General features: G+C 43.1%; 3 protein-coding genes across 21 annotated transcripts in view; 2 read left to right on the top strand and 1 right to left on the bottom strand.

Moving 5' to 3' along the window:
- The window catches only part of LOC110502249 (LIM domain-binding protein 1-A), a 38,590-nt gene extending 29,270 nt beyond the window's left edge, over positions 1–9,320 (top strand). For 2 of the 19 annotated variants that reach the window (XM_090216533.1, XM_090216537.1), the window contains 6 exons: positions 2,721–2,893; positions 3,155–3,277; positions 3,466–3,543; positions 3,678–3,801; positions 3,940–4,076; positions 5,905–9,320. In XM_090216533.1, the coding sequence (XP_090072659.1) occupies positions 2,721–2,893; positions 3,155–3,277; positions 3,466–3,543; positions 3,678–3,801; positions 3,940–4,076; positions 5,905–5,958 (689 nt within the window). In that variant the 3' untranslated portion in view covers positions 5,959–9,320. Of the gene's footprint in view, positions 1–2,720; positions 2,894–3,154; positions 3,278–3,459; positions 3,544–3,677; positions 4,083–5,212 lie in introns of all 19 variants that reach the window. The other 17 variants (XM_090216527.1, XM_090216530.1, XM_090216532.1 and 14 more) reach the window with 9 other exon arrangements.
- Positions 9,321–11,943: 2,623 nt separating this feature from the next.
- Positions 11,944–49,645, top strand: LOC110502250 (prominin-1-A). Its single transcript, XM_021580143.3, has 24 exons — positions 11,944–12,607; positions 22,776–23,102; positions 28,686–28,750; positions 32,306–32,511; positions 36,031–36,151; positions 38,024–38,087; positions 40,069–40,158; positions 40,306–40,502; positions 41,304–41,378; positions 41,643–41,706; positions 41,922–42,078; positions 42,169–42,321; positions 42,428–42,551; positions 42,631–42,719; positions 44,461–44,545; positions 44,785–44,928; positions 45,104–45,172; positions 45,329–45,421; positions 45,626–45,679; positions 45,809–45,889; positions 46,263–46,331; positions 46,548–46,637; positions 46,735–46,847; positions 49,147–49,645. The coding sequence occupies exons 2-24, from the start codon at positions 22,859–22,861 to the stop codon at positions 49,196–49,198; spliced, it is 2,499 nt and encodes an 832-aa protein (XP_021435818.2). The 5' UTR covers positions 11,944–12,607; positions 22,776–22,858; the 3' UTR covers positions 49,199–49,645.
- A 1,706-nt stretch (positions 49,646–51,351) lies between these two features.
- hps6 (HPS6 biogenesis of lysosomal organelles complex 2 subunit 3) lies at positions 51,352–61,910 on the bottom strand. Its single transcript, XM_021580144.3, has one exon. The coding sequence runs from the start codon at positions 57,545–57,547 to the stop codon at positions 54,689–54,691; it is 2,859 nt and encodes a 952-aa protein (XP_021435819.2). The 5' UTR covers positions 57,548–61,910; the 3' UTR covers positions 51,352–54,688.
- Between the last annotated feature and the right edge of the window lie 10,179 nt (positions 61,911–72,089).

Below are 72,089 nucleotides of genomic sequence, written 5' to 3'. Positions count from 1 at the left end.
ATATATATTCATGTCATAGTCACCAATCAACTCCCATTACTCTTAAGTTACTTCAACCAGTGAATGCTAGTGATGTTTAGCTATGCAAGCTATTCTACCAGTCTGTCTTAAAGTAAAACAATATCACCGATGTATGTTGTATTGGACATTTCAAACATTCCCAGCTAATGAGAAAACAGTCATGGTATTTAATTGAAGAGAATGAAGAAGATTTAACAAGGAAACCTTGAGGCTAATTTGTATGTGCGCCAACGGCAGATTGAGGGATCTTTACACCCCTACCCCAGTAGAGGGGCGTGGCCACTGAAACGTAATTCCGTGAGGGACTATGTAAACACAACCTATTACAATCTTAGAATTGTGGTACACCACCATAGCTTAATACAGCTAAATAACATGGATTGGTTTAATCAAATAATTTCATGCCCATTTCAAACATATTTCCTAAATGTAAGCAAATTAATTGGGTATTACTAATTGATCCTGCTATGTAACTAGACCTACCCAATCTAGTTTTTGTGGCTAGCTATCCTGTAAATAAGTTCATAGCTAGCTAGCAAGTGAAGGACTCTAGTTTGTGTATGTAAACATAATTTCCCTAAGCTATTCTTGCTAGTACCTTTTGAAATTAATATATCACCATGATGCTAAATGATCATTCCTAGCTGGCTGTTTAAATGTACATGTATTTCGGCCAATAGTCATGGTCATTGTAGTTTTAAAAGAATGTGGTGTAATGCTAGGGTGAAAACTGACTGATGCACAGATGAGAGCGATGAGGCAGTATTATACCTGACAAATGCAGGGGTGAGGATTGAGAAGGTGGGGTGATGCTTAACTAGTGCAGGGCTGATACTTGACTAGGGGAAGAAACGTGTAGGCGCAACAACGGCTCAGCCGCGAAGTGGTAAGCCACACAAGCTCACCGAACTGGATTGCTGAAGCACATAGTGCGTAAAAATCGTATGTCCTCAGTTGCAACACACTACAAACTGCCTCTGGAAGCAACGTCTGCACAAGAACTGTTCGTTGGGAGCTTAATGAAATGGGTTTCCATGGCCGAGCAGCGACACACAAGCCTAAGATCACCATGCCAAGTGTCGGCTGGAGTGGTGTAAAGCTCGCCGCCATTGGACTCTGGAGCAGTGGAAACATGTTCTCTGGAGTGATGAATCACACTTCATCATCTGGCAGTCCAACGGACAAATCTGGGTTTTGCGGATGCCAGGAGAAAGCTACCCGCACGAGTGCATAATGTCAACTGTAAAGTTTGGTGGAAGAGGAATAATGGTGTGGGGCTGTATTTCATGGTATGAGCTAGGCCCCCTAGTTCCAGTGAAGTGAAGTCTTAACGCAACAGCAAACAATGGTATTCTAGAAGATTCTGTGCAACTTTGTTGTAACAGTTTGGGGAAGGCCCTTTCCTGTTTCAGCATGACAATACCCCATTGCACAAAACGATGTCCGTAAAGAAAATGTTTGTCGAGATTGGTGTGGAAGAACTTGACTGGCCTGCACAGAGCCCTGACCTCAACCCCATTGAATACCTTTGGGATGAATTGGAACACCAACTGCGAGCCAGGCCTAACCACCCAACATCAGTGCCCAAACCTCTCTGTTTGTGGCTGAATGGAAGCAAGTCCCCACAGAAATGTTCCTACATCTAGTGGAAAGCCTTCCCAGCAAAGTGGGGACTAACTCCATATTAATGCCCATGATTTTAAAATGAGATGTTTGACGAGCAGGTGTCCACATACTTTTGGTCATGTATTCTGTATAATATTGTTGATTTCACTTTGCAATAGGCTCTCTCATCCAAGTCGGTTTGGTTCCTCCTTCTGAAAGACCCAATCTGCGCCACAAGGTCCTAATACTTATAATAATATTATGTGCTAAAAGAGTAAGGATTTCCTTGTTTCTAAAGCCAATTCCAAATGATAATTTCACCGAATGATATATATATATATATATATAAACCCTGGATTGCTGATGCTACGGTGTTGATATATATATATATATATATAAACCCTGGATTGCTGATGCTAAGGTGTTGGCTATTGAGAGGCTTTGAAGCTACCTGTCGGCCATACTGGCCCTCCCCAGTAGGATCAGTCTTCCATAGGAATGAATGGGATTCTACAGTGTTTCAATTAAATGTTTCAAGGACAAAATTACATGTATTTAAACATTTTAAACATTGTAGTGGGGACAGTAACATTAGTAATAAAAAAAGACACCGTAAGGAAAATTGTAATGCTTTTATGTTTAGCTTACATAATATAACTAACATGTATTAAATATATTTCTATAGGTTCCAAATTATATATTTTTTCCCCAATGGTGGGTGAGTTCCAAGATGGAGGCACGGTTGCTTCAACACCCCCTGTCAGTCATGTTGTGTGTATATATAAATCATTGGTTTCACCAGGTCATCTAACTCAGGCATTTCAACGGTGCACAGCAACAGGGAGGCATGCAATTAACCAAATCCCCTCTTTAATCTTGAAATATAACTGCCACTTTATTCTCAATGTTTACTTTTTTCTCGAACTGAAATTCCGAGTTCTAAATATTTGACTTATTTATCAACTTTGATATTTTCTCTATGCAAAAATACTTATGTTAGTACAAAACATTTTTTTTTCACTCTTCGCTTATCCCTAATACTCGTCCGTAGTATTTTATACAAAGGAATGTCATTAAATTATTCTTCTCCTTAGCTATCGGCCGGACATTGATCCCACGGTACTTCCGAAGTATCTTTGAAGGGGGCGCCACTGAGCTGTTCTACACATTGAAACACCCTAAAGAGTCATTCCACAGTAACTTTGTGTCTCTAGACTGTGACCAGTGCACCATGGTTACACAAAACGGCAAGCCCATGTTCACACAGGTACGTAAAATACACTTTCTCGTCCATTTGAACATACAGACCTTTGTACACATTCCATTCTCCATTTGCAAGCACACATTTAACTCTCAATTGCAAATATACATTGTGTTCTGCATTTCCAAATCCTCAAATGTCCCATCGACAGTTCCACAACTCAACAAATCCAAACACTAGTTTCAGCCCCCCCCCACACACAAACAATGCTTTATTTTTTTCCTCTCTCATCCTTTGTGTTTGACCTTTAACTTCTCTCCCCTCTAGGTGTGTGTGGAGGGTCGTTTATACCTGGAGTTCATGTTTGACGACATGATGAGGATCAAGACATGGCACTTTAGCATCAGACAACACAGAGAGGTCCTGCCTCGTAGCATACTAGCTATGCACGTGAGTCACACTTTAAATACTTTATTTGAATCCACAAATCACATTACAATCCAAAAACGATTCATTTACATTTCAATGATCATTCACAATTAAAAGGTCACAGAAACAGTTATTGATTGATTGCCGGTGTTACTGACCACCATTCAGTCATTGCTTCCCTGCTCTCCTCCCCCTCTTCCAAGGTGCAGGACCCTCAGATGCTGGACCAGCTGGCCAAAAACATCACAAGATGTGGTCTGTCCAACTCCACACTCAACTACCTTAGGGTAAGTCACCCCCAGTTAGTGCTTGAAGTAGAATGAAAAAGGAGGTTGTACTCACTTTAATTTGACCATACCGGGAAGTACCAATACCTGAAGTATTGGCAGTCTGACTGTCAATGTCTTTCTCTTTCCTCTAGCTGTGTGTGATCTTGGAGCCGATGCAGGAGTTGATGTCCAGACACAAGACCTACAGTCTGAGTCCCAGAGACTGTCTCAAGACCTGTCTCTTCCAAAAGTGGCAACGCATGGTGGCCCCACCAGGTAAACACAGTCATCACACTCTCTGTATACAGACAACACACTTTTATATGGTGAACCAAACTTGGGTGATGAGTAACCTGATCAAGACACACACACTGCAGATCTCAGTAACACCTCTCCCCCTCTCTTTATACTCAGCTGAGCCGGCCAGACAAGCGCCCAATAAGCGGAGGAAAAGGAAGATGTCTGGTGGAAGCAACATGAGCGCTGGAGGAGGAAACAACAACAGCAGCAAGAAGAAGAGTCCTGCTAACAACTTCCCCCTCTCCACACAGGTACCTGTAAGCATCCCATCTACATGACCTTGTGGGGAGCGGGGAACGATAGGGGTTTGGAAGTGGGGTGGGGATAGAGTGGACGGGTGGGGTTGGGACAGGTAACATGGGGGAGTGTGGGGCCAGGAAAGATGGGGATGGGGGCTGGTATGATAAGGATATGAGTTCAAGGCAGGGTTGTTTGGGATAGGGGAATGCAGGATAGGGGTTGAGAGGAGGAAGGGTAGAGGTGGGGCTTTTAGTCTTAAAATCAGAGTGTGGAAAGTCGGCTACAGGTATTGGGGGATAGTGCAAGTGTATATTATGCTTATTATACCAAAGACTCCCTGTCTGACGTGAGCCAGTGCTGGGCAGTACCTGGTCCTCTGGGGCCGCACTCTCATTCAGTAGGTAGACATTACCCCTTACCGCTGGCCCAGGATCAGATACAATATCATCCCTCTAACTATTAAAGTTAGGAGTGGAGATATGCCAATCTGATCCTATATTGTGGTTAGGGATAGCGTCTACCTGGAGCGGGTGAGACATGCCGCTCAATCTGTTTTATCGTCCTACAACCTTAAAAGCCGCATCTACCTGAGCCTATCAAAACATAGAATTCACAGGCAGCTGAGCAGTTATTGATTGAGTGAGCCAATGAGACCCGAGGTGGAATGAAAACCCCCATGATGCAGCACTCAAGGATTAGGGCTGCCCACCGCTGACCAACAGGGAAGGGCGATATTACCCAAATCCCTGGAACAGAGGCCGGCATTGGGCCTGTTGTAGATGTTGTTGAGTATTTGGGCTGGGTGCCTGAAACCCAGAGTTATGTCTGATTTGTAAGTGGGGTGAGCATGGATGGACAGTCACTGAAACATGAATTATCCTTATTTTCAGAGGTCCCAAAAAGCTTTACTTTAAAATGTCCATATAATTTTAGGCCTTCAAGGACCTAAAGGATATGTAAAATATTAATCATAAAAACACTTTATATCCCATAAGTCTCATCTAGCCCAAAACTCACCATTACGAGTAACAACGGTAGTCCCAGCCCCATCCATCCCACCATTTTCTAAGTCCTTTGGGAGCGTCCATGCTCGGTTCTCCCCCATGGTTGTGGGGATAATGTTCCGGCCCTTGCTGTCCCTCTCTAGGACGTGATGATGGTGGGCGAGCCCACTCTGATGGGAGGGGAGTTTGGAGACGAGGATGAGCGTCTGATCACACGGCTGGAGAATGGCCAGTTCGACACGGCCAATGGAGGGGGGGGCCTGGAGGACGAGGACAGTTTCGGCAGCTCCCCTGCCCTGGGGGGTGCGAACTCACCCTGGAACAACAACAAGACCCCCAACAGCCAGGACAGCAAGAACAACGACTCTCAGTCCTCACAGTAGAGCCACAACCATAAACCCTAACTCAACACCCAGATACGCAACTCATTTACCTGCAGAATGAATCGCTACTCACGCTCTCTCTCTCGCACATGCTCAGTGATATTCAACCCCGGCCCTCTTCTCCTGGCTCCCCTCGCTTATCAGCGCTAGGCCTGACTCTGCTCTTTTAGTGTCTGTGCTTACCGGTCAGAGTGTTTGAGTCAGAGCTGGATTCTGCCTTTTATGATCAGTGCTAGCCGTCACGGCCATATTGGCGGGTTCTTGTTCCAACCTCGGGTCTCTGGGTGTGTTGCCTTGACAACGTACCTCTGTTTCTGTTGTGCTCACCTCACAGGGAAGGAATACCTAGCTTTATTTATTAGCTCTTAGATTTAGCAGAATAAAAAGTATTGTGTGCACTACAGCATAAATCCAACGTTCAGTTTTTAAAAACGAAATTATTTGTTTTGTAGGACCTGGTTGGAACAAAAACCTGTACACTGCCGGAGCTTGAGGACCGGAGTTGAGAACCACTACGCTAAACCTTAAACACACAACACACACACACAAGCAACACATACACACATGCAAATCTCATACACACACAAGGGTACTGGAGAGCGGTCCTACTTCCCCACCTGGACCAGAGCGCCTGGCCATACAGAAGTGGGTTTCAATGTTCTATGTTTTTAATTTGATTTCAATTTTTTATTTTTATATCAATTTCTAAAAATGAAACAGACAAGCAAAAACAAAGTAAAAAAACACCCCTGAATATTCTTTGCACTTTTTTTCCACTAACTTCAATCTATTTTTCTTATGAATTGATGGAGTTTTGTTCTTTTTTATTATGGCTTATATGAAGAAATTGTAAAGATTCAGAAACCTGTGACTGGAGAGGAGAATCAACGGTATATAACTGTATAATTATTACTGTTAGATCATTTGTATTATTGTGATTGATTACTACTTCTATGTAATATTGTGTTGTCTATGTCTGAATCAGTAGCCTGTCAGTGTCCGATATGGTTATAACGAAGCCCAGTGTTTCTGATCTGAAGGGAAAGGCCACCTCTTTAGTGTTCAAGGTTGTGCCTTTAATGGCACCTATTCCCCATGTAGTGAACTATTTTTGACAAGGACCTATAGGGCTATGGGCAAAAGTAGTGCACTTAGAGGATAGGGTTGCATCCCAAGTGGCACCCTATCCTCTGTCTACTTATCTGCTCAGTACCTTGCGTCCACACCTCAGACAATGTTTGTTTCTCTCCGATTTGCTACTTGAAACATTTGAAGACAATTTTGACAAGGCATTGTAAGATTTAAGATAAACATTTTGTGTTGTTTTCCCCAAACATTTTATCACAATTTTTGAAAGCTACAGACCAAGAATTTACTTTGCAAGACCTTTTTGAACATCAATCCCCAACATACTATTGGTTTGTATTAAGAATAATTTTGTGGGCTTCCCCCCCCCCCCCCCCCCCACCTCATGTTTTATGTGTCTTTGTGCTTGTATATTTAAAGGTAGTTTCTGTATAATTGTAATTCTATGTATTCTGCCTTAGGGTGTTGATCTAATCTCTCTAAAGTAAAGATACAAAAATACAATCATTTTTGAACCGTTTGGAAAATACATTCAATGAGCTTGACTGAATTTGGGTTCAACATACAATTGATAGATTTTTTTTATGTCAATGGAGCCTGTCTGGCTTAAATTCACAAGCTCATGTACAATATCCATGTCTTTGCCTCCAATGTCAGATGTTGGTGGGCTGCTCTGGCTTTGTCATCTAAATTATACTTTACCTTGTCAATAACCCACACCAATGTCACTTTATCAACATTCAGATGCATGAGAAGAGTAAAAAAAAGGGCAATAATTTCAAATGGTGTAGCATATGTTTCTCATAGTTATCTTCACATGATTTTCAGTCAAGTCAATACAGTGATGAATGAATCCTCTGTTTTCTCTGTGCATAGTTGGTGTAGATACTAAGTTTCACCACAAGGGGTCTCTCCTGAGCTCCATGACAAGTTGAGCAGCCCCCCAAGTCCATAGGATCAACCCTCTCAAGCTCTCTAAATCCACCCAGACTTAACTGTATAATGTTTGACTCTCCAATCATGTTTTCTAACATCCCTATCTTCTGGTCCAGCACTTCTGCAGTGACTGAATAGAAAACTGAGGGCACGCCTCAAATCACACTCTTTTCCCTAAATAGGGCATCACCGCCTGTGGTGTACTTAACTCAGCAAAAAAAGACATGTCCTCTCACTGTCAACTGTGTTTATTTTCAGCAAACTTAACATGTGTAAATATTTGTATGAACATAAGATTCAACAACTGAGACACAAACTGAACAAGTTCCACAGACATGTGACTAACAGAAATTGAATAATGTGTCCCTGAACAAAGGGGGCGCAAAATCAAATGTAAGTCAGTATCTGGTGTGGCCAGCAGCTGCATTAAGTACTGCAGTGCATCTCCTCCTCATGGACTGCACCAGATTCGCCAGTTCTTGCTGTGAGATGTTACCCCATTCTTCCACCAAGGCACCTGCAAGTTCCTGGACATTTCTGGGGAGAATGGCCCTTGCCCTCACCCTCCGATCCAATAGGTCCCAGACGTGCTCAATGGGATTCAGATCTGGGTTCTTCGCTAGCCATGGCAGAACACTGACATTCTGGTCTTGCAGGAAATCACGCACAGAACGAGCAGTATGGCTGGTGGCATTGTTATGCTGGAGGGTCATGTCAGGATGAGCCTGCAGGAAAGGTATCACATGAGGGAGGAGGATGTCTTCCCTTTAACGCACAGCAATGACAACAAGCTCAGTCCGATGATGTTGTGACACACCGCCCCAGACCATGACGGACCCTCCACCTCCAAATCGATCCCGCTTCAGAGTACAGGCCTCTGTGTAACGCTCATTCCTTCGACGATAAACGCAAATCCGACCATCACCCCTGGTGAGACAAAACCGCAACTCGTCAGTGAAGAACACTTTTTGCCAGTCCTGTCTGGTCCAGCGGCGGTGGGTTTGTGCCCATAGTTGACATTGTTGCCTGTGATGTCTGGTGAGGACCTGCCTTACAACAGGCCTACAAGCCCTCAGTCCAGCCTCTCTCAGCCTATTGTGGACAGTCTGAGCACTGATAGAGGGATTGTGCGTTCCTGGTGTAACTCGGGCAGTTGTTGCCATCCTGTACCTGTCCCGCAGGTGTGATGTTTGGATGTACCGATCCTGTGCTGGTGTTGTTACACGTGGTCTGCCAGTGCGATGATGATCAGCTGTCCGTCCTGTTTCCCTGTAGCGCTGTCTTAGGCGTCTCACAGTACGAACATTGCAATTTATTGCCCTGTCCACATCTGCAGTCCTCATGCCTCCTTGAAGCATGCCTAAGACATGTTCACACAGATGAGCAGGGACCCTGGGCATCTTTCTTTTGGTGTTTTTCAGAGTCAGTAGAAAGGCCCCTTTAGTGTCCTTAGTTTTCATAACTGTGACCTTAATTGCCTACCGTCTGTAAGCTGTTAGTGTCTTAACGACCGTTCCACAGGTGCACATGTTCATTAATTGTTTATGGTTCATTGAACAAGCATAGGACACAGTGTTTAAACCCTTTACAATGAAGATCTGTCTAGTTATTTTGGTTTTTATGAATTATCTTTGAAAGACAGGGTCCTGAAAAATGTATGTTTCTTTATTTGCTGAGTTTATATAAGGAGTAGGGTGTGATTTGAGTCAGTGGTGTGAAGTACCCATACCTGTTCCCGTTAGCGGCTCATGTCATAGGGCTGTGTTGATATACAGTATATTATATTTTGCCTTGTTTCTGCCATTGATTTGTGTTAGGGTATCAATAAAGAATAATTTTCACTTAAGCGCAGTTGACTCCGGCGCTTCACTTGTTCTGTCTGTTATTAGGGGCAAATACTAACTTCCGCTTAAGTCACACATTGATGTCAATAGGAAGTTAGGATTTGCCCCAGATTTACCTGCTGGCTTTGGGTGGCAGAATATGTGTTTTTAATAGTAGGCTGAAGCCTCTGAAGCTAGACGGACAGACAGGGTAAATTGTTCTCCATGTTAGCACGGAAATCTCAAGACTAGAATGCAATTTCCGTTCTAAAATATCACCTCTGTACCAGAAGACCGTTGATCCATTTTGGTGTTGTAGCAGATGTGATGTGGGAGATGACTAGGCTTGATAATGACTGATATTTCCATGGATGGGTGTAAGAATACTGGCTGATTCTCTCCTAGGCCAAGTGTATGATTCCCATTATGCTGAAACAGACTGCATAGCATTAGCAAGCCTTTGGGCTGTACGTTTAGTGCAGATGAAAAAATATTAGGAATATAAAGCAGACGTTATCGTTTACATTTCACCTAAAGGCAGTCTTGGGAGGCTCTAGCTGAAATGTCAAAACGTCTCATTCATACTCTTGTACTCTTATCTTTATCCATTTTATATTGAATGTCCAAAACATTAGAAACACCTTCCTAATAATTGAGTTGCACCCCATTTTGCCCCCAGAACAGCCTCAGATCGTCAGGGCATGGACTCGACAAGGTGTCGAAAGTTTTCCACAGAGATGTCGACTCCAATGCTTCCCACAGTTGTGCCAAGTTGGCTGGAAGTCCTTTGGGTGGTGGACCATTCTTGATACATATGGGAAACCCAGCAGCGTTGCTGTTCTTGAAACACTCAAACCCAACAGCATTGCAGTTCTTGACAAAACCGGTGAACCTGGCACCTACTATCATACCCCGTTCAAAGGCACTTTTTCTTGCCCATTCACCCTCTGAATGGCACATATACAATCTTTCGCAAGGCTTAAAAATCCTTATTTAACCTGTCTCCTCCCCTTCATCTACACTGATTGGTTTTCACAGGTGACATCAATAAAGGATCATAGCTTTCACTTGGTCAGTCTGTCATGGAAAGCGCAGGTGTTCCTAATGTTTTGTACACACTGTACATCACCTGTGTTCATGCTTTTCCTCTGGTATGATGCAGACCAGACAGTGACAGTGCTGCCATCTTTCTTAGGAACAAGCCAACCCAGAGATCAGCCACGTCATACCACATTGCATGCAATGAAACTCCTAGACATTGATCTGTCAGTTTTGGTTTTAAACCCCTAATGGTTCATGTTTGGATTGGGGAAAAATGCACAGATCCTGGATCTGTTCCTATGGGTAACTTTCACTTGTTCTGAATCCCAAACTTTTAAGATCCACATGAGTGCTTAAGGGGGAGGGTGGGGGAATTTAGCACAGGTGAAAGTTGCCATTGGGCAAGGGGATTGTTTCTGGACAGGGCCTGTGTGTTTTTTGGGCGGTAGGGTCAGTTCAGCAGCAGCGGCGGATGGGAGATTCTGTAAATGGGCTATCAGGGTCGGCTCAGGTAGAGCGATAGACTGATTAACAGACGACATGGGTGGTGAACTTCAAGACGCAGGATACTGTTGGAGCTAGAAACACAAGCATTTCGCTACACCTACAATAACATTGCTAAACACGCATGTGACCAATAAGATTTGGTTTAGAGATGGAGGAGAGTTGGAGGTTGTGGCTCACATCAAGAGGATAGGTCAGTGTTTATCTTTGCCAGGAAGTAGTAAGCTACTCTGCTATTAAGACTTATTTAAAATACAGCTTAAATTAAAACTAGACTAACAGCTAACCATCTATCTGAGGGAACATCCCAGGGATGTGTAGGAGAAACAGTCTGAGATAAACATTTCAGCTCTCTGGTAAGCTCCATTCTGTTTTCTACAGTAAAATGCCTTTTATACACCTGAGTTTAAACAGGAACATTTGAATTATGGAAAGTATTTTTCTCTTGTGCTATGCAAATGTACAGTACCACCTCTCTCTGGCCAGATGACAAAAGATAACATGTTCACTTTGGATTGCAGTGTGACATAGAATATGTCACACGTAATGTAGACTGGACTGAATATACATTTGTTTTGAAGAAATTATCTAGCATTTCTACTTGGTATGACAGAAGTGACCAACCGAATGTCTGTATTTGATGCAGCCTCCATCTTGATGGTAAGCGTGTCCTGTCATCTGGGTCACATATCCTCAGGTAAGGATGCTCTATAAATGACACTAAACACGCATCACTCCTGTTCAAACAAAACTATCATGTTCTGTTTTAAAACATTATTTTATTGCCCCTGACCTATTGGTTATATGGTGGTTATAAACTCTTATATTCCAGTAGGGGCCTGTTATTTTGACGCTGATGGCTTTTATGTGATCAGTATATATTTTTTTGACATTCCAAGCCAACCTAAAATGGGGACACGCACATCAATATTACCACCAAAGGGAACCGAAGGCTCTTCGTGATGAACCACCGTTGAATGAATGGGTAAAAATAACTCATGAAAAAGCATTAATTCATTAGATAACTATTTAAAGTAGGCATTCAAGCATAAGTCATAAGCATGTATAACATTTATAATGGCATTAATTATCTTTTTTTAGGGTGTGTCTCATTCACCAGCTCAACCCAATTGAACATTTATGGGAGTTTCTGGATTGGTGCCTGAGACAGCTTTTCCACCACCATCAACAAAACCCCAAATTATGGAATTTATTGTGGAAGAATGGTGTCGCATCCCCTCAAAAGAGTTCTAGACACTTATAGAATTTATGCCAAGGCGCATAGAAGCTGCTCGGAGGGCTTGTGGTGGCCCAACGCCCTAATAACACACTGTGTTGGTGTTTCCTTTGTTTAGCCTTTCACTGCTAAAAAGCAAACACCCGCCAGCTCTCTCCCTCCCGACTGTCTCTCTCATCCAGTTAAGACCCTCCCGTTCTCCCTCCCCAATCCCTTCTTCCATCCCTCTATTGTCAGTATTTCACAGAGAGGCAGTCAAATTAATAGCAGCAATAGTAGACCCTATCAGGTTTCTCAAGGAAGGGACTAACACACTCCCTCACACATCTGTGCTGTGTAGAGCGGAGACACACCTGCAAACACATACACTAGTGGAACCAGGGTAGAGACCGGACACACACACACACACCTGTGCTTTGCAGATTGGTGACACACCTGTCCAGGAGGAGGACACACTCAAACTCACCTGGAATATACACTCCACTCTCCTGCTTCACCTCTTTCCTGTCTCGACTGAAGGAGCAACAGGTAAAGTACTGTTTAATGTCCCCCCCCCCCCCCCCCATTTTTCCTCTCACCTCTCCGATATCTTTCTCCTCTATGGCCTCCAACACACTCTACCTTCTTTCCTCTTCTCTCACACTCTTCTCCTGACTCTCTCCCCCCGTCTCTCTCTCACTCTCTTGTTATGTCTCCTCTACTCCTCCACACACGTCCAGAGCCTGTTTACACTGTGGGAAGTGAGTGAGTGCTTTTTAGTCTGTACTTAATTATATTTTTCTTTCTTTCTCCGTTGTCCTAGTATTTGCCTTTCAGAGGCACATGAGTAAATAAATATAACATACTGAATCTTATTGGACAATCAAATTGCATGTAACATTGCAATACTTTGTTTGAGTTTATGCAATCCTAGTAAAAGCTTTTCTTTACTTTATATAGAGAATACCGGTATTTTTATTTCATTTTTATTGAACCTTTAACTATTCTGTCACACAGTCTTAGTAAGCAGATCAGTGCCTGGTTTCCCCCTCCCATATTTCACCTCTGTCTGTCTGGTTAAAACTAAACAAACTGTAGTGATGCAGGTAGCTGTTTATGATGAACTGTTATGCAGTAGTGAGTGTTGATAGTCTGTTTATAGAAAAACAGACTGTGTGGTGTTGCGTTATGGAAAGTTTTTCTTGTTTTTGGTGATCTGTCTCGTGTCTTTTTTTATTGATATCGGAACAGCAAATGTGAAATGACTAGATTCAAGTAATTGATAATGATAGCTGTGTTGGTGGTTGATTGATCAAAGCTCAAGTGTGTAAAGAGGTTGATAACCTTCAGTGGTATAGCCTAAGACAGAACTATGCTCTCTAGAAGGATGCTGTGCCAATGTTTATAGATAAACAGGGAAGTATGATGCCAATGTGTGTCGCACAACATGAACAAAGGTAGGACGCGTTTATCAGAAGTTGATCACCAGCACCCCTTACCCGTGGGCACAAAAGCAAAGAAAGTAAAAAAAATATGAAAATAGCACTGAGTGTACAAAACATTCTCCCTTTTGCCCTCAGAACAGCCTCAATTTGTCTTGGCATGGACTCTACAAGGTGACGAAAGCATTCCACAGGGACCCATATTGACTTCCCACAGTTGTGCTAAGTTTGCAGGATATTGGGTGGTGGACCATTGTTGATACACATGGGAAACTGTTGAGATTTTTTTTTAAACAGCTTTGCAGTTCTTGACAAAACCGGTGCACCTGGAACCTACTACCATACCCTGTTCAAAGGCACTTCAATCTTTTGTCTTGCCCATTCACCCTCTGAATGGCACACATACACAATCCATGTCTCAATTGTCTCGAGGCTTAAAAATCATTTAACCTGTCTCCTCCCCTTCATCTACACTGACTGAAGTGGCTCAATAAGGGATCATAGCTTTCACCTGGTCAGTCTGTCATGGAAAGAGCAGTATTTTATACATTCAGTATATATATACAGTGCCTTGCGAAAGTATTCGGCCCCCTTGAACTTTGCGACCTTTTGCCACATTTCAGGCTTCAAACATAAAGATATAAAACTGTATTTTTTTGTGAAGAATCAACAACAAGTGGGACACAATCATGAAGTGGAACAACATTTATTGGATATTTCAAACTTTTTTAACAAATCAAAAACTGAAAAATTGGGCGTGCAAAATTATTCAGCCCCTTTACTTTCAGTGCAGCAAACTCTCTCCAGAAGTTCAGTGAGGATCTCTGAATGATCCAATGTTGATCTAAATGACTAATGATGATACATACAATCCACCTGTGTGTAATCAAGTCTCCGTATAAATGCACCTGCACTGTGATAGTCTCAGAGGTCCGTTAAAACCGCAGAGAGCATCATGAAGAACAAGGAACACACCAGGCAGGTCCGAGATACTGTTGTGAAGAAGTTTAAAGCCGGATTTGGATACAAAATGATTTCCCAAGCTTTAAACATCCCAAGGAGCACTGTGCAAGCGATAATATTGAAATGGAAGGAGTATCAGACCACTGCAAATCTACCAAGACCTGGCCGTCCCTCTAAACTTTCAGCTCATACAAGGAGAAGACTGATCAGAGATGCAGCCAAGAGGCCCATGATCACTCTGGATGAACTGCAGAGATCTACAGCTGAGGTGGGAGACTCTGTCCATAGGACAACAATCAGTCGTATATTGCACAAGTCTGGCCTTTATGGAAGAGTGGCAAGAAGAAAGCCATTTCTTAAAGATATCCATAAAAAGTGTCGTTTAAAGTTTGCCACAAGCCACCTGGGAGACACACCAAACATGTGGAAGAAGGTGCTCTGGTCAGATGAAACCAAAATTGAACTTTTTGGCAACAATGCAAAACGTTATGTTTGGCGTAAAAGCGACACAGCTGAACACACCATCCCCACTGTCAAACATGGTGGTGGCAGCATCATGGTTTGGGCCTGCTTTTCTTCAGCAGGGACAGGGAAGATGATTAAAATTGATGGGAAGATGGATGGAGCCAAATACAGGACCATTCTGGAAGAAAACCTGATGGAGTCTGCAAAAGACCTGAGACTGGGACGGAGATTTGTCTTCCAACAAGACAATGATCCAAAACATAAAGCAAAATCTACAATGGAATGGTTCAAAAAATAAACATATCCAGGTGTTAGAATGGCCAAGTCAAAGTCCAGACCTGAATCCAATCGAGAATCTGTGGAAAGAACTGAAAACTGCTGTTCACAAATGCTCTCCATCCAACCTCACTGAGCTCGAGCTGTTTTGCAAGGAGGAATGGGAAAAAAATTCAGTCTCTCGATGTGCAAAACTGATAGAGACATACCCCAAGCGACTTACAGCTGTAATCGCAGCAAAAGGTGGCGCTACAAAGTATTAACTTAAGAGGGCTGAATCATTTTGCACGCCCAATTTTTCAGTTTTTGATTTGTTAAAAAAGTTTGAAATATCCAATAAATGTCGTTTCACTTCATGATTGTGTCCCACTTGTTGTTGATTCTTCACAAAAAAATACAGTTTTATATCTTTATGTTCGAAGCCTGAAATGTGGCAAAAGGTCGCAAAGTTCAAGGGGGCCGAATACTTTCGCAAAGGCACTGTATATATAAAATCCGTGGAGGCTGGGAGACTCACGGTATAGGCGCGGAACGCACGGAGACCACAAAGTGTGCTTCAAAAATCATCAAAGACTAATTATTTTAACCTAATGCATTTAATAAAAACATTTATAGTACAATATTATGGGGAATGAGAGGGCTACTTACAGTGTTGGAAAGGGATCACAGCAGGGAAGGTGTGAGACATGAGTTAAGGTGTTCAGAGGCTTCACCAGTGCAGGACAGGATTTTACTGCAAAGACAACCAATAACACAAGACACTACACAGTTAGACAAAAGAGCTAAGAATGAGTTAGTCAAAGCAAGGAGTAAAATTATTGATGTGTAATAATGTGATTGATTCTACATATAGTAATGAGAGAAAATTGATATGGGTACTCACAGTGCTTTGAAGGGAAACATTCAATGTGCCAGTGGATGAGCGGGCACATCAGACGTCGTGCTTCAGTTCATGTCAGAAGAAAGTTGACAATGGTATTGGAGTGGAGTAGTCACCCCTTTATCAGGGAACATGAGGGGACCTATCTGCTATTTGTATTTACAGCTACATTCCTTTACAGCTGCGCCATCGTAGGTTTGAACAACGAGTTTCTCTATGAAGTTAAACTCAGAATTCATAAAGTCAAACAGACTGCGCATCTTGCCCACTTGGCACAAAGTAGCCCAAGAAACGTTCCTGAATAAAACCCTGATCATCCACATACCTGAGAATAACTGACAACTGCAAGCAGACTGGTGGAACCATAGGTCGCAGAACGGTGGGGCAATTTTTACCCCCTGGGGCCTGGGGTTTCTCCTTATATGTTAACCAAACTAGGAAAACTATGGACCCTATAAGGTATGATCAGTTGGAAAAATGGCACTTCGTGTTATTTAATCCAAGTTTATCATTTTAAAAGGCTAATTGATCATTAGAAAACCCTTTTGCAATTATGTTAGCACAGCTGAAAACTGTTGTGCTGATTTAAAGAAGCAATTACAACTGGCCCTCTTTAGACTAGTTGAGTATCTGGAGCATCAGCCTTTGTGGGTTCGATTACAGGCTCAAAATGGCCACAAACAAACGACTTTCTTCTGAAACTCGTCAGTTTATTCTTGATCTGAGAAATGAAGGCCATTCCATGTGAGAAATTGCCAAGAACCTGAAGCTCTGGTACAATGCTTTGTGGTACAATGCTTTGTACTACTCCCTTCACAGAACAGCGCAAACTGGCTCTAACCAGAATAGAAAGAGGAGTGGGAGGCCCCGGTGCACAACTGAGCAAGAGGACAAGTACATTAGAGTGTCTAGTTCGAGAAACAGACGCCTCACAAGTCCTCAACTGGCAGCTTCATTAAATAGTACCCGCAAAACACCAGTGTCAACGTCAACAGTGAAGGCGACTCTGGGATGCTGGCCTTCTAGGCAGAGTTGCAAAGAAAAAGCCACATCTCAGACTGGCCAATAAAAAGAAAAGATGGGCAAAAGAACACAGACAATGGACAGAGTAACTCTGCCTAGAAGGCCAGCATCCCGGAGTCGCCTCTTCACTGTTAACGTTGCACCATGAATTGTCACTGTTGATAATTCTAATGTTATAACTTCTAATAGTAGCTGTATCCACTGGCAAATTGGGAGAGAGAGTGAGGTGAATGCCATCTAAGAGCCAACATATTTTTCTTGCTGCAGTGCTGCCTGGCAGCAGTAATAGTCTCTGATTAATTGAGAGATTCAAGGAACTATCATTGTTAACATAGTAGATGCAAAGCATTGAATATTTACATTTCTGCACTTTGAAATTAATTTAGTAACTTTGTCCCAGAAGCATTTAACTGCAGGGCACTCCCACATCATATGACGGAATGTGCCTACATGATTTATTGGACACAGTAAACATTTGGGAGTTGGGGACAATTTCATCATAAAACGTTTCCTTTGTGTTATACAGTTTGAACAAACTTAATGTATAAATTGATAGTTTGGATTACGGGATAACAAGGTCATAATTTTCCATATTTTGTTCCAATTAAAGGGTTATTCAGATTCACTTAGAACTGTGGACCATACTTTTTTAATGGCTAGCTCAGAATATAAGCTTTCCATAAGTTGTTTAGATATTACAGAGATCAGTCCTGTTGGGAGCCCAGATAATTTATTTATAAATCCCATCATTGGATGGTAGTTGGGCTTCCCAAGGGACTCCATAGGCCAACATTGCTGACCTAAGTTGTAAATATAGAAAAAAGGAGTTAACTGGTAATGTGTATGTCTTTCAAATCTTTGAATGTTCTCAAACCATTACTTCCATGAAATTGGCAAGGGTACGGATTCCACATTTGGACCATTGGGGGAATGCAAAAAGACACCCTCCAGATTGCAAGACATTATTGTGAAATATTGGAGTGTGGGTATGCCATTTCGATTCCCAGAGATTGTGTGAGCAATAATAGGACCAAAGTGTAGTTTAAATTTTTTAAGGGACATATCAGTGAAGACCATCACTTCCAGGGCTATAGGAAACACCATATTTATCTCTATGGGAAATGGTGCCGGAGGGGATGGCTGCTGTTTTATGGGCTCTATGGGCTTTTTACATTCTTTGTAACTTATTTTGTACATAATGTTGCTGCTACCGTCTCTTATTACCGAAAAGAGCTTCTGGATATCAGAACAGCGATTACTCATCTTGAACTGGACGAATAATTTTTCTTTAACGAGCTGGATGAGAGGCCCTCATCCCCATCATTAGCAGGAGAAAGAGACGGGGGTATCGCGGAAGGAGATCAGCGTGCTTTGCGAGGATCCCGCAAAGAGACGGCTAATCTGCCTTTGCCATCGGTGCTATTGGCCAACGCACAATCGCTGGATAATAAAGTGGACAAACTACAAGCACGTATATCCTAACAACGGGACATTAAAAATGGTAATATCTTATGTTTCACCGAGTCATGGCTGAACGACGACATGAATAACGTACAGCTAGCGGGTTATACACTGTATCGGCAGGATAGAACAGCAGCCTCTGGTAAGGCAAGGGGTGGAGGTCTATGCATATTTGTAAACAACAGCTGGTGCACGAAATCTAAGGAAGTCTCAAGGTTTTGCTCGCCTGAGATAGAGTATCTTCCAAGAGAGTTTTCATCTAAATTCTTCGTAGCTGTCTATTTACCACCACAAACTGATGCTGGCACTAAGATCGCACTCAATGAGCTGTATACGGCCAAAAGTAAACAGAAAAACGCTCATCTAGAGGCTGCGTTCTTAGTGGCCGGGGACTTTAATGCAGGGAAACTTTAATCCCCTTTACCTCATATCTACCATTATGTTAAATGTGAAAATAGTAGGAAATTAACTCTAGACCACCTTTACTCCATACACAGAGACACGTACAAAGCTCTCCCTTGCCCTCCATTTGGCAAATCTGACCATAATTCTACCCTCCTGATTCCTGCTTACAAGCAAAAATTGAAATCAGGAAGCACCAGTGACTCGGTCAATAAAAAAGTGATCAGATGAAGCAGATGCTAAGCTACAGGACCGATTTGCTAGCACAGACTGGAATATGTTCTGGGATTCCTCCGATGGCACTGAGGAGTACATCACATCAGTCACTGGCTTCATCAATAAGTGCATCGATGACATTGTTCCTACAGTGACTGTACGTACATACCCCAACCAGAAGACATGGATTACAGGCAACATTTGCACTGAGCTAAAGGGTAGAGCTGCCACTTTCAAGGTGCGGGACTCTAACCCGAAAGCTTATAAGAAATCCTGCTATGCCCTCCGATGAATCATCACACTGGCAAAGTGTCAATACAGGACTAAGTTCGAATAGTATGACACCGGCTCCGACGCTCGGCAGATGTGGCAGGGCTTGCAAACTATTACAGACTACAAAGGGAAGCACAGCTGAGAGCAGCCCAGTGACACGAGCCTACCAGACAAGCTATATTACTTCTATGCTCGCTTTGAGGCAAGTTAACACTGAAATATGCATGAGAGCAGCTGTTCCGGATGATTGTGTGATCACGCTCTCCACAGTCAATGTGAGTAAGACCTTTAAACAGATCAACATTCACAAGGCTGTGGCTAGTGATATATTTTACATCAATTCCCATTATTAAAGTGGCTGGAGTTGAGTCAGTGTGTTGGCAGCAGCCACTCAATGTTAGTGGTGGCTGTTTAATAGTCTGATGGCTGTGAGATAGAAGCTGTTTTTCAGTCTCTCGATCCCAGCTTTGATGCACCTGTACTGACCTCGCCTTCTGGATGATAGCGGGGTGAACAGGCAGTGGCTCGGGTGGTTGTTGTCCTTGATGATCTTTATGGCCTTCCTGTGACATCGGGTGGTGTAGGTGTCCTGGAGGGCAGGTAGTTTGTCCCCGGTGATGCGTTGTGCAGACCTCACTACCCTCTGGAGAGCCTAGTTTGGAGGGTACTATGGTATTAAATACTGAGCTGTAGTCGATGAACAGCATTCTCACATAGGTATTCCTCTTGTCCAGATGGGTTAGGGAAGTGTGCAGTGTGGTTGAGATTGCATCGTCTGTGGACCTATTTGGGCGGTAAGCAAATTGAAGTGGGTCTAGGGTGTCAGGTAGGGTGGAGGTGATATGGTCCTTGACTAGTCTCTCAAAGCACTTCATGATGACGGACGTGAGTGCTACGGGGCGGTAGTCGTTTGGCTCAGTTACCTTAGCTTTCTTGGGAACAGGAACAATGGTGGCCCTCTTGAAGCATGTGGGAACAGCAGACTGGGATAGGGATTGATTGAATATGTCCGTAAACACACCAGCCAGCTGCATGCTCCGAGGGCGCGGCTGGGGATGCCGTCTGGGCCTGCAGCCTTGCGAGGGTTAACACGTTTAAATGTTTTACTCACCTCGGCTGCAGTGAAGGAGAGTCCGCATGTTTTGGTTGCGGGCCGTGTCAGTGGCACTGTATTGTCCTCAAAGCGGGCAAAAAAGTTATTTAGTCTGCCTGGGAGCAAGGCATCCTGGTCCGTGACTGGGCTGGTTTTCTTTTTGTAATCCGTGATTGACTGTAGACCCTGCCACATACCTCTTGTGTCTGAGCCGTTGAATTGCGATTCTACTTTGTCTCTATATTGACGCTTAGCTTGTTTGATTGCCTTGCGGAGGGAATAGCTACACTGTTTGTATTCGGTCATGTTTCCGGTCACCTTGCCCTGATTAAAAGCAGTGGTTCGTGCTTTCAGTTTCACGCGAATGCTGCCATCAATCCACGGTTTCTGGTTTGGGAATGTTTTAATCGTTGCTATGGGAACGACATCTTCAACGCACGTTCTAATGAACTCGCTCACCGAATCAGCGTATTCGTCAATGTTGTTGTTTGACGCAAATACGAAACATATCCCAGTCCACGTGATGGAAGCAGTCTTGGAGTGTGGAATCAGATTGGTCGGACCAGCGTTGAACAGACCTCAGCGTGGGAGCTTCTTGTTTTAGTTTCTGTCTGTAGGCAGGGAGCAACAAAATTGAGTCGTGGTCAGCTTTTCCGAAAGGAGAGCGGGGGAGGGCCTTATATGCGTCGCGGAAGTTAGAATAGCAATGATCCAAGGTTTTGCCAGCCCTGGTTGCGCAATCGAAATGCTGATACAATTTAGGGAGTCTTGTTTTCAGATTAGCCTTGTTAAAATCCCCAGCTACAATGAATGCAGCCTCAGGATATGTGGATCCCAGTTTGCAAAGAGTCAAATAAAGTTTGTTCAGAGCCATCGATGTGTCTGCTTGGGGGGGAATATATACGGCTGTGATTATAATCGAAGAGAATTTTCTTGGTAGATAATGCGGTCGACATTTGATTGTGAGGAATTCTAAATCAGGTGAACAGAAGGACTTGAGTTCCTGTATGTTGTTGTGACCACACCACGTCTCGTTAACCATAAAGCATACGCCCCCGCCCCTCTTCTTACCAGAAAGATGTTTGTAATACCAACATGTTTCAAGCAGACCCCCATAGTCCCTGTGCCCAACAACACTTAGGTAACCTGCCTAAATGACTACCGGCCCGTAGCACTCACGTCTGTAGCCATGAGAAGTGCTTTGAAAGGCTGGTCATGACTCACCTCAACACCATTATCCAAGAAACTCTAGACCGACTCCAATTTGCATCCTGCCCCAACAGATCCACAGATGATGCAATCTTTATTGCACTCAACATTGCACCCCCCCCCCCCCCCCCCCCCCCCCAATCTGCCACGCGTGCTTAGTCCCCTACTGTACTCCCTGTTCACCCATGACTGCATGGCCAAGCACCACTCCAGCACCATCATTAAGTTTGGAGACAACATAATGGTGGTAGGCCTGATCACTGACAATGATGAGACAGCCTATAGGGAGGAGGTTAGGCACCTGGCAATGTGGTGCCAGGACAACAACCTCTGTGATCAAGACAAAGGAGATTATCGTGGACTACAGGAAAAGGAGGACCGAGCATGCCCCCATTCTTATCGACGGGGTTGTAGTGGAGCAGGTTGAGAGCGTCAAGTTCCTTGGTGTCAACATCATCAACAAACTTTTTTTTCCTTTTTTTTCACACCTTTAGTTAAATAGGCATCCACTTTAGAAGAGAGCAATGCGAGTGATTCATTTACCCGTTTTAATTGCAAATCGAGGGCAGAGATAATCTCCTTACAAACAATCTATCGGATAGTAGCGGCCAGCTCTTTCTGTTGTCTGGTGAAAGCCGCCATGTTCCCACAGGTGAATTGTGGATGGACAGATTATGCTATCTGATGGAGCGAAACCTGCTATTTTTTTTAAATTATTAAACAATGAACGTCCTACACCTTAATATGGGGTTAACAATTTACATTTTTATAAAACAATAGTTTTGCAACAGAAAGACACAATATCGCATATCAATGCATGTCACCAGAACTAGAAACCTGCTTCACTTGTGGTCACATTTATGGTTTCCCTCAATGCTATTTTTCTTACAATTACATTATGTATGTATTTACTTTCCAGGGCCTGCACCTTTTTACATTCTCTTTACTTCTGTGTTTATCTCCGTATTTGTGTGTTTCCACTCCCACCCCAGTGTCTCTGCTTTGTGTTTGCAGGCCCATCAATACAGAGATAGTGCCACTCTACATTCTCCAGCCTTACCCTAGCCCACCTTCCAGCCCTATCTCTAGTTGCAGTGATGGGAGCAAGTAGGAGTGTTTGGAGGTTGGGGGGCTGCGCCGGGGTGGTGTTGGCCTGGATCGGGGCTCTGTTGCTGGGGTCCAGCTTGGCCCTGCCTCTCCCTGCCACCTGTCCTAAGGGAGTCTCTCCCTTGAACCTGATCCAAACACAGTACCAGTCAATCCCAGGAGCAGACGCAGGCTTCATGTCCGGGGTCGTCCAGTCCTTCCTCCACACCATCCAGCCCAACCCCTTCCCCAAAGGTCAGTCTCGGTGCATCCATGTGGTCAAAAGTAGTGTACTATATAAAGGGAATAGGGTGCCATAGTAAAAAAAAAACTGTAGCATAATCGGACAACGCTGCTTTTCTACAGCAGTGCTTTAATCATATTGAGCTCATTCTGACCTAGCCAGGTGTGTGTAGCCACTATGTAAATATCTAGGCTTTCACCCATTTGCAGAGGGTTTCTGCATAGAGCATCTTTAAGTAGTGAGTGGACAATATTCCACTGTAGTCCAGAATCTTTGTCACCTTTGTTACCCATCCTAAATGACTATTACTTCAGAGCTGGCTCAGTTTATTTGTGACTGCTTCCTTGTTAGAGCTAGTAGTGATTCTGATGGACAAACAACAGTGAAGGCCCCTTAGGTACACAGAGACGCACGCACGCACGCACACACACACACACACACACACACACAGTGTGTGTTAATTAGCCATTGACCTTTGCTCAGGTAAATCTCATCCTAGATCAGAGAGCTCTCGATTTGCTGAGCAGATTGCAATGCACAGATTGGATAGTGATAGTCTCTTTTGATCATGGCTTTTATCCAATCAGGATTGGAGGATGTTGTTGAAGCAACCCTTGTTTGCTCATGTTTTGGTTTAATGTTTGGATAATGACACTAGTATTTGTGTTATGACAAGAAATGGGTGGTTTACAGAAGATAGCCCTATTTGGTAAAAGGCCAAGTCCATATTATGGCAAGAACAGCTCAAATAAGCAAAGAGAAATGACATTCCATCATTATTTTAAGACATGAAGGTCAGTCAATCCGGAACATTTCAAGAACTTTGAAAGTTTCTTCAAGTGCAGTCGCAAAAACCACCAAGCGCTATGATGAAACTGGCTCTCATGAGGACCGCCACAGGAAAGGAAGACCCAGAGTTACCTCTGCGGCAGAGGATACATTCATTAAAGTTACCAGCCTCAGAATTGCAGCCCAAATAAATGCTTCATAGAGTTCAAGTAACAGACACATCTCAACATCAACTGTTCAGAGGACACTGCATGAATCAGGCTTCATGGTTGAACTGCTGCGAAGAAACCACTACTAAAGGATGCCAATAAGAAGAAGAGACTTGTGTGTGCCAAGAAACACAAGCAATGGACATTAGACTGGTAGAAATCTGTCCTTTGGTCTGATGAGTCCAAATTTGAGATTTTTGATTCCAACCGCCATGTCTTTGTGAGATGCAGAGTAGGTGAACGGATGATCTCCGTATGTGTAGTTCCCACCGTGAAGCATGGAGGAGGAGGTGTGATGGTGTGGGGGTGCTTTGCTGGTGACACTGTCTGTGATTTGTTTAGAATTCAAAGCACACTTAACCAGCATGGTAACCACAACATTCTGCAGCGATACACCATCCCATCTGGTTTGCGCTTAGTGGGACGATAATTTGTTTTTCAACAGGACAATGACCCAACACACCTCCAGGCTGTGTAAGGGCTATTTGACCAAGAAAGAGAGTGATGGAGTGCTGCTTCAGATGACCTGGCCTCCACAATCACCTGACCGCAACCCAATTGAGATGGTTTGGGATGAGTTGGAACGCAGAGTGAAGGAAAAGCAGCCAACAAGTGCTCAGCATAGGTGGGAACTCCTTCAAGACTGTTGGAAAAGCATTTCAGGTGAAGCTGGTTGAGAGAATGCCAAGAGTGTGCAAAGCTGTCATCAAGGCAAAGGGTGGCTACTTTTAAGAATCTAAAATCTAAAATATATTTTGGTTTGTTTAACAATTTTTTTGGTTACTACATGATGTGTTATTTCATAGTTTTGTGATGTCTTCACTGTTATTCTACAATTTAGAAAAATAGTCAAACTAAACTTTTGACTGGTACTGTATATCTGGGTCCAGGATAAAGTGACTAATGGGGCAATTGAAATTGGCGTGGGAGCAACATTTTGGGGGTTCTTGCATTGGAATTATATTGAATCCTGCTTATATCACGCTATACTACAATAAACCTAAAGTTCAAATGCCCAGACTCCAAGATAATGGAGTGCTTTTGAAGTGACAGTCAGGTTGTCACGAAATCTCCGCTGCGCTATATCAGAACAATGGACAGTGCCTTGTGCCGTACACACTAAAGTAAGGCTGTTTTGGTAAAGAAGACAGGCTACAAGATAGATAGGCTGTTTGTAATAGCTGTCTTACCAAAATAATGGAAAAGAAACGGTGAAAGTAGTAGCCTAGTTATTCATGCATGCAAACAAAAATACTGAATAGCAGTTTGACTTAGAATAGGCCTAGTAGGCCTAGTAAAACAAAATGTCAGATCGATAAAGGCATGACACAATCTATATTTAGGCTAGTTACATTAACAGTAAACAAATGCAGTAAACAAAATGCGAATGGAGATCCAAATAACCAAAACAGCCTACAACCTACTACAGTGGAATGCAGCCATGCACAGTTGTCTTCCCAAATAAATAGGGCTATAATGGCCCGCTTCAAACCTAGAATATAATGCCGCTCGCTCATGAGTTCAGTAACACGTTGTGATACGGCAAAACACACTTCTGTGAATCAAATTCGACACACGTAATCAAGTAAGCAATGGCCAGACTACCATAAACAGGTTTCCAATATACACAGTTCCATGTACCACGAAAACCAATTGGCTACCAAGAAAACCCCAATAGAATGTCTAGTTATTTGATTAAACATAGCTATACCCTGGGACATCATTTTGGATATTGCGTTGGAATTATATTGAATTCTGCTTATATCACGCTACAATGAACATTAAAGTTAAAATGCTTTTGACCAATAAGTAACAGGTTGGCGCAAAATCTCCGCTGCGCTCTATCAGCACCATGGACAGTACCCTACACACCAAAGAACGATTTGTATTAAAACTAACCAGCTAGATTTGGTCTTACCTTTTCAGAACAGTTGCTGCCTCCTTGATGCTCTCTGGATCTTCCTGAGTAATCGGTCATTCCATTCTCCCCGAAATCTTCTTGAAAGATCCCCCTCAAATACCAGTTGGCGTAGTTGAGCTTTTCTCGGGTGTATCATGCTTCTTCTGTGCTGACGGAACACATTTGTCAAAATGGAAAATGAGTTCTCGCATGTAGCTTCATCAGTGACAATCTCACTCATGAGCCCTATGATTTCATTTTGAAAATCGCGTGATGTTTATGTGACATTGTGGGGTATGGTGCTATACACCATGACAAGTTCTATTGTCTATTCAGAGAGTATATTCCATCATGGACAGAAAATGTATACTGCCCCTCTCTCCTCTTGACTCTGTCGCGTCCAATACCCCCTCAGTGGTCGCTGGTTTGAAACAAGACACTCAATAATGTCCACAGTCGCCGAAACACATACATGTGATTTCTTAACACGTGTTGACATCACAGTACTCACAATGCAGTGCATTTCAAAAGCTCTTTGTTTGATGCGTGCCCAGCGAATCCTTTGGTACTATCAATAGCATGCTTCCAGTTAGAATACCCGACCTGGGTGAAGGCCTTGTTTGCTTTAGCATTGGACACATAACTTTCGACATGGGAAACAAAATGTTGCATCTGCAATACCCGAGTAATTCCAGCCACTCTCCTCATGTGAACCAGTTGTTATTAAACGTTATTGAACGTTTTAAAATAGAAAACCTTAGGCTATGGTAGGATTCTAGGCTAACCTGGGCTTGCTCCTCTGTTCCAAGGAACAGTCGGCGGTGGAGGGGGCTGTGGAGACATTATCCTGGCGGCATTTGTGGAAGAGAGGGAAGCCTCTGCACTCGGAGCTAGCTGGAGCTCGCTAACATCATCGCTGCTGGGCTTGGCAGCGGCCTCGGTGGTTCGATACTGCTGCTCATCGCTCTCCATTGGCTTTATTTGGGTACTTTGGCGCAGCCAATTTATGACACCCATCGTGGCAGTGGCAGATTAGCTGGTTCGAGCTAGCTAAATAGGCGAAGGCTAAGAACACCAACGCTTTTTACAGCTGGATAAGAAGCTAAATAAATTCTGTAGTGGTGTGGTGTGTGAGACATAGTTGAGTGAAGCTGCTTCAATGGTAAACTTCACCCCGCCCTTATAAATCAAATATTACAGGCGGAGCCGTATCACTTTATTCCCTTAGCCTACCACAGATGAAGCGTTTTTTACAGCTTTTATTGAAACCCAAAGGGATCATACATAACCTGCCCCAGTGGCTTTCCATAGACCCCCTACACACCGCAGCGCACTCTGTCCATTGTGCTGATACTGTCCATTGTGCTGACACAGTGCAGGGAGATACAGATTTTTCACCAACCTGTCAGTCAATCATTTGGAACTTTTTTGCTATTTCTTTTTTATATAGGGACATAAAACAAAAACTGAGTGGGCTAAGCTCCCTAGTGGAGCCGGGTACACCCTCCTCCCTCTCTCTGTCATTCTCTCTCTGTCATTCTCTCTCTGTCACCCTCCCTTTCTCTCTATGGCTGAATGCCTGGGTATCAGGATTCAGAAGTGGATTACTATTCTGTTCACTAAGTAACGTACATGACAGTGTACCAGTTGGGGCTTTAACACGTCTCATGGCACGCCAGCTGGGTATCTGCTTTCAGGAGATGAATAAAGAAATGGAGAGAGACTATGAGAAAGTGGAATTTCCTCTTTCCCACCTAGATGATAGAACTCCTCTGAAGTTTCTCTTCACAATGCCAGCTGGTGTTGTGTGAATAATAACCGGCTATAAGTGCAGGGTTCGACAAGACAGTGGAGTAGGAACATTGTGGTAGTCTCAGTTCTCACATCCCTGGTATGGTTACTAATGGTTTCCTGATCCTGAACCTAGGTTACATCTAAAGAACAGTAGGTTTGATTTCTGCAAGTAAATGAAATAATGATAGAGTAATTGTATTGTGAAGGTGTGAGATCTCACTGTTGTCAGAGAGAATGAGGGAGAGAGGGTGATGAAGAAACTGAGGGCGAGGGAATGAGAGAGATACCTAGTCAGTTGTACAACTGAATGCATTCAACTGAAATGTGTCTCTGCATTTAACCCAACCCCTCTGAATCAGTGAGCGGGACTACCTTCATCGACATCCTCGTCTTCGGCGTGCTGCCTTGCTCAGGGGCAGAACGGCAGATTTTTACCTTGTCAGCTCTGGATTTCAATCCAGCAACCTTTCGGTTACTGGCCCAATGCTCTAACCACTAGGCTACCTGCGAGAGAAAGAGAGATCGAAAGGGTTGATGTAAAATGTGACTCCTGATCTCCATACAGCCTTTGACAGTGTTTCTTTGACAGATCCTCTCACATGAACAAGCCAGATGATGTTTATATGTTGAACATATTTTTGTGGTGATATCTAGTCATTATTGGTTGAATGTTGGCTGATGTTTAAAAAAAATATATTAATTGAATCTTTTATTTTATCAGGGAGTCATACTGGGACCAAGGTCTATTTTACAGATGGGCCCTGAATTACATAAATTAAAGAAAAAACACACATCAAAATATAAATACAGAATGCAAGCAGAAAGAAAAACATGGTCATAAAAAACAAACACATCCAGATCCTCCTCCTTTCTTTCTCTCCCTCTCCATTCTTCTCTCTTAGATCTGCTGGTTAAATTAGTGGAGAAAAGTGGCAATATATACAATGACAAGAAAACCATCAAAGAGGTAAGAAAATATGGATGCGTGCATGTGTGTGTGTGTGTGTGTCAACTTGGTCGCTAAATCCAGAGAAACTACGGACCATGTAAAAAAAACTGTTAGTCTCTAAATCCGTCTTGAAGGACCACGTAAAAACGGTTGGCTGGTATGCCCTCACCCGCTATATACTTACATCTGATTAGTTTGGTTCTGCCCTCTAAATCAAATCAAATCAAATCAAATTTCATGTGTCACATACACATGGTTAGCAGATGTGAATGCGAGTGTAGCGAAATGCTTGTGCTTCTAGTTCCGACAATGCAGTAATAACCAACGAGCTTGATGACGAGTTTTGAGGGTACTATGGTGTTAAATGCTGAGCTGTTGTCGATGAACACCATTCTCACATAGGTATTCCTCTTGTCCAGATGGGTTAGGGCAGTGTGGTTGCGATTGCGTCGTCTGTGGACCTATTGGGGCGGTAAGCAAATTGGAGTGGGTCTAGGGTGTCAGGTATGGTGGAGGTGATATGGTCCTTGACTAGTCTCTCAAAGCACTTCATGATGACGGAAGTGAGTGCTACAGGGCAGTAGTCGTTTAGCTCAGTTACCATAGCATTCTTGAGAACAGGAACAATGTTGGCCCTCTTGAAGCATGTGGGAACAGCAGACTGGGATAAGGATTGATTGAATATGTCCGTAAACACACCAGTCAGCTGGTCTGCACATGCTCTGAGGACGCGGATGGGGATGCCGTGTGGGCCTGCAGCCTTGCGAGGGTTGACACGTTTAAATGTTTTACTCACGTCGGCTGCAGTGAAGGAGAGTACGCAGGTTTTGGTGGCGGTCTGTGTCAGTGGCACTGTATTGTCCTCAAAGCGAGCAAAGAAGTTTTTTAGTCTGTCTGGGAGCAAGACATCCTTGTCCGCGACGGGGCTGGTTTTCTTTTTGTAATCTGTAATTGACTGTAGACCCTGCCTCATACCTCTCTCTGAGCCGTTGAATTTCGACTCTACTTTGTCTCTATACTGATGCTTAGCTTGTTTGATTGCCTTGTGGAGGGAATAGCACTGTTTGTATTCGGTCATGTTTCAGGTCACCTTGCCCTGGTTAAAAGCAGTGGTTCACACTTTCAGCTTCGCGCGAATGCAGCTATCAATCCACGGCTTCTGGTTTGGGAATGTTTTAATAGCTGCTGTGGGTACGACATGGCTGATGCACTTGCTAATAAACTCGTTCACCGAATCAGCTTATTCATCAATGTTGTTGTTTGACGCAACGCGGAACATATCCCAATCCACGTGATCGGAGCAATCTTGAAGCGTGGAATCAGATTGGTCGGACCAGCGTTGAACAGACCTGAGCGTGGGAGATTCCTGTTTTAGTCTCTGTCTATAGGCAGGGAGCAACAAAATGGAGTCGTGGTCAGCTTTTCTGAAGGAGGGCGGGGGAGGGCCGTATATGCGTCGGGGAAGTTAGAATAACAATGATCCAGGGTTTTACCAGCCCTGGTAGCACAATCAATATGCTGATAAAATTTAGGGAGTCTTGTTTTCAGATTAGCCTTGTTAAAATCCCCAGCTACAATGAATGCAGCCTCAGGATATGTGGTTTCCAGTTTACATAGAGTCAAATAAAGTTAGTTCAGGGCCATCGATGTGTCTGCTTGGGGGGGAATATATGCGGCTGTGATTATAATCGAAGACAATTTTCTTGGTAGATAATGCAATCGACATTTGATTGTGAGGAATTCTAAGTCAGGTGAACAGAAGGACTTGAGTTCCTGTATGTTGTTATGATCACACCACGTCTCGTTAATCATAAGGCATACCCCCCGCCCCTCTTCTTACCAGAAAGATGCTTGTTTCTGTCGGCGCAATGTGTGAAGAAACCAGCTGGCTGTACCGACTCCGATAGTGTGTCTCGAGTGAGCCATGTTTCCGTGAAGCAAAGAACGTTACAGTCTCTTATGTCTCTCTGGAACCCTTGCTCTGATGTCATCAACCTTGTTGTCAAGAGACTGGACATTGGCGAGTAGTATGCTCGGGAGCGGTGCGCGATGTGCCCGTCTCCGGAGCCTGACCAGGAGACCGCTTCGTCTGCCCCTTTTACGGCGTCGTTGTTTTGGTTCGCCGTCTGGGATCCGATCCATTGTCCTGGGTGGTGGGAAAAACACAGGATCCGCTTCGGGAAAGTCGTATTCCTGGTCGTAATGATGGTGAGTTGACGATGCTCTTATATCCAGTAGTTCCTCCCGACTGTATGTAATAAAACCTAAGATTACCTGGGGTACCAATGTATAGTGCTGTCCGGTTAGAACATGATGTTGAGGTCCATCACTGTACTCTTGATAGTCACCACCACACACACACAGACACAGCTGTTTCCATTTGAGGATGTTTATATGATTTTAGTAACCCGAAGGACTTGGAATGTTATTGTTGTGTTCTATAAGACAAAGATATGTAAACAGTATTAGGTCATGTTTATAACTATGCAATATACACACATGTACATGAATAAATGGCAAATGGCATTACCCTTACATGTCTATAAAGGGCTATAAACACAGCATCAATATACATTTAAACATTCACCTCTTGGAGAGAGAGAGAAACAAATTACTTGGATTTACAGAGTCCAGATTTATGGCACTCTCTCTCTTCAGCCTTGTATGAGAATCTGCCAGGCTGACACCTGATCTGGCCTGGCACCACAGGGTTGTAAATTACTCTGTGCATGAGGAAGCTCCAAGAACGGTCTGGGATGACTCGAGAAGCTTGCCCATGGCAGCTCAATAAAACACCTTAATAAAGGCCACTATGGAAAATGCTGTGTTAGCATGTGCATGCAAAAGAATATGCTTACCAATACAACAATTAAACCACTTCTGCAAAAGTACTTGTGCAACCAATGCAATAATAACACTTATGGCAGTACAGAATAATACTACATATGATAAACAATACGTAAAGCAGCATTGGCAACTCTAACATTAAATAATACTAACAGCCACACAGTAGATCATATGTCTGAAACGTATCAAAGTAACAAAGTAATTAGTGGTAATGACCTATTATTATACAGCATGTAAAAACCACAATTAGAACACCCCTGCAACTTACATTTCGATGCACCCACAACATTCCTGTTACTGTCGACAATAAAAAGTCCTCAGAAACATGCGTCTTCTCCCTTCGGACAACGATAACACTCTGACCTGGGCGGTTGCAGTGTCTAGATGCGCATTTCCAAGTGCTCTGATTGGTTGGGAATGGAAGGGCTATAATGGGTGAGGGATATCTTAGGTAGCCTGAGCAGCCAAACTAACGGGACTTAAGAGAAACTGATTGGACCTTGAGGGGAAGTTAGGTAGAGAAGAGAGGAGCAGGACAACATTTTTTTTACAGTGTGTGTGTGTGTCAAGTTAAGCTCTGTGTACTAGCCACAGACACTCCCCCCTAAGTTACCCTTTAGGCAGTAACCTGGGAGAACTTTATGTAAGGCACCCTACTAATTGTGTGTATGTGTGTGTATATCTGTGTGTTAACCTGTGTGTGTGTGTATGTATGAATCTCCTCAGATCCTTCTCTATGAAGTTGGTTTCCTAGTGTGTGCTGCTATAGGGATCGTGTACATTATCCTTATGCCCCTGGTGGGGTTCTGCCTGGCCTGCTGTCGCTGCTGTGGACACTGTGGAGGACACATGTACCAGGAACAGACTAAAGCTGTCCACTGTCACAGGAGAGGATTATACTGGGCTACACTACTCACAACACTAGTCATACTGTAAGTGTGTGCCACCCTGAAAAAAACAGCATAGACCAGCATAAGTGGTGGTTTTGCTGGTGACCAGCTGTGTTTTCGAAGTGCCTTCGTTGTCCTTTCATGGTTCATTCGCTGTGTTTTCATGTTGACCAGTCTTCGCAGTGTTTTGCTGGTGACCAAATTATCACCTAGGGCCCCCAAAATGCTAGGGCCGGCTCTGACTGCATGTGTGGGTATACAGTGGGGCAAAAAAGTATTTAGTCAGCCACCAATTGTGCAAGTTCTCACCCTTAATAAGATGAGAGAGGCCTGTAATTTTCATCATAGGTACACTTCAACTATGACAGACAAAATGAGAAAAGAAAATCCAGAAAATCACATTCTAGGATTTTTAAAGAATCTATTTGCAAATTATGGTGGAAAATAAGTATTTGGTCACTTACAAACAAGCAAGATTTCTGGCTCTCACAGACCTGTAACTTCTTCTTTAAGAGGCTCCTCTGTCCTCCACTCGTTACCTGTATTAATGGCACCTGTTTGAACTTGTTATCAGTATAAAATATACCTGTCCACAACCTCAAACAGTCACACTCCAAACTCCACTATGGCCAAGACCAAAGAGCTGTCAAAGGACACCAGAAACAAAATTGTAGACCTGCACCAGGCTGGGAAGACTGAATCTGCAATAGGTAAGCAGCTTGGTTTGAAGAAATCAACTGTGGGAGCAATTATTGGGGCTCCACGCAAGAGGCGGGTGGACAAACAAAACCCACGCAAGAAGATCTCACCCCGTGGGGTCAAAATGATCCCAAGAACAGTGAGCAAAAATCCCAGAACCACACGGGGGGACCTAGTGAATGACCTGCACAGAGCTGGGACCAAAGTAACAAAGCCTACCATCAGTAACACACTACGCCGCCAGGGACTCAAATCCTGCAGTGCCAGACGTGTCCCCCTGCTTAAGCCAGTACATGTCCAGGCCCGCCTGAAGTTTGCTAGAGAGCATTTGGATGATCCAGAAGAAGATTGGGAGAATGTCATATGGTCAGATGAAACCAAAATATAACTTTTTGGTAAAAACTCAACTCGTCGTGTTTGGAGGACAAAGAATGCTGAGTTGCATCCAAAGAACACCATACCTACTGTGAAGCATGGGGGTGGAAACATCATGCTTTGGGGCTGTTTTTCTGCAAAGGTACCAGGACGACTGATCCGTGTAAAAGAAAGAATGAATGGGGCCATGTATTGTGAGATTTTGAGTGAAAACCTCTTTCCATCAGCAAGAGCATTGAAGATGAAACGTGGCTGGGCCTTTCAGCATGACAATGATCCCAAACACACCGCCCGGGCAACGAAGGAGTGGCTTCGTAAGAAGCATTTCAAGGTCCTGGAGTGGCCTAGCCAGTCTCCAGATCTCAACCCCATAGAAAATCTTTGGAGGGAGTTGAAAGTCCGTGTTGCCCAGCAACAGCCCCAAAACATCACTGCTCTAGAGGAGATCTGCATGGAGGAATGGGACAAAATACCAGCAACAGTGTGTGAAAACCTTGTGAAGACTTTCCAGAAAACGTTTGACCTCTGTCATTGCCAACAAAGGGTATATAACAAAGTATTGAGATAAACTTTTGTTATTGACCAAATACTTATTTTCCACCATAATTTGCAAATACATTTATAAAAATGTGATTTTCTGGATTTTTTTTCTCATTTTGTATGTCATAGTTGAAGTGTACCTATGATGAATATTGCAGGCCTCTCTCATCTTTTTAAGTGGGAGAACTTGCACAATTGGTGGCTGAATAAATACTTTTTTGCCCCACTGTACATGTGTGTAAGCAGACCCGCAAGCCACTGCAGTCCTTCATGATGAGTTCAGATTTTCTGTGGCCCCTACCCACATCAAAGTTGCCCATCCCTGAGCTAGACCATGCTGGACCACCATACACCAGCTTGATCACCAGTATACCAGCATCGCCATCATAAACTAATATCACCATCATAGCTACATTATTGAGGAACATTTGACTTACTATGACTGTAATGTGTGGTTGTTCCACCTAGCTTTCTTAAGATGAATAGCCCTTACACCTCCAGACTGTGTAAGGGCTATTTGACCAAGAAGGAGAGTGATGGAGTGCTGCATTAGATGACCTGGCCTCCACAATCACCCGACCTCAACCCAATTGAGATGGTTTGGGATGAGTTGGACCGCAGAGTGAAGGAAAAGCAGCCAACAAATGCACAGCAAATGTGGGAACTCCTTCAAGACTGTTGGAAAAGCATTCCAGGTGAAGCTGGTTGAGAGAATGCAAAGAGTGTGCAAAACTGTCATCAAGGCAAAGGGTGGCTACTTTGAAGAATCAAAATAATTTTTTGTTGATTTGTTTAACACTTTTTTGGTTAATGGCATGATTCCATATGTGTTATTTCATAGTTTTGATGTCTTCACTATTATTCTACAATGTAGAAAATAGTCAAAATAAAGATAATTATTTTTTGACTGGTACTGTATAAGGCAGGGTATTTTTAGGGTATTTTCATATGTATCTGTTTTACCATTTAAAAATGAAAGCACTTTATGTATCTAGACCCCCCCCCATTTGAAGAAATCCTAAGTATTTTGACAAATTCAATTATTGTGTAACATAGGGAACAGTTTAGTATTTGGTCCTACATTCTTTGCACACAATGACTAAACCAAGCGTATGACTCTACACAGTTATTGGATTCCTTTGTGGTTTGTTTTGGTTGAGTTTTCGATGTCTTGTGTGCCATTTTAGAGTCACTTTTATTGTAAGCAAGAATAGAAGGTTCATGTGTTCTACATTCTTGTGGATGCGACCCTGATTATGGATAGTCATAGATGGATCGTGAATATTGATCAGTGATAAGGTTACAGAGGAACAAAGCTCATATCCTCCAAAAATCCAAACCTCCCATGTTATTGGTAATGGGGTGAGGTTAGCATGTTTTGTTGTAGCCTCTGTAGCTCTCTCACTCATTAACGTTTTTTCTTAATTATGGCATTATCATGATTCATTTACAAACATCTTATCCACTAAATTAGAAAGAAAATGACTCCAGTCATCATTCACCATTCAGATACTATTGGGCAAAACATAACCCAAAACAAACTACAAATGCATTCAATGAGTTTGTAGAGTCAGAAGTTTGATGTAGTTGTTGCGTGCAAGGAATATGGGACCAAATACTAAACTTTTGACTACTTTAATATCCTATAAGTAAATGTGTCCAAACTTCTTCACATGGGAGAACTAGATACATGAAGTGCTTTCATTTCTAAACGGCAAAACAGTTATGTATGAAAATACTCACAAATAAAAGGTACATTCTGTATTGTTGCTTAATGTTAAACATTTTATCTGAAATCCAAAATGCTGGAGTATAGAGCCAAATAATAATTTTTAGCTTCACTGTCCAAATATATGTAGAGGGGAGTGTATTTGGATATGAAGTGAAACAAACTAACTTTTCTGTGTGTTTGTGTGCGTGCATGTGTGTGTGTGTGTGTGTGTGTAGTGCAGGGAACATCTGCATGTTCTTCACTAACCAGTTACTGAAAGTGAGTGTTGAGGACAGCTCTGTAGAACTCAACAATAACCTGGACAACCTTCAAACCTACCTCACCTCTGTCCCTAAGGTAAGTGTGTGTTGTCGTGGAAATTTCCTTAATTACCAAATGATGAGAGAGCAAATTACACACCAGTCAGAGTTATGCTTAATCTTCACCTTTAATAATAATTAAGCTTTTGCAATAGCATTTTGACTTTCAACATTTCAGTATCTCTAATGGTCTAATGGTCAACATAATGGCAACTGAGATCTTTTATAGCAAAGATCCACCCCCCTAGTCGACATGACAAACCACACGTCTTAGGAACTTACACAAAGAAAGACTTTACTTCAGAGAGGAGTATCCCATAGCCAGACAGCATTGGCTATAAATTATCGTTCAGTTTGGTCTCCTAAACAAAGCTCTGGTACCAAGACATCACCTCACCCAATGGTATATATCAATTGTCATTTTAGACACTCCCATCCCAAATACAACCCATCCTGGACAAGCTCACGGAGAGGAGAGTGAGCCTCTAAGTCAAGATAAGGGCAACCTCAGAGGGAACATAGATTGGTTCCAGACACTGCCATCCTCCTCTCCCTGATGGGAAAAGTAGGGAGTGACTGGCACACAGACATTGTGGAGCCAAGAGATAATTGGTTCCCCCTCAATCATCCCTTCACATGGTTTAAAATATACGTTTACACATGACGACATGCTTGATCTCTCCCCTCTCTGTGGCCCAAGTAACTGAACCCTGACAGAGAACAGATAACTGCAAACGGCCACCACTATAGTACAACAATATACATTCTAAATGACAAGTATCTCACAAGCATATTATGAAAATAAAACATCTTATCTATGTTACCCAACTAATTCTGATTCATCCCCAACAGTGTGTGTGAGAGAGAACGTTCCTATTATTTTCAGAAGGGAAAACCAAAATAATAAATGAAGTAGAAGTAAGACCAGTTTATTTTTTGGGTTTATAAAACAATAGATATAGCTAAAAGTAGCAACTGGATATTTTTGAATGGGTACACACATTTATTAAAAACATTCCATATTCTCTTCTGTTAAGTATCCTGTAATAAATTACTTGGATGGCATGTCACTTATCTTCTGTTGACACACAACCACCTATAGATCAGTTACTGACCTAAAGCTTCTATTCAGAGTTAGTACATAAACCACTCCACCTACCATAAATCTCCGCCTAGAGAATAGCTACACACACACACACACACACACACACACACACACACACACACACACACACACACACACACACACACACACACACACACACACACACACAGACACACACACACACACACACACACACACACATTGCGCGGCAGGTAGCCTAGTGGTTAGGGCATTGGGCCAGTAACCGAAAGGTTGCTAGAATGAATCCCCGAGCTGACAAGGTAAAAATCTGTCATTCTGCCCCTGAACAAGGTAGTTAACGCACTGTTCCTAGGCCGTCATTGTAAATAAGAATTTGTTCTTAACTGACTTGCCTAGTTAAATAAAGGTGAAAAAACATTTGTCTCTCCTGTCCAGCCTGCACTGTGATCACTTGTATCTGATACAACAGAGGGAGAGAGGAGTTGGGTGAGAAAGGCAGGGAGGATAGAGAGGGAAAGGGAAAGGGGGATACTTAGTCAGTTGTACAACTGAATACATTCAACTGAAATGTGTCTTCCGCATTTAACCCAACCTATCTGAATCGGAGAGACTCAGAGAAAGGGGAAGAGAGGATGGAGAGAGGAAAAAAGGGGAGGGAGAGAGGGATAAGGTAATGGTCGGGCAGGGTTGTGTGGTAAATCGGTAGTGGCTTTGATGTGTCTGTGCATAGTTTCAGTGTGTTTTAAATGTGTTTGAGGAAGTCTTGCAAGTTTATGTCATCTCTCCTGTGTCTAAGTGTGTTTGTCTCCTGTGTCTCATCAGCAAATTGACAGTGTGCTGATAGAGGGCAATAAGACAGTGGATGAGGTTACCAGAAGCCTCAATGGTAAGTATTGTACCTGAGCTTTGAGAACAGGGTTCACGAACAGGCAAAAAACCCAGCTCCAAGTGATTTTAAATTTGGAAATCTGTTCTGAAGTAATCCCAAGCATCATAGAGAGACATGATTGTATATAGTCGTGGCCAAAAGTTTTGAGAATGACACAAATATAAATTTTCACAAAGTTTGCTGCTTCAGTGTCTTTAGGTATTTTTGTCAGATGTTACTATGGAATACTGAAGTATATTTACAAGCATTTCATAAGTTTCAAAGGATTTTATTGACAATTGAATGAAGTTGATGCAAAGAGTCAATATTTGCAGTGTTGACCCTTCTTTTCAAGACCTCTGCAATCCGCACTGGCATGCTGTCAATTAACTTCTGGCAGCCCATTCTTGCACAATCAATGCTTGGAGTTTGTCAGAATTTGTGGGGTTTTGTTTGTCCACCCTCCTCTTGAGGATTGACCACAATCTCTCAATGGGATTAAGGTCTTGGGGAGTTTCCTGGCCATGGACCCAAAATATCAATGTTTTGTTCCCCGAGCCACTTAGTTATCACTTTTGCCTTATGGCAAGGAGCTCCATCATACTGGAAAAGGCATTGTTCATCACCAAACTGTTCCTGGATGGTTGGGAGAAGTTGCTCTCGGAGGATGTGTTGGTACCATTCTTTATTCATGGCTGTGTTCTTAGGCAAAATTGTGAGTGAGCCCACTCCCTTGGCTGAGAAGCAACCCCACACATGAATGAATGGTCTCAGGATGCTTTAGAGTTGGCATGACACAGGACTGATGGTTGCGCTCACCTTGTCTTCTCCAGACAAGCTTTTTTCCAGATGCCCCAAACAATCGGAAAGGCGATTCATCAGAGAAAATGACTTTACCCCAGTCCTCAGCAGTCCAATCCCTGTACCTTTTGCAGAATATCAGTCTGTCCCTGATGTTTTTCCTGATGTTTTTCTTTGCTGCCCTTCTTGACACCAGGCCATCCTCCAAAAGTCTTCGTCTCACTGTGCGTGCAGATGCACTCTGCCTACTGCCATTCCTGAGCAAGCTCTGTACTGGTGGTGCCCCAATCCCGCAGCTGAATCAACTTTAGGAGACGGTCCTGGCGTTTTCTGGACTTTCTTGGGCGCCCTGAAGCCGCCTTCACAACAATTGAACCGCTCTCCTTGAAGTTCTTGATGATCTGATAAATGGTTGATTTAGGTGCAATCTTACTGGCAGCAATATCCTTGCCTGGGAAGCCCTTTTTGTGCAAAGCAATAATGATGACATGTGTTTCCTTGCAGGTAACCATAGTTTACAGAGGAAGAACAATGATTCCAATCACCACCCTCCTTTTGAAGCTTCCAGTCTGTTATTTGAACTCAATCAGCATGACAGAGTGATCTCCAGCCTTGTCCTCGTCAACACTCACACCTGTGTTAACGAGAGAATCACTGACATGATGTCAGCTGGTCCTTTTGTGGCAGGGCTGAAATTAAGTGGAAAGGTTTTTTGGGGATTCAGTTAATTTGCATGGCAAAGAGGGACTTTGCAATTAATTGTAATTCATCTGATCACTCTTCATAACATTCTGGAGTATATGCAAATTGCCATCATACAAACTGAGGCAGCAGACTTTGTGAAATGTATACTTGTGTCATTCTCAAAACTTTTGGCCATGACTGTACACATGCAAGCAAGGTTTGATAAATATTATATGTTTGGGCTTCTTGTGGTCAATTTGCAGTCTACAAATGATTTGTAATTATGTTCCGGCCCCCCGATCATCGGCTCAAGAAAAAATTCTCCCACAGCTGAATCTAGTTCCAAGTTCTAGATATTCACATAATGTGTGCAAAAGTTCTTCAAAGTAGAAACGCACTGAAACAATTATGTTGACCATTGTCTTGACCCAGAAGAGACTGCCATCCACCATTTGAGAAACACTGGTCAACAATTACATACATCTCTACCTTCTCTCTCTCGTCTCTCCCCTAGACATAGGTCCTCTGCTGGGCAGAGAGATCCAGAGAAGTCTAGAGGGCCCCATGAACCCTGCCCTGAAGTCTGTCGGAGATATAGCCAAAGGTACAACTCCATCCTGTGTGTGTGTATTCCTCTTCTGAAATAGTTTCATTTGAATTCTCTACATGAATGGTTTATTAATAAAGAGCTTTCAAAAGTCAAACATCTTCTGACATTTTAATCTGTGTGTATGTTGCATTTGTATCCTAGTGGTGAACCGTACCAGTGTCCTGCTGGTGGGGTTGAACTCTACTCTAACCCAGCTCCAGTCTGATGTGACTGTGGTCCAGGCGAATGTTTCCTCTGTCAGAGACCGCATCAACAGCACACTGAGAGACCCTGACTGTCATGGGTGTTCTGCCTATCAGTCAGAGCTAGAGAAACTAACATTTGACACCACTATCACTGTGAGTGCAATCGTGTTGCGTCGCCTCTCCTCTCTTTTCTCTTTGCTCTCCTCCCTTTTTTCTTCCCTCCTTCTCATCTTTCCACCACCGAATGCAAATTCCTCGGTAGCTCTGATATCCCAGTTATCCCCCTGTACACACTGGTGTGTATTTTCATCTTACTGGTTTGTCCTTGATGAGGAACGATTCAGGCCTTTTGGACGATGTGTGCTGGTCTTGCAGCAGAAGTTAATGGGGTGGATATGACACAGGCAAATTAGTTATGTGGAAATGGTTCACGCTGTTGTCTTATGACATCAGGTCTCAGGGTGTTCCTCCTCCTCCCACTCTACTGTTGCTGACGCACGCTGAGTCTGTTTGTGGGTTAACCCTCTCCCCTCCTCTTCCCCCTTTCTCAAACAAGCTACCACAAATAGAGGCTCGGGTTTCAGGAAAATTACAGTTCATAATGTATATATATATATATATACACACACAGGCCCACACACAGTATGAGGAACACAAGATAAGTTCCTTATCGAGAACAAACCAGTAGCACGGAGAACAAACATGGTGTATGTTACTCTGATATAATTGTGGAAAACAAAGCAGTATTTCATTCACCCCCTATCACTGTTCTACTTTTATAACAAGCATAAGGAAGGCAATACATGCCAAAGTAACAACGGGAATTTGTCATTTGAGTGGGTGGTTCTGGTTTTGCTGCACCCTGCTGCCAAAGAATAAGAATGACACACTGCAGAGAAGTCATGAGCTGTTTGTAACCTCAAGTTTATGTGTGTGTTTGTGTATGTTCCATAGATCCCCAGTCTGAATGAGCTGCAGTGGGTTGTTGATGACGTCACCAAGACTAATCTCAACTCAAAAGTGAAAGAGGTAATTCTGTCTGGACTAAATAGGCACACTAAATACCCCCCCCCCCCCCACATACAGTATATGTGTGTGTGTGTAATATATATATGAGAGAGAGAGAGAGCAGTCAAAATGGATTAGTGAAGTGTAACTGACATTCCACAGCATGTTCCTGTTTGTGTGGGAGGAATTGAGATCCACTCTTGTTCCAACATTTTTCATCCATTGACTTCTATGCGTCATTTCTGCAGTAGTTACAGAGGACGTTTCTGACCATGTGTGTTTCAGGGAGAATACTTATTTGCCAGTATTCCCCAGAGAGTGACCAACGACACCAGGGACATGGTACAGAGTGAGTATTTACCTTCACGGTCACTACTAACTGTTATAGGATTAGGACTAGTTTAGTTAAACTACTTGCTGTTATCGGTCATTATTATTCACAGTGACACTAACAAGAGTCTGATGTCTACTAGCCTTATAGCCACATCTTATGCTTTAACCTAAATACCTTTAAAACTGACCTTGGATCAGTGTCTAGAGATATTATTCATCCTTCTCCTTCAGATGTGAAGCAGCAGCTTGAAGTCATCAAGAGACGGATCTCTTCGGTGAAGGGATACATCCCTGTCTCTGCCCTCAGCAACATCTCACACACACTGGGAGAGGCTCAGAGATACATCGACATGTACTCACCACAGGCAGAGTGGGTAGAGATGATCAGGTAATGAGTGCACACACATAGGCACGCGCACACACTGACAGGGCTGAACAGATAAGGTAATTATCCCTCTGTGTTTTTGTCTCTCTATAGGTGGGGTGTGGGTATTATCCTGAGCTGTGTCGTTCTCCTGGTTGTAGTGTGTAACCTTCTGGGTCTGTTTTGGGGTCTGGTGGGACTGAGCCCTCAAGACGACCCGACAGAACGATCCAGCACCGCCGACTGCGCAGGAACCTTCCTAATGGCGTAAGTACTGTCACTATGTCTGTTTGCGTGTGTGGGTGGGTATGAGGATGGGCATAAGGGACATTTGGTAAAATAATTATCTCAACGTATTTGTCTGTGTGTATAGGGGTGCAGGGCTAAGTTTCCTGTTCTCCTGGCTCTTCATGCTGGTGGTGTTTATACTGTTTATACTGGGAGGGAATGTCTACACACTGGTCTGCCAGCCCTGGCGCAGTGGACAGCTACTACAGGTAAGAACACACACTCTCATACATGCACGATTAATGAATTGACTCACTGATTGATTGATTGTGTCTTCCCTCTCCACAGTTTGTTGACACTCCGGGCCTGATACCTGGATTCCATTTAAGAGAGATACTGGGCCTGAAGAGCAACCTGTCTTTCATTGAAGTATACAAGTATGAAGCAACTTTATAAAGGGTTATGTAAATTAAAGATATTCTTTCTGGTTTTCTAAAGTATTATTATAAGTCACTCTGGATAAGAGTGCTTGCTAAATGTAACTTTGTTTTTCTTCTGCTCTTATGCAATGTAAGGATTAATGGTACACAGGTCAGCTGTTTGTTCACCGGCACCCACCCGCAATAGTTTAAATTTTTCACCTTTATTTAACTAGGCAAGTCAGTTAAGAACAAATTCTTATTTACAATGATGGCCTACACTGGCCAAACCTAGACGACGCTGGGTCAATTGTGCGCCGCCCTATGGGACTCCCAATCACGTCCGGTTGTGATATACAGCATGAATTCGAACCAGGGTGCCTGTAGTGACGCCTCAAGCACTGAGGTGCAGTGTTTTAGACCGCTGCGCCACTCGGGCTAATAACCCACTCGCAACCGCCTGACAATTACCGACATTTTGGTAGGCTATTTGTTAGTCAACTTGTCCATCAGTGGAGGCTGCTGAGGGGAGGACGGCTCATAATAATGGAATCATTGGAATGGTATCAAACCCATTCACTCCATTCCGGCCATTATTATTAGCTGTCCTCCCCTAAGCAGCCTCCACTGTTGTGTAAAATTAAATAAATGCAGCTTTACTTCTGTCATTATATGTTGCCCTCGAAGACTAAATAAACACTTGCTCACCAGAATAATGTAATAAATCGATAGAATGAATGCTTCAATATAGTTGACATCGGTAAAGTGTTTTCTATCATCTCTGAATCTTTCGCGGAGCAAAGATGTTTAGGGACCGGGTAGAAAATGCAATAACTCAACAACAAAAAACTAGAAAGTTTTTCTGTGCAAAATTTCCAAAAGACATAAGTTTGACCGGCTGTGAAAATGACCCAATCTGTTTCTGATAAGATTTCATTTTGGGCTTGGATGCATATTTTATGTGGTTGATAAAGATTGCACCTACAAATGGTAGGTATCTAACTGCGCATTCGCATTCTCTCAGGATGCTGAAATAAATCAATCATATTTCCCCACTCCTGTACACGAGTCAAAATTCTGCCTACATTTGGTGTACAATTTTACTGCAAGAAAGGCTTAATTCTGCAGGAGTTCATATTAAGGCTATATGAGAGGTTATAAACCTACAGTTGGTGTCCAGAATTCAGTTTCCATTTAACCCATCTGAACAGTAGGCTACAGTTCCTTTGATGTGCCATCGGCCTATTTGAAGTCCCCGTCTTGTGACTGTCGAATTTGTATCGCGCCTCACAATCATCACACATCTATCTATCTGCTATCATTCTCTTTTTCCCCTTCCCAAACATTAGTTATCTGGCACTCCCTTCTCTTTATTTTCAACTCCTTTTTTGCCTCCATGATCGACTTGAACATGAACTTTTTCTGCCCGTTTCCAAAAGCATTTGGCGTGTTGGCATGTTGGCGGTTGGCGTGTTGGCTAGGTCCTAAAGCTTAGGCATTATGCACTAATGCCAGATGGCCTAAAATATTGAAAGAAAAACGTCAATGTAGCCTATAGATATAAATTGCACAAGGTGAATGATACATTTATGGATATTTAAGGTATTATTTTCTCTTCATTTAACCCACCCGCCCTTCATCCACACAATATTTCATGACCCTAAACCCGCCACACCACGGATATAACCGCTGGGGCTGCGGGTTATTAGTCAACCTCCACATCACTAGTAAGGATGTATTGTTGTGCGTGTGTTTGTAGTGAATGTGAACAGAACAGGCCTCTATGGACAACCCTCCACCTGTATGAGCTCATAGACCTCAATGATCTACTCAACGTGTCCAAAGTAAGACTGTCACGCTACGGTTTCTACTCTTATCACATGTGGTTTTTACTTTTTCTATCACCATACACTGTCTACTGATGATTACTGGGAATCACTTTATATGGGTGATTAATTCCCAAATCATGTCTTATGTTTCCACTTCCAAAGTGGTGTAAACGTCCATATTTCAAACCATCTGCTATACTAGCACAATGTTTCCGCTACTCCTTTTAATTATGAGTCCACCTCTCGCCTCCCAGTACAAAGAAGAGATTCGGCAACACTTTGACAGTAATGAGATCAAACTGCCTACCATCACCCTGCTCACACCTGAGACACGCAAACAGCTACACAGCTTCTCTGACATGGTCCATGATGTTGACATAAGCTCTGTCACACAGCAGGTACAAAGTGTGTGTGTATGTACAGTACATGTAGATGTGCTTGTGCATTTATGTGTGACCTTTGGCCTCTAATAGTTTGGAACGTGTTCAATTGGAGTGTATATTAGGACAACATGTAGCGTCACCTCAGTATGGTTACAAAGACTTATCATAACTATTTCTATGTCTGTTTCAGATCAACGTTATTTCCAGCATTAATCTGACAGAAATAGCAGGCATGTTAGACCAACTTGCTACTGTTCAAGTGAGTAATAAAACATGTAACATTGTTACAAACATATTCCCTCCCTCTGAGCACTCTCAGGCTCTTCCCTCAATGATACGATGTGAACATCAGTGTGTGTACTAGTCATTTAGATGTTTGTATAAAGACAGTAATGTGATGCACGTCTCTCAACAGATTAATACAGGTGTTCAATATCAGCTGACACAGGAGGCTGAAGGCCTGAGAGGGATCCAGTCAGGCATTGTCACTACCATCATCCCACAACTGGTACGTCTGACTGGCCTGGTGCTATCTGTTTCTGCTCTGGACAACGTCAGCAAATGTCACGTGTGTGTTTGTACTAAATATACAGCTATCTGAGTGTCTGGATTATCGATGACTATTTTATAAATCCTTAAAGAGGTCATTATCCAGAGCAGAGTCCTAGATATTGTAAATAGATATATTACCTGTCTGACTTTTGTGTTTCAGACTCAGTTGAACTCCAACATATTTGCCCTCAGTGTCATAGCATCAGAGATCAAAGTAAGTAATGCTGCAGAATGTTCAGAAAGCATGAGCTGCAAGGGTTCTTTCCTTAAACAATGAAAACATGTAGCTATGCAATGCATGCTCATCCCTCTCTTTCTCCCTCCCTACCTCTTTCTTCTTTAGGGCACAGTAGGAGATGTGTTAAATAAAGTGGGAACAGCTCAAGACTTCCTCAACACCAACACTACACAGATAGTCAAGGCCGTGAGTAACCACACACATGCACTTTCAAACGCATGCACAAACACAAGCATATCTAGTCACAAAAAAAATCCTTTACAACCAGATGAAATACCAAATGACATCATATGCCAAGTTTTTCTCATTTGGGTTTCTTTCCTAGAAAGATGAACCATTTCATTTGGTTCATGACCTCAGGTGTTCTGTACAGGAAAGAAGGAGAGATGGTAGCACCACAGCCATTACTCACATCTTAGCCCACAGTCACACGGCCCACTTCACATAGTTATAGAGAATTCCACCTGATTTTCTGCTGCAAAGCTCCACTGATTCTCATGACTTCTGAGTCAATAGAGAATGTATGGAATTTACACTTGTTTTTCTTTCTTTTTCTCAGGCGAGTAGGGAGTTCCTAGACTGTCAGATGGGGTACTTCACGATGTATGCTGACTGGGCTAACCTCACGGTGGGTTCACTTAGCATTCTACTACTACTGTATCACTGCATTGTTGTATCTTGTGTGTGTGTGGTTTAATTTTAGGTTCCTATGTTTGTGTGTGTGTAGTTTAGCCTCAGCCTTATGTGTGGTTGTGGTTGATGTAAAAAGGGCTTTATAAAATACATTTGATGAAATTTGATTGTGTGAGTGTGTGTGTGTGCGTGCGTGTGTGTGGGTATGTAGATCACTCAACAGATTGGTCTCTGTGGCCCAGTGGCAGAAGCTGTGGACTCAGCGAAGGTTGTAGTCTGCTCAAATATGATGGAGTCTCTGGTGAGAAAATGATTTCATGCATGCACCCACGCACAGAAAATGATACACTGCGCTAATCTAATATTGTTTATTGACCTACATCTGTGTTTGTGTCCAGAATGGGTTCTGGTTCAGTCTGGGCTGGTGTATGATCTTCCTGGTCCCCAGCATCATCTTCTCCATCAAACTGGCCAAGTTCTACAGGAGGATGAAGCACAGCGATGTCTACGAGTGAGTAGCAAACACATTTACACACATACATCAGATGATTGTACTTAGGTACTGGGCGGGAAATACTCATTCAGAAATAAGACCAGGGCCTGTATATACAGTACCAGTCAAAAGTTTGGACATACCTATTCAAGAATTTGTCTTTAGTTTGATTATTTTCTGCATTGTAGAATAATGAACTATGAAATAACTCATACGGAATCATGTAGTTAGCAAAAAAGTGTTAAATAATCAAAGTAGCCACCCTTTGCCTTGATAACAACTTTGCACACTCTTGGCATTCTCTCAATCAGCTTCACCTGAAATGCTTTTCCAACAGTCTTGAAGGAGTTCCCACATATGCTGTGCACTTGTTGGCTGCTTTTCCTTCATTCTGCAGTCAAACTCTTCCCAAACCATCTCAATTGGGTTGAGGTCGGGTGATTGTGTAGGCCAGGTCATCTGATGCAGCACTCATCATTATCCTTCTTGGTCAAATAGCCCTTACACAGCCTAGAGTTGAAAAACAAATGATCGTCCCACTAAAGTGCAAACCAGATGGGATGGCGTATCGCTGCAGAATGCTGTGGTAGCCATGCTGGTTAAGTGTGCTTTGAATTCGAAATAAATCACTGACAGTGTCACCAGCAAAGCACCATCACACCTCCTCCTCCGTGCTTCATGGTGGGAACCACACATGTGGAGATCATCCGTTCAGCTACTCTGCATCTCACAAAGACACTGGGTTGGAACAAAAAAATCTCAAATTTGGACTCATCAGACCAAAGGACAGATTTCCACTGGTCTAATGTCCATTGCTCGTATTTCCTGGCCCAAGTAAGTCTATTCTTCTTATTGGTGACCTTTAGTAGTGGTTTCTTTGCAGCAATTTGTCCATGACGGCCTGATTCCCGCAGTCTTCTCTGAACAGTTGATGCTGAGATGTGTCTGTTACTTGAACTCTGAAGCATTTATTTGAACTGCAATTTCTGAGGCTGGTAACTCTAATGTTTTATTTGATTTATTTGACCTTTGTTTAACCAGGTGGGCAAGTTGAGAACAAGTTCTCATTTACAACTGCGACCTGGCCAAGATAAAGCAAAGCAGTTCGACACATGCAACAACACAGAGTTACACATGGAGTAAAACAAACATACAGTCAATAATACAGTAGAAAACAAGTCTATATACAATGTGAGCAAATGAGGTGAGAAGGGAGGTAAAGGCAATAAAAAGGCCACAGTGGTGAAGTAAATACAATATAGCAATTAAAAACACTGGAATGGTAGATTTGCAGTAGGTGAATGTGCGAAGCAGAAATACTTGGGTGCAAGTATAAATAAATACAGTAGGGGATGAGGTAATTGTTTGGGCTATTTATAGATGGGCTATGGAGAGGTGCAATGATCTATGAGCTGCTCTGACAGCTGGTGCTTAAAGCTGGTGAGGGAGATAAGTGAACTAGTGAGATAATGAACTTATCCTCTGCAGCAGAGGCAGTCCTCATGTGAGCCAGTTTCATCATAGTGCATGATGGTTTTTGTGACTGCACTGAAGAAACTTTCAAAGTTCTTGAAATATTCCGGATTGACTGACCTTCATGTCTTAAAGTAATGATGGACTGTCATTTCTCTTTTTTTTATTTTAGCTGTAATATATAGCATAATATGGACTTGGTATTTTACCAAATAGGGCTATCATCTGTATACCACCCCTACCTTGTCACAACACAACTGATTGGCTCAAACGCATTAAGAAGGAAAGAAAATCCACAAATTAACTTTTACAAGGCACATCTGTTAATTGAAATGCATTCCAGGTGACTACCTCATGAAGCTGGTTGAGAGAATGCCAAGAGTGTGCAAAGGTGCCATAAAGGCAAAAGGTGGCTACTTTGAAGGATCTCAAATAGAAAATATATTTTGATTTAACACTTTTTTTTGCTTACTACATGATTCCATGTGTTATTTCATAGTTTTGATGTCTTCACTATTATTCTACAATGTACAAAACATTAAAAATAAATTAAAACCCTTGAATAAGTAGGTGTGCCCAAACTTTTGACTGGTACTGTACATACCAGAGTTCAAGTGCTGATCTAGCGTCAGGTCCCCTACCCGCCCATAATAAGATGATTATCTTGTTATTCGTTATGATCTAAAAGGCTAAACGGATCCTATGTCAGCACTCCTACTCTATTACTTTTTGTGAACACGTGCCTAGGACACTATGACTCTGATTGAAACGTTGTTGTAATGAAGCTGGTATGGGAACAACATACAATCTCTCTTTCTGTCTTGTCTCATCTCTCTCCTCACAGAAACCACACAGCCAAGAACATCCTCCCCCGAGCCCAAGTCAAACCCTACTGAGCTGGGGGAAAGAGAGGACTGGCAAGGGTTGTTACTGCTCTCAGGGAATAGAACCAGGGCTCTGCCACCCCACCCTGACAGAGGGACATGAATGGGTCGAACGCTACATGTACCACCTGAATAATGATATGATATATTATATCATAATATATATGATATATCAAATAGGGTAGGTACAAGTTGCCGGCTTCAACATAACGTCTATAATCATGTCATTGTGTTGTTTGTCTCCAATGTCATTGACTTTTTACAATTTTTAATATATATATTTTCTTCTAAGGAATGATATTGATTGAAATATTTGATTCTGCAATGATACAATTTTGAACCAGACAATGAGTAGGATATGTGTTACAAAGCACTTTAGTAGGTCTGTTTATATAGGAAAATGATTTCTGACATGCATTGTGCAAACTACTGTGATTAAAGATTTACTATTGATAGAGACTACTGTTTGTGTTAGCTAATTCTTTCTCAAATATATTACTGATATAGTACCTTGTAGTATAATATGTTTCTGATAGGATAGCACCAGCAGCAGTGGCCAATAGAAACGTGTTCTGCATGTGATTGATTGCTGTTTACAGGATGCAGTCTAAAAATGGTGCAAATCAATCAATGCGTTTAGGATTACAGCACAGATCCACCTGATTCAGTGAACACAACCTCTCAGCATCACGATGGGGGAAGTAGGGGAGCAAAGGGAAGTGTGGGTATCAGGTTGAATTTGACCTCAATGACCGATATGAAGTGTTCTGCGGTTTTCTAGCCTCTGGGATCAGCCTCCTTCCCACTCTCTCCCTCCGCAGCAGGATTATCTGAGAAGAGATAGTGAGTCCCCATTGTCTTCAGCCAGGTGGTGTCACTCCAGAGGATCCTCGATCAACAGTGCAGATGAAAATCTAGCGTAAGACAATAAGCGGGGCCCTCCACCACCCTTTTCCACCCCCCCCCCCTCCCCCCACTCCACTCCAAGGTTAATGATAATTCAACCGACATGATGATATCCTTCTCACACACCCCTGGGGAACCTGCCTGTCTGCTGTGAAACAAAAGAGACGCACGCATGCACACACACAGTTCCATAGCCATGACAATAAGGAGTGGCATTGTTTAGTAGACAGGGTAAGGAAGGACATTTTCACACACACACACACAACAGGCTGTACTCCCACCGCATACACGCACATTAATCCTTCGACTGGTCCACACACTAAGCTGTGTGCAGCTCTAAAGAGATTTAGGCCTAGATTCAATCAGATCAAGCGTTAACCGGCGATTGCAGACATGCGCATAGCGGATGTTTTGCCGGTGTGAACACATTCCAGTGTTCAAACTTTTAAACAAGGCTGCATGGGATTTATCTTAATGCTACGGCATGCAGCTAATGGCAATGTCAGTTTTTTTAGGTATAATGCTGGGAGCCACTTGTGGATTTGACAGCTCCCACCTCAGACACTATCCACTAAGTTGGCTAAAGCAGATCTGATTGAATTGAGCCCATGGTCATAGCTGGGCTATGGCCATATTGAGCTTAAAACCCAAAGCTATGGGAGCAGTGGGTCATCATGTGTCCTCAATGTAACTAGTAAATGTAGTGTTTTCTCTGTTTCTTTGACTATAATGGGTTTAAACATAGCAAGATAGGAGTTAGCCAGGTCTGCTTGTGCTATGACAAACATATGGGACCAGGCTAGTTTAAACAAAAGGTAACAATCACAATGTTTTTGTATCTAAGAGTGAGTTGGCAATGTCAGGGGCCTAACAACCCAGAACAACATGTGGGAGCCATGCCTTATGGTGAGGATGAGAAACTATTCACAGAACAGAAACACAGGTAAAAACAAGGGCATTTCTCAGTGACATACATATTGGGCACATTCGGCTCAGGCCTGCATAGAATATCAGCTCTTTACCACATCACTATGATGTAATGATCTCGTAAACTGTACAGTCTTGCACATAATATGGCTATCTGGAACGCACCCAATTACACTCAACAAGTTAGCCTGGGTACCTGCCTGTTTCTGATGTTAGCAATACTACATTGTTGCCTTAGCAGGACAACGGCCAGTTAGCTAAATTAGAAAATACAACACAATACTATCAAACCGTATATTCCAAAATAGCAAACACCAAACAGAGACCATGTAGAAGTTTTAACTTGGGTTTAATAACACACGCATTTTGCATTCAAACATTTGATATCTGTGTGGCTGAAAGTGAAACACTGCAGAAGGCTAAAGTACTGTACATGGAACAGTCATCACAGCTGACTGGAAGAGACACAATTTGATAACGGGCAATAAAAACGGGGAACTCCACCTGTCAAAGTGGGGCAAAGGCAAATAAACAAAGACTTCCGTTTCTGAGCACATTCACCTGTCTGGATTGAATAGCAGGATGCTAGGCGATGGTGTTTTGATGTGATTTTCTTGTTATGCTAAGGCTTTATACATCCATCCATTCTCACATACTGCAGGGGTGTCAAATTGGTGGCTGCAATCCTACTGGTTTTAGTTTCACTTATTGATCACTAATTGGCCAGAGAGAGTATACAGTCTGATTAAAAGTAATAAAAAAACTGCCATTGCGGCCCTCCAAGGACTGTAGATGTGCACCCGACATACTAGGATAGTCTCGTCAGTTATCATATGCACAGTGAAACATCAAACTAACAGAATGTCATCACAAGTCACAGCATCTCATACCCGGCATCCCAATTAGCAACCCTTTTCACTGGAGTGCACTCCTCCGCAGATTTAAAAGCATAGGGCTGGTGTTAGTATGGGTTATTATGGGTTATTACATCCCATGCTCTGTTTGATGACATCCTGTTTGATCTACGTGGGGGATTTTCCTTGAATCACTTCAAGGAAATGGGTGGAGAATTCCAGCACAGAGGAAGTCATCTTTGTCTCTCGGAGCAGGCGACCAGTTTTAACTGGCCGAGTCACATGATCAGGCTAAACAAATTACCCCATGTCACTCACTCACACACACACACACACAACATCCATGCTTCTGATGGCTGTATCTATAACAGTGGTGGTGACTGCATTAGAGCAGATATGTGACACTAGGTTGTGAATGAGGAGCAGCAGCTGCCTGAAGGAACTCAGTCATTCCAGTAGCATTCTGGAGTGTCACTGACTGTGTGCCTTAGCAGGCCGTATTTTTGTGAGCGCAGTGTTCAGTCAGTTTTAACCAGGTTAGGCTTCGCCAACTTCACAGAATATATCTGGATAGGACTACAGAAACAAATTATATTCTTTAGAGGTGGTTCCACAGCTCTGTTAGCCTGAGTCCAAGATTTGTCTGTACTGTCATTCCAACTCACATGTCATTGGCAAGACAGCACAAACATATCTGGGACTCAGACTACTGCACTGTGCAAAACATTTAAAGAATCAGTTTGATTCTAAATCTAAATGCTAAAGAACACTTTCTATAAAATAAAAAATGTAGGCACTTTAAAACAAGCTTCGTTTACAAGGTTTGATCTCCAGACTTTAACATTTTACTCAGACATGTCAAGTAAACGATAGTAGGATGTTCTGTAATACTGACAATGGGGAAGAAACACATACAGCATGTAGAGTATGAACTCCTCTGTGTGTGTCAATCATGGAGCAGAAAACAGAGAGAGGAGGAGAACGAGAGCAGAGGTGAAATGGAGACGGGGAATGTTAACAGGAGAAAGAGCGAATTCCAACAGTGGATAGACAGAGAGAGAGAAAATGTTAGGAGAAACAGACAAGAGGGTCTAACATCCATAACGACATTACAGTCACTTGGCCCATGCAGGGAGACGTGACCTGGTGCAGAGTGCCGTGTGTGAGATGTGCTTTGGTTTGGGCCTACCCCACCCCTACTAAGGACATAACAGCGTTACCCCAAATGAAATTACAGGAGCTCGGAAGACAGTGAATCACCTCTGCTCTACAGGGCAGTTTGGTAGGAATGTGCTGGGTGGAACTGGAGAAAGAGAGACTGGAGTGGACAGAGGAGAGACTGAAGAGAGGGTTGAGAAGATAATGAAAAGAGAAAGAGAGAATGCAACAAGGGTTTAAAGAAGTAGAAAGATAGAAATATTAATCTACCCCTGAAAGAAAATGTACACTTTTCAACTGAACATTTTCCTCCAAAAGCAGCTGTATATCTCTTAAAGAACGTGTTTCACTATACAACTTTTCCACTGCTGCTGGAAAAGGTGTCATTATATCAATGTTATTTTCAAACAGACACGTTCAGTAAAATAGTTCATGTTTGAGCGTGACGGCTGACTGACTTTATGAGGAACATACACTAAACCCAGAAGTCACGTCCCAGAGATGAAACCTTTACCCCCTAGAGCCAAGGGTTCAAAATATTCTAAACAAATAAACATTCAACACAGAGGTTTGTGGGTCAGGGTCCGATAACTGTATCACTATGGGCTGACAAAGGGCTTTCGATTCTTAGTAGGTTTAAAGTACAGTAAACCACCTGGGATATTATGACACACAGAGTTGGCGAAAGCAAAAAAAAGATCCAGGTTGTGTACAGTAGGCACGAATTAGAAAATAACATTTTGAAGCACAAGAGGCACTACCTGAACATGACCAGTGAGAATGTTCATTGTAGCTTTTTAAACATTTTCTGTTGGAAAACATGTTCTGTCTTGTGCCTGCTGAACAAGACCCACAACAATGAATGAATATTGAGCAAGTTGATAAAATAAAATAAAAAAAAGAGGACAGTTAATGGAGTTCTACCATATTACATACAAGAATGGTAGCTCTGCAACATGCACACTTAATAATCTGTTCATAATATCAATACATACTGTATATTAGTCTATTAATGTTCTTTCCATTAAGGCTGAGTTTATCGAATGCAAGGCAACTCTTAGCTAGCATTCTAATCTGTGTGCATTCCTGATCACACAATGACACTTAAATAACACCACATATATACACATTTTAAAATACAAAATGAAAATCAAAGAGAGGTATGTACAATGGTAATATTTAGTAGTCATTTAATAACTTGGAATAACTTTAAGGCAATATTTTGTTCGGAAAGTAAACTGTCAGCTATGGTTACTCATCTGCTTATGATTGACAACGGAAAAGAAACCTCAAATGAAGCTTGCCTAAAAGAGGACATTTTGTTTTGTTGACTGATTTTGTTGTTCAGGCACAGTCCTTGCTTCAGTGTAGAAGAAACAATCTCAATCTAACAACCCACCACTACCTATACCAATCAACTGAAATCTCAATAATGGTATCAATATTTTTTTTGTTATTTTTATTCTGTTAAAATGTTTTCGTAGCCAACACTGCACATCAAGTAGAGTAACATGAAGATATCGCCGCAGCCAAAGAGCACTTTTCCCTACAGAGCAGAAATAGACCGTGTGTGTGTTTTGAGTATGGCAGGATTGACAGGTTGTGGGAGTGTCAGACAAGGGTTATGGGGTGAGAGACCAGTGTGCGTGTGTGCGTCTCAGTCGGGGTTCGGAGTGGAGGTCACCCTGCCCCCGTGGACAGTCCTGTGTTTAGATGGGTCGTGTTGATCCAAGATGGCCGCCATGTTGCTGATGATATCATTGTGCTGCAGATCTAAGCCTATGCTAGGCTCGGTGGTGGACCTAGGCAGTCCTTTAGCCTGACGAGGGGGCGTGGGAGGGGGGAACGAGGGCGACTGGAGGATGTCAGCATATCGCTGGTTGGGCCTGGTCTCTCTCTGTAGAACCTTACTGAGCAACGGCTTCAACAACCCAAAGGTCAACTGGCTGGACTGGGGGTCAGCAAAGGGAGAGGAGGGGGGGATATTTGAGGAGGGGGAGAAGGATGTAGATAAGGAAGATGATGAGGGTATATTTTTCAGCACAATGTTAAGTATGGCCGTGACCGTAAGATCTTCAGGACACAGAGCCCAGAGGAGGTCTAGGTATGGATCCAGGTCTCGATGCTGGGCCACCTCACACAGTAAGGTAGTAAATATCTCTTTGTTCAGTAAGGGACTCTGCCTGCAGAACCGCTGTGCCACTTGGGTTACCCTCTCCCACTGTCGTCTCCCCATCAAGATCCTCAGAGCCTGGAGGACAGCGTTTGGCCTACCACTCACCAAAAGGAGATCCACCTCCAAGTCCTGGTTTTGTTCATAATCTGGGTATTGTTTCAGGTCTGATCCGGGGTCAGGTAGAGGCAGAGCTGAAAGGGCGCGTTTATACAGGGGGAGGCTCTCTCCATTCTCTGCAAATCCCCTACCTCCAGAGTAGCTCCAGGTGGAGCCACCAAGGCCTAGACCCATCCCCAAGCCTGCAGAGGTCTGCTGCTGCTGGGCCAGCTCCAGGAACCTGGGCAGCCAGCTGGGCTGGAAGCAGAAGACGGAGTGGCACAGGAGCTCGAAGACAGGCAGGGCCGAGTTAGCGGCAGGTGGGCTGGAGTTGGAGCTAAGGCTGGGGCTAAGTTTAAAACTAGAGCCAGTGCTGGGGCAAGGTTTGGGTGGCTTGTGTTTAGACTGGCTGTTGCCATTGGTGTAGGGCAGATTTGCGGTGACAGTGGGGGCCTGTACAGGGCTGAGGACAGTCTTCCAGACCTCCGGGGGCACTTTAGAGGAGAGCGAGCCCTCTCCGTTGCAGCGTAGCTGCAGAGCGCTCTGTGTGGCCCTCCAGGCCTGACCGGGGAACAGGCTGAAGATGGAGTTGAGGTAGAGTAGAGAGTCTCGGTCGAGCTCTGACGACAAGAGGAGTCTCCCCACCTCCTGCTGCACTAGACTCTCACACACATCCTCCACCTCCCTCTCCTTCACCAATCCCCCCTTCACCTCCTCTAGGGAGACCAGCCCCTTCAGTTCAGCCTCCAGGGACCCGAGCAGCTTCTCCTGTCCTCTCCTGCCTCCTCCCTGGGGTAACTCCACTCCCCTCTCCCCCCTGCTCTGGAGGTAGTCTCCGACGATGTTTGCCAGAGTGATAGGAGCCTGGAACATCCCTCCTCTCTTTAACTTCTCCACAGTGAGCCGAGTGCTGCTGAGACTTCTCTGTTGGTAATACTTACAGGCTTCCTCGAACACAGCCTCTACCAGTAGAGCTGCAGGGCTGATGCTCTCTCCAGTACCCAGGGACGGGGTCTTCTGCTTTGGGTCAGAGTCGTGGCCCCAGGGGTCGCCGTCCCGGAGCGTCACTACAAATAGGCCGGTTTCTAACAGCAGGTGTGGTGCCTGCCTCTCGGTCCTGTTCACGTAGAGTAGCCCCTCTCTCTTCAGGGCTATTTTCTCCAGCTCCACACCACACGTAGTGTCAATCAGGTAGAGGGTCCGTCCGATGGTCAGAGCCAGGGTGTCCTGGTACACGTTCAGGCTGTTATGGGCACTGCTGCTGGCTAGGCAGTTGTCAGCTAGTTTGTAGATCTGTCGTAACACCCCATCCTTCTGTAGTAGACTGACCCAACCTGTGCTGAGCAGCAGTAACAGGCCTCCACTGCCAGTGGGGGAGTAGCCATATATATCAGGGGGGCTAAGGGCTGATAGGTATCCCGTGCAGTCTGTTATCAACCTTCTAAAGTCAGATTCTTTAGTAGAAGGTGAGTCTTTTCGGAGGAGATTACCTTTACAGGTGCTGCTCACTCTGAATGTGTCATACCGGGGGGACCACATGAGAAAGAATTTGGAGAGGGACATGGTGGATTTGTCTTTCAAATCAGGTAGTAGGTAAACATTCTCACCTGAGCTGATGACGTTGTAGCGGGGGTTGTTGTGCAGAGCAATTTTCATGCCCCCTAAACTGACAGCCATTTCCTCCACCTCATAGGTTCGTTTGCAGATGCAGTACCTGAACTTGTGGGTCTCATTGACAAGTAATGAACTCTCTGACGGTGGCCGCTCCTCACACCAGACGATGTAGTTCTGACTGGCCGACACAGAGATTACTTTAGCCCGGGGGCTGTTGCAAAGGTCCGCGGTGTGCAGGGGATGCCACCCCCCTTTGAGTTCCAGAAATTTCCAAAACTCTGCTTTTCCATTCTCGAATATGACAGCTAACAGCGCAACACCGCCGTCTCTGTTTTTGTCGTCAAAATATACAATATCCACAATGGGCACAGCCCGAGTCATCCCCAAATCTAGGTGCTTTTGGCTCTGGATCTGCTGCGGTCTCTGATATTTGTCAAAAGTCATGAGACCAACCTTGGGTTTGCGGAGAATGACGTGAATGTGGCGTCCATCTGGGCTCACGCGCACATCTGATAGATTGTTTTTGCAACTTCTGTTATTCGAATACGTCTGTCTTAGATACTCGTTTAAATCTGTACCTCTAGTAAAGTCCACGAAATCTGTCACTTGTTCCAACATTCGTTGCATCATGTCTACAGAGCAGAGAAGGTATTCGATGCGGCGCTAACGCTAGCACAAATCTCAACTCAGACTGCGGATGTTGCTAGCTGGAACCCGTCAGCGGTTAAATCAACCGTTTTTTCGTAAACTTTAGTAATCCCACTTCCGTCGATGAAAACCTCTCTTACTATGTAACTAACTGTCGACATTTCAAAACAGTTGAAATCTTATGCGTAAAAGTAGTTAGCTAGCTAACAAGCTAGTCATCGGGATGCTTAGCTACCTCCTGACATCACGAGTTTATTAATTTCCGGATACAAATATTTTTTTCCTGAAAGGGGAGGAGTGGAGAGGGAAATACGTAACATCAAAGACTGCATCACAGAACGTTGAACTGTGTAGGTTGTTCCATCTTCAGCATGTGAAAACAGCAGTACAACTAAATAAACGTAAATTGGTGGTATACAACACTTCTAAAAATGACTCCTAAAATATGCATTCGAAAAACATTCATAAAATTGTGATTATTAAGTGACTGAATGACGAAATCGTTGAAGTTGACTATCTTTTGTTCTTAAAAAGTATTTTATGAAGCATTGAAATGGCAAGCTGTCTTTCAAATGGCGCGTTCGTCTGCCCAGGCGTTGGTAACACATGCTAGATGTTACAGTGCATTTCCACATAACATGTTGGGGTGATAAAACAACGGAGCCCCATTCATTTTGAATTGAGGGAAGTCAGTGAAGTGGGCGGAGGGACAGTTGGGCGATGTGAGGGAGCCTGAACATGGTAGGATCAACGTTTGGGACAGCTGAATGTTTTGGTAATACTCCAAGACATTGTGGCACTGTCGACCAATCGAAGGTCACTATAGCTTCCAGCCCCTACTGTAATGGCTGTTGATACCCTAGCCTGCTTGCTAGCACACACATGAGGACGAAGCTACTGCGGCTATCCAAATTATCATGTTATGTGGAAATGGGGCATCACCGCTCATTTACACTATTACAAGCGGCACTCGCATAACCGCGCTAGCCTCACCTTCATGTGGGTGCTAACAAGGTAGCAAGCAAGCTAGGTAGTGCTATGCATCGTCAGCCAATCCAGTAGGGGTTGGAAGTTATGGTGAGCTTCGATTGATCACTTGCATTCAGACTATGTGAGCGGAACGGAGCGGGAGCAGAGCGAAGAGGAGCACACAGGTGTAAAATCAAGGTGACTTACAAAGATGAGGAGGACCAAGCGCAAAAGAGGGAGTGCGGTGATATAGTGTCCACAATTAAAGAATCGTTGTGGAATCTGAAAAGACACATATCCCAAAAGCATGATGTTGTAAGTGCCCATACAGAATGTTAGGAGGTGGGTTGCTAGCTAAGTATGTCACTGTAGAAAAGTGTTTTTAAACCAAAAATCTGATCTCTTAAAAGTTTAATTAATTTTCGTTCTATTATCTATGCAATAGGCTATCATTTTTTGGGGGGCCCAATAGGCCTGACATATGTCTCCTGACCCCTCCTGTCTCAGCCTCCAGTATTTATGCTGCAGTAGTTTATGTGTCCGGGGGCTAGGGTCAGTCTGTGTGAATTTAAGTATGCTCTCTCGAATTCTCTCTTTCTCTCTTTCTTTCTCTCTCTCTCTCGGAGGACCTGAGCTCTAGGACCATGCCTCAGGACTACCTGGCGTGATGACTCCTTGCCTTCCCCAGTCCACCTGGCCGTGCTGCTGCTCCAGTTTCAACTGTTCTGCCTGCGGCTGTTCACCGGAGGTGCTACCTGTCCCAGACCTGCTGTTTTCAACTCTCTAGAGACGGCAGGAGCGGTAGAGATACTCTTAATGATCGGCTATGAAAAGCCAACTGACATTTACTCCTGAGGTGCTGACTTGTTGCACCCTCGACAACTACTGTGATTATTATTATTTGACCATGCTGGTCATTTATGAACATTTGAACATCTTGGCCATGTTCTGTTATAATCTCCACCCGGCACAGCCAGAAGAGGACTGGCCACCCCTCATAGCCTGTTTCCTCTCTAGGTTTCTTTCTAGGTTTTGGCCTTTCTAGGGAGTTTTTCCTAGCCACCGTGCTTCTACACCTGCATTGCTTGCTGTTTGCGGTTTTAGGCTGGGTTTCTGTACAGCACTTTGAGCTATCAGCTGATGTAAGAAGGGCTATATAAATACATTTGATTTGAAATTTGATTTGACATATTACCTCTTTCAACGAGCTTTCCATTTTGATAGGGTTATTTTAAAAACCTTTAGGCCTACCTTCAGAATTTTTTTAAAACAACTCAACATTCCGTCCAGCCTGGCAAGAGTGTCCCGAAGGGTGTATAGCATCCTCAGTTGCTCTGCAGGCACGGAGAGGGTCTATTCTCCGCTGCTGGCATTCTTTCCAGGCACCATCGCGTGAGCCTGAAGCCACAGACTCTGGCCAAACTCGTGTTTCTAAAAGTGAATTCAAAGACACTGTAGACTGAGCCTAATAAGGCATTTTTAGTTACATTTGTATATAATTCTAAGTAAGTCACAGCCTATATGCACAATGTATAGGCTATAATGATTTAATACAACAAAATATTGTAAGGATCTCTACAGGATCAGTGTCCCACCCTCGGGACGGTTGAGCTAACGTGCTAATGGGATTTGCATGACGTTGTAAGTAACAAGAACATTTCCCAAGACATAGACATGTCTTATATGGACAGAAAGCGTAAATTCTTGTTAATCTAACTGCACTCTCCAATTTACAGTAGTGATTAATGAAAACATAAAATGCTATTGTTTGCGGAGAGTGCACTTGTACTTGAAAATGTATATATTGACCAATTAGGCACATTTGGGCAGACTTGATACAACATTTTGAACAGAAATGCAATGGTTCATTGGATCAGTCTAAAACTTTGCACTAGTGTCCAAAATCTAAATTGTGCCTAGAGTCCTAAGTCAGATAATGGCCTTTCTCTTGCATTTCAAAGATGATGGAACAAAAAAATAATGTTTTCTTTGTATTATCTTTTACCAGATCTAATGTGTTATATTCTCCTACATTCATTTCATGTTTCCACAAACTTCAAAGTGTTTCCTTTCAAATGGTATCAATAATATACATATCCTTGCTTCAGGTTCTGAGCTACAGGCAGTTTGTTTTGGGTATGTCATTTTAGGCGAAAATTGAAAAAAAAGGGTCCGATCCTTAAGATGTAATGCTGAGCACTTACTGTTCCTGACAGACTTGTAAATACTTCACATTGTATTTCTTTGTAGGCTATAGCCTTGAAATAATAAAAATAATATGCTAATAATGTAGCCTAAATAATTCATTTTCGTTCCTTCTTGACCTATTTAGAGTGTTATTGTGTTGTTTACTATTACATGTAGCCTATTGGAAATGATGAGCTCTTCTTACAGTAAACTTTTCATATTGTTTATTAAAATACTTTTCATTCAAATCATACTGTTTGATTTCAATACTTAAAAACCAAATGGTAGGTCCACGTATTCCCAAAAATAGATGGTTGTTGGCTAAATGGTGATTTTAGCGAAAGGCCCGAATTTGAATAGTCCTTTTTTTCCCTGTGAGTAAGTAGCGTTTTTTAGCGGAGCGTTGAATGTGGAGCGCAGGAGCAGTGCAGGAGCAGTGCGAAAGCACCGCTCCATGATCGATGATTGGGATTTTCGACCACTCAACTCTGCTCACATACTCTGTTCGTGTAGCGATATCGCAGAGGATTTGCATAAAGTTCAGCTTTACCAAACTTTAGTCCTGCCCTGTTCAGCTCCCTTGCGAATGCTCGCATTGCTCAACGGTCCCCCATCCACTCTTCTCTCTCTTTCTTTTCATTGAAATAATTGCTTCAGATTTTTCTCTGCGCTGCTGTTTACTATAGTGCAATTTAACTTTTTACAACACCTGGATAGGTATTTTAAGTATCAGCTAACCAAATATTATGTTATAGCAATCTATCAGTTGAAGAGACAGTCGATGATGTTGCATGCAACCATTGCTTGATGCATGCAAAGTCTGAGCAGGGGAACACAACCAAAAAGAGCTGTGGGTCAGTGAGATTGTTTCTTTTGTAATTACAGTGAACAATATTCCATAACATATTTGTCCATATTATCAGGCAGGTGGTATTTAGCTATAAGCATTATCACCTGATGTAGTCCACCTGATGCAGCATAGTGGCTATAAATTAATAGACTGAGGGTTACCCATCTGAAATTATTACATTTGGCTAATGATTAGCTAGATCACAAACTCTAAAGTCTAAACACCAGGCTATCTCGTTGCTAGTTACAGCAACATATAGCTTAATAAAACGGGTCCGGAGAGGATGGCTGCCGTTTCATGGGCTCTTAACCAACCGTGATATTTCTTATTTTTTTTTCGCATTGTTTGTAACTTATTTTGTACATAATTTTGCTGCTACCGTCTCTTATGACCGAAAAGAGCCTCTGGACATCAGAACAGCGATTACTCACCTTGAACTGGATGAAGAATTTCTCTTTAATGAGTCGGACGAGAGGGATTTACTCCAGACACCCGAACAGGCCTTCATTCCCTTCATGCGCAGGAGAAAAAGACGGAAGAGGTATCACGGAAAGAGTTTGAGGTGCTTTGTGAGGTTCTGCCGAAGAGTGGCTAATCTGCCTTTGCCATCCATACTACTGGCCAACGTACAATCGCTGGATAATAAATTGGACGAACTAAAAGCACGTATATCCTACCAACGGGATATTAAAAACTGTAATATCTTATGTTTCTCCGAGTCGTGGCTGAACAACGACATGAATAACATACAGCTGGTGGATTGTACACTGTATCGGCAGGATATAACAGCAGCCTATGGTAAGACAAAGGGTGGCGGTCTATGTATGTATGTAAACAACAGCTGGTGCATGATAACTAAGGAAGTCTCGAGGTTTTGCTCGCCTGAGGTAGAGTATGTCATGATAAGCTGTGGACCATACTATCTACCGAGAGAGTTTTCATCTGTATTTTTCGTAGCTGTCTACATCCCACCACAGACCAATTCTGGCACTAAGACTGCACTCAATGAGCTGTATGCCGCCATAAGCAAACAGGAAAACGCTCATCCAGAGGTGGCGCTCGTAGTGGCCGGGGACTTTAATGCAGGGAAACTTAAATCCGGTTTACCTAATTTCTATCAGCATGTTAAATGTGCAACCAGAGGGAAAATAAGACCACATTTACTCCACACACAGAGACGCGTACAAAGCTCTCTCTCGCCCTCCATTTGGAAAATCTGACCATAATTCTATCCTCCTGATTCCTGCTTATACTCAAAATTAAAGCAAGAAGGACCAGTGACTTGGTCAATTAAAAAGTGGTCAGATGAAGCAGATGCTAAATTACAGGACTGTTTTGCTAGCACAGACTGGTATATGTTCCGGGATTCTTCAGATGGCATTGAGGAGTACACCACATCAGTCGCTGGCTTCATCAATAAGTGCATTGAGGACGACGTTGTCCCCACAGGAACTGTATGTACATACCCCAATCAGAAGACATGGATTACAGGCAACATCCTCACTGAGCTAAAGGCTGGAGCTGCCACTTTCAAGGTGCGGGACTCTAACCCGGAAGCTTATAAGAAAACTCGCTATGCCTTCCGACGAAACATCAAACAGGAAAAGCGCCAATACAGGACTAAGATCGAATCGTACTACACCGGCTCCGATGTTCGTCCGATGTGGCAGGGCTTGCAAACGATTACAGATTACAAAGGGAAGCACAGCTGAGAGCAGCCCAGTGACACGAGCCTACCGTATGAGCTAAATTACTTCTATTCTCGCTTCGAGGCAAGTAACACTTCAACATGCATGAGAGCACCAGCTGATCCCAAACGACTGTGTGATCACGCTCTCCGCAGCCAATGAGAGTAAGACTTTTAAACAGGTCAACGTTCCCAAGGCCGCAGGGCCAGACGTATTACATGAATCTGTGCTCCGAGCATGCACTGACCAACTGGCAAGTGTCTTCACTGACATTTTCAACCTCTCCCTGTCTGAGTCTGTAGTTCCAACATGTTTCAAGCAGACCAACAGTGTCCCTGTGCCCAAGAACACTAAGGTAACCTGCCTCAATGACTACCGACCTGTAGCACTCACGTCTGTAGTCATGACGTGCTTTGAAAGGCTGGTCATGGCTCACATCTAAGCCGTTATCCCAGAAACCCTAGACAATTTGCATACCGCACCAACAGATCCACAGATGATGCAATCTCTATTGCATTCCACACTGCCCTTTCCCACGTGGACAAAAGGAACACCTGTGTTAGAATGCCATTCGTTGACTACAGCTCAGCATTCAACACCATAGTGCCCTCAAAGCTCATCACTAAGCTAAGGACCGTGGGACACCTCCCTCTGCAACTGGATCCTGGACTTCCTGATGGGCAGCCCCCAGGTGGTAAGGGTAGGTAACAACACATCCGCCATGCTGATCCTCAACACAGGGGCCCCTCAGGGGTGCATGCTCAGTCCCCTCCAGTACTCCTTGTTCACTCATGATTGCACGGCCAGGCACGACTCCAACACCATCATTAAGTTTGCCGATGACAGTGGTAGGCCTGATCACCAACAACGACAAGACAGCATATAGGGAGGAGGTCAGAGACCTGGCTGTGTGGTTCCAGGACAACAACCCCTCCCTCAATGTGATCAAGACCGAGGAGATGATTGTGGACTACAGGAAAAGGAGGACCGAGCACGCCCCCATTCTCATCGACAGGGCTGTAGTGGATCAGGTTGAGTTCTTCAAGTTCCTTGGTGTCCACATCACCAACAAACTAACATGGTCTAAGCACACCAAGACAGTCGTGAAGAGGGCACGACAAAACCTATTCCCCCTCAGGAGACTCAAAAGATTTGGCATGGGTCCTCAGATCTTCAAAAGGTTCTACAGCTGCATTCTGATGGGTTGCCTGGTATGGCAACTGCTCTGCTTCTGACCGCAAGGCACCACAGAGGGTGGTGCGTACGGCCCATTACATTACTGGGGCCAAGCTTCCTGTCATCCAGGACCTCTTTACCAGGCGGTGTCAGAGTAAGACCCTAAAAATGGTCAAAGACTCCAGCCACCCTAGTCATAGACTGTTCTCTCTGCTACCGCACGTCAAGTGGTACCGGAGTGCCAAGTCTAGGTCCAAGAGGCTTCTTAACAGCTTCTACCCCCAATCCATAAGACTCCTGAACATCTAATCAAATGTCTACCCAGACTACTTGCACCCCCCCCCCACCACCCCTCTTCTACGCTGCTGCTACTCTCTGTTATTATCTATGCATATGTCACTTTAAAATCTCTACCCACATGTATATACTACCTCAATTACCTCAACTAACCGGTGTCCCCGCACATTGACTCTGTACCGGTACCCCCTGTATATAGCCTCGCTATTGTTATTTTACAGCTGCTCTTTAATTATTTGTCACTTTTATTTCTTATATTTTTATGTATTATCTCTTTAAACTGCATTGTTGGTCAAGGGCTTGTAAGTAAGCATTTCACTGTATGGTCTACACCTTTTGTATTCGGAGCATATGACAAATAAAATTTGATTTGAATATTTTGCATGTCCCCCGAAAAACCTTCCACTGGCAAACCAAGGATCATGTACTGTGAATATTATTATATTTAACCTTTATTTAACTAGGCAAGTCATATAATGTAGGCCTACCTGTTATACACCTGACCCTTTTTACATTTAGCCCTGGTCTTCCCAATGCATTCAACACCATTGGCTCTCCCTGACACACATAAACTATGCTGCTGCTAAAAACACTGGTTCAAAAATGTTGCATTTGACTAATTCCTAAGGCTTGAGAAATAGGCTAAGTGTAACCTAGTAATACTAGAAAGCTAAGTGATCCTCCTCTTTTAACAATGGCCATCAAAACTACTTTCAAAGGTATGTTTTCCTGCAACTGCAATAAGAATTCTGGAGTCTACAATGACTGGGCGTGCATATTTCTCTCCCTTTGCTGCATGAGCAATTTGAATGTTCCTCCAGAGGAATATTATTTTCTTGCATAGAATGCGACAGGCTGAACAAGTGAACAGGTAAACTTTTCTACTATGGGGTTGTCTGATGTAGCTGTTGCTTACTCGTGTTGTTGGCTGTGGGAAATTACATGTGGACAACAATTTTTCATTCGATAATTCGAACAGGCTCACGAAAGGGACCAGGTCTCAGCTCGGCTTGGCTCTCATTTGGATCATAGGTGCCAGGTCATGGAGCCGGCGGGACCCGGACCAATTTAACCCACTAGTAATTACCAGTTGGAGGGGTGTTTAAGTGGATTTTTCCCAGTCGTATGTGGTAAATATCACCTTCCCACTAGGTTAAGAATGCAGCATCATTCAATACAGTTTACTTTGTGAGTAAAACATTTTTGGGGAGGATTGCTGATTCTACTGTTGCTGCCTGATGCAGTTCTTTCCAATCAAGTTGTTACACACATGGTTAGATACTTTATTATATATATACTTTTTAAATGTTCAAGATTTTACTTTTGTAGTCAGCTATATCAATAAGATGTAAACTAAATAGTTTATATTACATAGCATGCCTACAGAAATGACCAGGTAGCTTACTAAAACATTACATTGTATAATTCAGCAGTAACAACATATTAATTTTTGTTTGCTTTGCATTTGAGTAACTGAAACAAGGAGCATCACCAGGCATAGGAAGTGGTGATTTTAGCATGTAAATCTTGGTGGGTCAAAATTACCACCACTACACCTGGCTATTAGCGGAGACTTGTCTGGCAGAGAAACAGTTCATTCAGCCTCATTTACTGCCTTTTTAAAAACATAGCTGACACGGCTGACTTGCTTAAAAACCTCTTAAGGATCGTGCCCTTTTTTGCAGTTTTCGCCTAAAATGACATACCCAAATCTAACTGCCTATAGATCAGGACCTGGATCAGGACCCTACCATTTGAAAGGAAACACTTTGAAGGTTGTGGAAATATTAAATTAATGTAGGAGAATATAACATATTAGATCTGGTAAAAGAGAATACAAACCAAAAAACATGCATTTGTTTTATTTATTTTGTTCCATCATCATCATCTGAAATGCAAGAGAAAGGCCATAATGTAATATTGCAGATTAGGCGCAATTTAGATTATGGCCACTAGATGGCAGCAGTGTGTGCACATTTTCAGATTGATACACTGACTTGTTGCGGGATGGGTGTGGAGCCAGACAAAGCAGGGGTTCTAACTGTAGAACCCAGTTCCTACATTTGAATAGGGTTGCACAATTTGGGGAATATTCAGAGGTGGAAACTTTCCGTGAGAATTAACAGGAATATATTGGAATTAACGGAAATATTTGCAAATTAATATTAATACCATTTAAATGTAGATGTTTTTTTGCATTGGATATATTTACAATATCATATGGAGACAGAAACATAAACCTTTTACCTTATCATAAGTAGACAATTGCAAATTATTAAATCCTTTCAATAGAAATGTTCAAAAACTATTTAGTTACCAATTTAACTTTAATTAAATCAGTTGACTCTTCACATGGGATGATTTCACTGAACAACAAAAGAAAGGGAATATTGAATGATCCCCAATGATCCATTGCATCTCCCAAAAACATTTCAAAATACATCTGTAAAATGATAGTCTAGAAACTAAAGCTTTGGTTGTCTTCCTCTCAGGCTTCCATGTCTTCTCCCTGGACCTCCTCAATGTCCACCTCTTGAACATCAGACTTTAAGGCCTCATCTTTACTGTCACTTTCCAACCTTGTTTAGGATGGCTGGTTGTCAGTCTCAAATTTGCCCTGATGGCCACTAATTTTTCAACCCTTGTATTGGTCAGCCTGTTGCGTGCTTTGGTGTTTGTGTTCCAAAACAAGGACCAGTTGTGCTCTCAGGCGGCTGATATTGGCGGGATTTGGAGGAAGATGGAAGCAACATGGGAAAGAGCCTCAGATCCACAAAGTCACTTCCACCAGGTGGCTGATGAGATGTGTTGGCATGGCTGCCATATTGCATCTCCATCCCAAAGGCCTTGCTTGGAAGTCTACTTTGCAAGACTGCCAAGAACATTGCCCTCATCCAGGCCAAGGTGGCAAGACACGGTAGGGATGACACCATAGGCCTGGTTGATCTCTGCACCAGACATGATGCTCTTTCTAGAATACTTGGGGTCCAACATGTACGCTGCGGCGTGTATGGGCTTCAGGCAGAAGTCTTCACGCTTTTTGATGTATTTCAGAATTGCAGTTTCCTCTGCTTGGAGCAACAGTGAAGTGGGGGTTGGCAGTATGTATTTATTCTCTTACATCTGCAAGCAGAGTCTGAACATCAGACAGGATGGCATTGTCTCCCTCAATCTGTGAAATGGCTACTACTCCATGTTTCAGGAGGTCCCGGCTGATTACCACTCTCTCCCAAAATACATCATCCAGGTGGATCCCTTTGATGGGGCTGTCCATATCGGCAGACTGTGTTTTGGGCATTTCTTGGAGAGACTCCTTCCTTATAGGAGACTGTCAAACATGATGACAACACCACCCGAACGGGTGTTTCTGGGCAGCTTCAATGTGGTGCTCTTATTCTCACTTTGCTTGGTGAGGTAGATTGCTGATATAACTTAATGACCCTTCACATACCTAACCATTTCCTTGGCTCTCTTGTAGAGTGTATCCATTGTTTTCAGTCCCATGATGTCCTTGATGAGCAGATTGAATGCACAGCCAATAGGTCTGATGCGAGGGTAGGACTCCTCCACTTTTGACCAAGCAGCCTACATGTTCGCAGCATTGTCTGTCACCAGTGCAAATACCTTCTGTGGTGAAAGGTCATTTATGACTGCCTTCAGCTCATCTGCAATGTAGAGACTGGTGTGTCTGTTGTCCTTTGTGTCTGTGCTCTTGTAGAATACTGGTTGAGGGGTGGAGATTATGTAGTTAATTATTCCTACTCACGAACATTCGACCACCCTTTAGAGATGATTGTAATACAGTCTGCTTTCTCTATGATTTGCTTGGCCTTCACTTGAACTCTGTTGAACTCTGCATCCAGCAAATGAATACTTAAAGCATGTCTGGTTGGAGGGGTGTATGCTGGGCGAAGGACATTCAGAAATCTCTCCCAATACGCATTGCCTGTTAGCATCAGAGGTGAACCAGTTGCATACACAGCTCGAGCAAGACATTTATCAGCATTTCTCTGACTACGTACCTCCATTGAGTCAAAAAAACTTCTGATTCCAGGAGGACCATGAGCTGTTACTGTCAATAAGATGTCTGATTCATCATTTTCACCTCAAATAGAAGCAGAAGGACTTTTGTCAGAGGTTGCTTCTTGTGAGCACTGAGGGAACTTTATGCACTTGGTGAGATGATTCTGCATCTTTGTTGCATTCTTCACATATGATTTGGCACAGTATTTGCAAACGTACACAGATTTTCCTTCTACATTAGCTGCAGTGAAATGTCTCCACACATCAGATAGTGCCCGTGGAATTTTCCTGTAAAGATGAGAAAACAATGAGTAAAAAAAACTCAAATGCAATTCCATGTACAGATAATAGTTAAGCAGTTAGATTAAACAGCTCCTTTGTAAGATACCTGTTTTAAAATGAAACATGTTTGGAAACAGGTGAATTAATACTCCTCAGTTAGCAGGCTCAAGCAAGCTAAAACCCACATGGTAGCAAAAACTAACAAGCAGAAATTGTTAACGAGTTAGAAATTATATAAACACACTTTGCTGTCGGCTACTATTTACTAGTTAACAAAAAATCATGTAAGTCATATAAAATATATTCACCCCACCCAGTATTGTAATCAAAACTTAATGTTAGATCCCTCACTTCTAAGGCAGTTATAGTCAATTAAGTTATCCCTGATCACTGATCATAATCTTGATGTGATTGGCCTGACTGAAACATGGCTTAAGCCTGATGAATTTACTGTGTTAAATGAGGCCTCCCCTCCTGGTTACACTGGTGACCATATAATCAGGAAGATGATGGAGTCCAGGTGAGTCTGATGATGCGCTAGTGCGCGTAACAATGGGGACAGGTGTGCGCCATCATGAGCAGCCTGGTGACCTAGAGCACAGGAGAGGGAGTATACTTGACAGTACCCCCTCCCTGTCGCGCGGCCCCAGCCACAGGACGCCGACCAATGGGACAATCCCGGGGATCACGTCCGGTCCTGACACCCGGACCCGACATACCTTCCACCACAAAAAAACAAAAAAAACATTCCCTGATACTTCCCTTAGGTGAGGCGTTATTCTGTAATGATGTGCGCTGAGAGTCAGGAAGAAAGTACAGGGAGTGAATATTTAATAAATTAACAGAACATAATAAAAACAAGAAACACTAACAACACACAGACATGAAACTGAAACAAAAACAATAACGCCTGGGGAAGGAACCAAAGGGAGGGACATATATATGGAAGGTAATCAGGGAGGTGATGGAGTCCAAGTGAGTCTGACGATGCGCTAGTGCGTGTTACAATGGTGACAGGTGTGCGCCATCATGAGCAGCCTGGTGACCTAGAGCACTGGAGAGGGAGTATACGTGACAATCATCAAAAGCTGTGCTATGAATTCTCAGACAACCCAAAGACTCCTAGATGCCCTTCCAGACTCCCTTCACCTACCCAAGGACGTCAGAGTACAGAAAACGGTTAACCACCTAACTGAGGAACTAAATGTAATCATGCGCAATACCCTAGATGCAGTCGCACCCCTAAAAACCAAAAACATTTGTCATAAGAAACTAGCTCCCTGGTATACAAAAAATACCTGAGTCCTGAAGCAAGCTTCCAGAAAATTGGAACGGAAATGGTGCTCCACCAAACTGGAAGTCTTCTGACTAGCTTGGAAGTACAGTACCATGCAACATCGAAGAGCCCTCACTGCTGCTTGATCATCCTATTTTTCCAACTTAATTGAGGAGAATAGGAACAATCCTAAATTTATTTTTGATACTGTCGCAAAGCTAACTAAAAACGAGCATTCCCCAAGAGAGGATGGCTTTCACTTCAGCAGTGACAAATTCACAAGTTTCTTGGATGAAAAGATCATGATCATTAGAAAGCAAATGACGGACTCCTGTTTAAATCTGCGTATTTCTCACTCAAATATTTTAATCCTATATCTCTTGACACATTCATGAAAATAGTCATGGCCTCTAAACCTTCAAGCTGTATACTGAACCCTATTCTAACTAAACTACTGAAAGAGCTGCTACCTGTGCTTGGCCCTCCTATGTTGAACATAATAAACGGCTCCCTATCCACTGGATGTGTACCAAACTCACTAAAAGTGACAGTAATAAAGCCTCTCTTGAAAAAGCCAAACCTTGACCCAGAAAAAAAAAACTTTCAGCCTATATCGAATCTCCCATTCTCCTCAAAAAATGTGTTGCGCAGCAACTCACTGCCTTTCTGAAGACAAACAATGTATGCGAAATGCTTCAGTCTGGTTTTAGACCCCATCATAGCACTGATACTGCACTTGTGAAGGTGGTAAATTACCTTTTAATGGCGTCAGACCAAGGCCCTGCATCTGTCCTCGTGCTCCTAGACCTTAAGTGCTGGTTTTGACACCATCGATCACCACATTCTTTTGGAGAGATTGAAAACCCAAATTGGTCTATATGGACAAGTTCTGGCCTGGTTTAGATCTTATCTTTCGGAAAGATATCAGTTTGTCTCTGTGGATGGTTTGTCCTCTGACAAATCAACTGTAAGTTTTGGTGTTCCTCAAGGTTCCGTTTTAGGACCACTATTGTTTTCACTATATATTTGACCTCTCGGTGATGTCATTCTGAAACATAATGTAAACTTTCACTGCTTTGCGGACAATACACAGCTGTACATTTTAATGAAACATGGTGAAGCCACAAAATTGCCCTCCTTGAAAGCCTGTGTTTCAGACATAAGAAAGTGGATGGCAGCAATTTTTTTTACTTTTAAACTCGGACAAAACAGAGATGCTAGTTCTGGGTCCCAAGAAACAAAGATATCTTCTGTTAGATCTGACAATGAATATTGATGGTTGTACAGTCGTCTCAAATAAAACTGTGAAGGACCTTGGCTTTACTCTGGACCCTAATCTCTCTTTTGACGAACATATCAAGACTATTTCAAGGACAGCTTTTTTCCATCTACATAACATTGCAAAAATCAGAAACTTTCTGTCCAAAAATGATGCAGAAAACTTAATCCATGCCTTTGTCACTTCTAGTTTAGACTACTGCAATGCCCGGATAAAACACAAAATTAACTTCAGTTAGTGCTAAACACGGCTGCTAGAATCTTTACTAGAACCCAAAAATGTGATCATATTACTCCAGTGCTAGCCTCTCTACACTGGCTTACTTTTAAGGCAAGGGCTGATTTCAAGGTTTTACTGCTAACCTACAAAGCATTACATGGGCTTGCTCCTACCTATCTCTTTGATTTGGTCCTGCCGTACATACCTACACATACACTACGGTAACAAGACGCAGGCCTCCTTATTGTCCCTAGAATTTCTAAGCAAACAGCTGGAGG

The sequence above is a fragment of the Oncorhynchus mykiss genome, chromosome 23 (genome assembly GCF_057628025.1).
Source record: "Oncorhynchus mykiss isolate SJ-2025 chromosome 23, ASM5762802v1, whole genome shotgun sequence".
Lineage (NCBI taxonomy): Eukaryota > Metazoa > Chordata > Actinopteri > Salmoniformes > Salmonidae > Oncorhynchus > Oncorhynchus mykiss.
This window is presented reverse-complemented; position numbering and strand designations above follow the sequence as displayed.

Excerpts from the sequence above, each read along its gene's own strand:
- hps6 (XM_021580144.3), bottom strand. The coding sequence starts at position 57,547 with ATGATGCAACGAATGTTGGAACAAGTGACAGATTTCGTGGACTTTACT.
- LOC110502250 (XM_021580143.3), top strand. The coding sequence starts at position 22,859 with ATGGGAGCAAGTAGGAGTGTTTGGAGGTTGGGGGGCTGCGCCGGGGTG. Across the intron at positions 42,322-42,427 it reads GCAGGAACCTTCCTAATGGC|GGGTGCAGGGCTAAGTTTCC; the intron begins GTAAGTACTGTC and ends CTGTGTGTATAG. Across the intron at positions 46,848-49,146 it reads AAGCACAGCGATGTCTACGA|AAACCACACAGCCAAGAACA; the intron begins GTGAGTAGCAAA and ends CTCTCCTCACAG.